Source organism: Akebia trifoliata, chromosome 15 (assembly GCF_017979445.1).
Source record: "Akebia trifoliata isolate Shusen 1 chromosome 15, ASM1797944v1, whole genome shotgun sequence".
NCBI lineage: Eukaryota > Viridiplantae > Streptophyta > Magnoliopsida > Ranunculales > Lardizabalaceae > Akebia > Akebia trifoliata.
In genome coordinates this window covers 11,615,934-11,688,022 of record NC_141389.1, presented here as the reverse complement: position 1 = coordinate 11,688,022, position 72,089 = coordinate 11,615,934, and the positions used below count along the sequence as shown (strand labels likewise).

Sequence of the window (72,089 nt, the reverse complement as noted above, 5' to 3'; positions counted from 1 at the left end):
GATGTTTAAAACAGTTGAAAATTAAATATTTAAAAAAAAATAGATATTGAAAATAAAATATCCTAAATAGATATAAATATAACAATTTGGCCTAAAGATGCATAATTTTGACATTCAATGCAAAATGCCTTTTACTTAGAATTCTTCATATGATCTTGAAAAAAAATTTCCTCCATCCATATGAGCATTAAATTTGATATCTTTAATGATGATCATATAATATATTTAATATTAATTATAATTCTTGTAGTGTAGAAATAGAAGGTGGAAAAGCTTATAGGTTTTCTAACTACAAAGGCCTACATACTTTCATAGATCATGATTGGTCTATTTTTTTTAAGTATTGTTTCAAAGAGATACCTTCTTGTGTTCTAAAACTGATGACATGCTTATAAACTAATATATTTTACACTAATATTATTTTTTAAGAGTTTTGTCTAATATGAAGATTACAAAACAAAAAACTTAATATCTCAAATTTTCTCAAAACCTCCCATCAAACACAAAATTAAAAATTCAAAGGTCAAAACCAAGTGTAATGACCTGAAATTTTAACATGTATCTCAAAAAAATCAAATAGTGAAATTTTGAGAAAATTCTAAAAGAGGGACTTAGGGTAAAACACTCAAATTTTGTTCTATTCATTTTTAACAGAAATCTAATTTCGTCGTTGCATTCAAAATGGTCGAAAAACATATTTTTACTTGTAAGCACGTTCGAATTAGAGTTTGGACGAAAAAATTACAAAATCCTCGATTTTCATGTTAGGTGGGACCTAAAAAGATAAATTTTTGTTAGAACGAGAATTGGTAAAAATCGATTACACTATTAAGTCCGCAACGGAAAATTATAAAGAATAGAGTATATATTCATCAATTTTCGAGTACAAAAAATTGAGTTAACGTCAAAATAAAAATAAATGAAAAAAATACTGACTTTGCCCCTCAAATATTTATTTAAAAGAAACTTAAGTTTCCTTTATTTCATTCTATTCTTCTCCAAACAATAAAAAATTAGTCCCAAATTTTCTTCATCTTGCAACTCAGATCTACATTAAACGAGAGAGATCCGAGTTTTGTAGCAAGAAGGAAATGTATTCACCTCGTCGAGGGTTACGCGTGAATGTAAAGAATCTAGTATTTCCCCGGAGGAGAACTTTTGTGATCGACTTTTGTGATCGACCGGAGGCGATCATCAATTCCGACTAACCATAAAAAATGACTTAAAATAGGATGCCTTCACTTCTACCCTCTAGTTATACAAATTTTCATAGAAAATTCATTGATATCTTTGATATTATTATTATTTTTCTAATGATTAGCTACTTTATTAATTTCTTGCATATTAAATAATCAAATTGAAATTGTTAAATTGTTCCATATGTCGAATTTTACAAATTTGTGATTTGATCATATCAATTTGTTTGGTGTTTCTTGTATATCCATGATTTAAAATTTTTTAGTGGAGATTTTGGTTGAATCTAAGGTAAAAATCGGATGAATGTTGAAGAAAAATTAAGTTTTGGTTCGTGTATCGCAATGGCACCATTTTTACTACCATTAGAAATCAATTTCTATCACCACTAAATTTTACACTGGCGGTGGCACTGTCAGAACTAGTTTTTTTCCACAACGAACACTATTTGCTCACTGTGCTTTTCAATTGTTTTTTCAACCTTATATTTTATTAAAAATATTTAAGTAAATGTCTCATTTACTTTAAGTTCTTAAATAAAGGGAAGGTTTCATCCCCCCATTTGGAAACTTTGTGTGGCGTCCCGCGAACGCTAACACAAATCCCCATGTCAGATCTCGAGGTACTGGTGGCACCTCGAAATTTCGGCATGGTCTCCTCTGTTTATGTTAGCATTCCAAGGCGTTCAACCTGCACCTGATAAACGACATACAATCCTGCATACATATACAAAATATAAAACTAGCGGAAGCTTATACACGTCTAATAACGTACGAAAGATCAGAGTGCAGAAGAATAATCAGAATACAGGATTATACAAAATTCCTCACTCTAACAGGAGTCCTAACGCTCAATACAAATCTATAATACTCCTAGACAAATCGACCCACTAGGGGGTGTAGCCCCAATACTCACCAGGTGACGAACTCTGGTTGTCTATCTGACCAACCAGATGATCTTCACTTGTGCTCTATACCTGCCTCGCCAAGCTCTGAATCTGAGACTAAAAAAATGGAGAAGGAAAGGGTGAGTAACAATGGTTACCCAGTAGGGAAACAAACAATTTCTGCCAATAACCCCTCCTAGCATGAACGAATAAGCATACTGAATCATTTTAAAATAATCAAAGTTTTACATAATAAACTACGATTAACTGGTACGTATAGTCAGGGATGGGCAACTAAACATTTTAAATTTGACATTACATCAATCAACAGTACTTACTATACCATTTTCTTTATGTACAAATTTAATTGATCAAATGGAAACATTAAACATGCATTTCATTTTATATATCAAAGTAAAGCAACTGATACATAATACACAATGGTGGAGTATTGGAATTAGAGTGTTGGGATTCACGACTGGATCGCTCCCAATCGGGACATGATGTTACAATTTCTCTCTGGCTTTTAGTTCCTGATTTTGTGGCTGGTCGCTGTTTACCACGCTTGGTTGACCATTTATCCGGCTCAGGCTGGCCGTTTGACGTGACCGTAAGCAATGGGTCTCTTTTCGATGTGTCAGAACGTTCGACTACTATAGATTGTTAGTGATCACTGACCAATCATCTTCGTCTATGCCTATCAGGCGTACATGTGATTCCCAAATATACAAACCATTCGTATACGACCACCTTTACATTACAAGTTCACTGGTAAAGATAGAGAGGAATAAACCCGGATTCCAGTTGTGACTCCACTCTCATACGCGTCCCATACCACGTATGAGCTTGGTGGTCCCTACCGTACATCCCAGGATAGTACACCACTCCGGATGATATGACGCACTATCCCTTCAGGCATTCACAAACTCTTTAATAGCTCACAAAATAGGTACATATATATATATATTATTTTCATTTGAAAACAAAAGAGAAATTAACAATACAAGGTTGAGAATAGATATCCAGTTTCCTACCATGCAAGTGTGGCCACCCGGCCTAAAATAAATAACATAACGGAGCGCCTCGCGCTAACAGAAAGGAAATAAACATGCAACCAATAATATTATCACTGGATATCTGTTCACCAACCTACACACAACACAACAACGTAAAATGCAGACATCACCCCTCGGGTGTGACTCTGACATTTTACCGTTACATACCCTTTTTCCCTCTTTCCGATTTTTACAATTTTCAATCTCTTCAATAAAATATTCGTTTTCTGATATTCATCAACTCAATATGAGTTCATTGAATATTAAATCACATTTTCCAACTGAAGAATTTATTTTTATCAATAAAAAAATATAAATTATTTTTCAAAACGAGGTCCGAGCAGTGCACAAGACCAAATTTATGGAAATAACCCGTTAAAATATCCTACCCACGTATAATTTTTCAAAAATACAATTAAACATATCAAACATGCAATTTCTGGCGTGAATTTTTGAAATAACAAGAGAATTCTACATTTCAGAAATATATCCAAATTTTTTCAATAAAATCCTAAATGCAATTTTCACAATCTACGATTACTAATAGAAATTGAGAGTTCCTTACAATCTCCAGGCAAAAGGATCGAGGCGTGTGTACGGAAATCGAGGCGATCGGTGCGGAAATCGAGACGGACCGAACTTCGAAGTGGCTGATTTTCGAAACTGGCCCGGTGGTTTTGAAGATCTCGATGTGCTCGTCTCTTCTCCCTTCTACGGCGAAAGACAGTTTGACCCCAAAATCGATGAAAACCGAGGTCGAAATGACGAAAATCTCCGTATAAAAATACGACTGATTTTTGACTATACGGGGTGAAAAAGATGAGAAAACGGAAGAAATTTAGGTGGGTTATGTAGAGAATGAGACGACGGACGTTTCTCCCTTCTGCGTCAGAAAGCGATTTGACCCCGAAACGGACGAAATCCGAGGTCAAAGTTTCAAAATTCCCGTATCCAAATACGACTGATTTTTGACGATATCGGGTGAAATAGAAAGTGAAACGAAGAAAGGTTGGGTGGGTTTTGTAGAGAACGTAGCTGCGGACATTTCTCCCTTCTGCGTCGAGCGTCGACGGCGAGCCGTTTGTGAGAGATCTGAGGTGGAAGAATCGGAGGAAAAACAAATTTTTTTTTTTTTTTTTATTTTTTTCGTTTATTATGCTGTAATGACGAGTTGGGGAAGATGAGTTATATAAAAAAAATTAAAAATATTATTTAAATAATATTTGGGACGAATTTGGTATTTTGCCTATTGTTTTGATCGACGATAACTTGGTCATTCGGTCTCCAAAATTGACAAACGAATACTTTATTTTGCCTAATTTTTCATTCCGGATCTAATGGTATAGTCAATTTCTACAAATTATGTCTCCATCAAAAGTTTACATTTTTAGCCTGAGGTGACCCATAAACTTGATGTCGTTTTTGTTTTTGGCGATAATTCGACTTCCTGATCTCCAAAAATGATAAATAAGTAGTCCATGTTGAATAATTTTTCGTTATGAACCCAATGGTATGATCGAATTTTAAAAATTATTGCTCTAACAAAAAAATCACTATTTTAGCTTGGTCCGACCCGGTAATCGAGGATTTTACAACTTTTATATTCGAACTCGCATTTGAGCGTGCTTACAGGCTAAACTATGTTTTTCGATCATTTTGAATCTAATGGTGAGGTCAGATTCCATTAAAAATGATCAGAAACATCCTAAAGTTTTACCCCTAAATCCCACTTTCAAGATTTTCTTAAAATTCCACTATTTATTTTTTTCCTCGAGATACGAATTAAAAATTCGGGGTGTTACATTCTCCCCCCCTTAATAAAAATTTCGTCCTCGAAATTGAAATCATACTTATCAGACTTTGTCGCGATTCCACTAACACGACATGTATATTAAACAACATTTATTTTCGATTGCCATTTATTGTTAGTCCCAAACCAATCTGATTTATAACTCGTAGACTTATATCTCCCATATTCCATCGACTCAACACATTCATTAATTAATCACTCTATTTCAAACTCATACTCCAACTAATCCATTATTTGTATAACCTTAAGATAACAATCAATTCACCTTGTATTACTTTCCCATCAATGTCTATCAACAACAATCCTTTCACATCTTCTTTATTCTTCATCCTTACTTCTCTCATCAATTACATCATATATTATGTTTTACTCATAATTATTATGAATATTACTCCCAAAAGCATAGTCTTACCGCAACACACCACTATCCTTAGATTCGATTCGATATTACATTTTTACTTATTGTGATATTTCCTCAAAACCTCTGTCATAACCTTTATAATTTAAAATCTTACTCGAGGGGATAAATCCTACATTTATTTTCTCACAATTCCATTAAGTCATCATGAATACAACATTGTCACAAGATTATTCTTTCTTACATTTTACATCGACCCACCTCCTAACTTATACTCTACTAAATCTCTTTAGGATGGATGTGGGCACAGGTAGGTGGTAGCCGCTGCTTCTACGGAATCATTATCTTTACTTATAGCGCTTTCGTTTCGAAGAGTGAAAAGGAGTCACGATCGAAGTCTCGAAGTGAGCACTTGTCTATAGAAAGCATTGATCACGTAACGAGAACGAGAACGAGAATAATGAATTCCTCTACTGGAAAGCAATCGTGAAAGGAGAAGGCAAAATAAGAGTTAGAACCGACACCAAGGATAGAAAGATAAAAGGGAAAAGATGATCTATCTTTCTAAATGAGGAGAATCGATTCAAGAAGTCATAAAGCAAGAGCTGCTTTATCTAATAGTTCAGTCGTTAGGCCTCCTAAAGTTAAGTCATCTTCAATCAAAAGGAAAGACACGCAACTCCCTGTGTTGATATTCGAGGAAGTAACTCTCGACATGAAGGATATACAATAAACACATACTTATCTACTAGTGTAATATACGGAGTAATTGACTAGACTACTGATATAAAGACTAGTGTACCAATTGAACATCATTTGTCTTTTCACACTTTACAATTATTCTAATACCTATTTTACAAATTCTTAAATGATCTTCCAAAAATCTTATTGTTTCTTCGTAAGGCCTCCCAATGGTATAAATGATTTCATTACTTGACCTGTATTAGTGGTTTCTAGCTCTAGCAAGTGTGCAAACTCTTCACAAAATTATATAATCTAGAGGAACCAATATTGAGTAAAACTCCACGTTCTAACATTATAATTAGAAATTGTACCTTCCAAAACTTCGTTGGAGACAGGTACTTTCTCCTGGGTCATAATCCTTGCTCGCGACTGTGATAGAGGGCATTATTTCCTAATATGTTCCACCTGATCATACACATAACAATGTCAATGATTTTGTCTTCGTAGATCTCTGTGGAGTAGGCAATTGGTAGACTGAGGTTTGTAGGCTCTGAACCTATCGTATTGATTCCTTTGGCCTTGTTGGCATCATTGGAGCTCCAGCTGCTCTATAACTCGGCGATTGGGGAACTTTACAACTTGTTAGTGGAGGAGTTCTATGTTATGGATATATGGATCCGGAGAAGATTAGCCTCGAATACATCGGCCTCTTGGGCGGATCTGATCTGGGAAGAAAAGAAATCTAAGGTCAATTCATTTGTCCACTGGAGGTCTGTAACTCTATCTCCTCTCGTTTTATCCTTTAAGCTCGATTTATCGTATCTCTGTAATTGGTAGTCTCAATCATCAACCTCCTGGCCCTTAGGTAGGATTATAGTCTACTAAAGAATCTACGACCTTCTGCAGATCTGTCAAGAGAAGCTCGGGTGCATCTCGTGACAACTTAGTGAACATCATATCTTAGTCTCTGTAATTGATAGATTACCCTACACAAATCTCAAAAACTCTTAGTACTTGATTTCTCGAGCAGTCTCGGATATAAACCTATCCTCTCGAATTATACCCACTCAAACAATCCATCTCCCAATACATTCATCTCAAAACGTTACTAATGATTGGTATCCTCGTCCAACTAGAATGTAATCACCGTCACCCATTGATTTCTTCGGCATTACATGTCACTCAAAATCTTTCAGGTCTTCAAAACTCACTTATTGACCTCAATTAGATCGAAAAAGTCTCCAAATCTTGATAGACGTAATCGTTGAAAATTCTATAACCACATCCCTGGATTTACCTGTCCTTTGGGCTAGGGAATTCTCTTATTCTTCAAAGGTATGACCTTGTGGTAATGGTCTCTAAGGTGAAATAGTATTTCTCTTTTGCGAAGAAGTCCAGCGCTTCCTCATTTCTTAGATTTAGTGGTGTGCCTTACAATTGTGGTAAGTCTTGTACCATCTCTCACTTTCAATCACTAGTCTTGTCTGTTCGAGATGGCATGAATACGTTATCAACTTTAGTAATTATCTCATACATTGGTTTGTCTAGCATCTTTTTGAGGCACGCATCCTTAATCGATTGATATTGACCTAAACATTGTTCTCCTTTATATCCCAATTTACCACATTCGTAATATATCACAACTCTTCTTTTCAACTGATTTAGTAGTATATGTTGTTTCTTATAAATTTCTTCTATTCATTGAGTAGGTATGTCTATAATCTCAATCCTCATGTATGATATATTTTTCAATGAATGTGCTAGATTCGAAATTGTTTGTCGCTTATTAGAAACTAATTGCCTTCCTTCCATTTGGTTTCGAAATGGTAGTGGTTGTATTATTCATTTTTCCTCTCTAAACTTGTCATGAGACCCAGCCACCTGTCCGATGAATGACATTAGCTATGCTATCGGGTCAATGGTCTGATCCAGAATCTGTCTTGTCTCTATTATGTTTCGGCCTCTACCTTGTTCATTCCTCTCGCTTATGTTTATCCGTAACAAGGCAATTATCAAAATAAGGTCAAAATCGCTCTTACGTAACTATGAATTCTACCGCAGCCTGGAACATAGTAATGGACTCCATTTCCATTACTAATAGAACAAACTTATAATCCTATCCTAGGCTTACTAGGCTCTATAGATATCTAGACACGGAAGAACTCATAATTCCAATACGGAATTACTAATGAGCTCGGATACCGAATTCTTAGTGGCACTCTAGGATTGTCGATCTAATATCTATGGTATCAACAAATTCTCTAAAACATAGCAGATCTGTATCCCATACGGATCTAATGCTATGCTCTAATACCATCTGTGGCGCCCCGCGAATGCTAACACAAATCCCCATGTCAGATCTCGAGGTACTGGTGGCACCTCGAAATTTCGGCATGGTCTCCTCTGTTTATGTTAGCATTCCAAGGCGTTCAACCTGCACCTGATAAACGACATACAATCCTGCATACATATACAAAATATAATATAGCGGAAGCTTATACACGTCTAATAACGTACGAAAGATCAGAGTGCGGAAGAATAACCAGAATACAGGATTATACAAAATTCATCACTCTAACAGGAGTCCTAACGCTCAATACAAATCTATAATACTCCTAGACAAATCGACCCACTAGGGGGTGTAGCCCCAATACTCACCAGGTGACGAACTCTGGTTGTCTATCTGACCGACCAAATGATCTTCACTTGTGCTCTATACCTGCCTCGCCAAGCTCTGAATCTGAGACTAAAAAAATGGAGAAGGAAAGGGTGAGTAACAATGGTTACCCAGTAGGGAAACAAACAATTTCTACCAATAACCCCTCCTAGCATGAACGAATAAGCATATTGAATCATTTTAAAATAATCAAAGTTTTACATAATAAACTACGATTAACTGGTACGTATAGTCAGGGATGGGCAACTAAACATTTTAAATTTGACATTACATCAATCAACAGTACTCACTATACCATTTTCTTTATGTACAAATTTAATTGATCAAATAGAAACATTAAACATGCATTTCATTTTATATATCAAAGTAAAGCAACTGATACATAATACACAATGGTGGAGTATTGGAATTAGAGTGTTGGGATTCACGACTGGATCGCTCCCAATCGGGACATGATGTTACAATTTCTCTCTGGCTTTTAGTTCCTGATTTTGTGGCTGGTCGCTGTTTACCACGCTTGGTTGACCATTTATCCGGCTCAGGCTGGCCGTTTGACGTGACCGTAAGCAATGGGTATCTTTTCGATGTGTCAGAACATTCGACTACTATAGATTGTTAGTGATCACTGACCAATCATCTTCGTCTATGCCTATCAGGCGTACATGTGATTCCCAAATATACAAACCATTCGTATACGACCACCTTTACATTACAAGTTCACTGGTAAAGATAGAGAGGAATAAACCCGGATTCCAGTTGTGACTCCACTCTCATACGCGTCCCATACCACGTATGAGCTTGGTGGTCCCTACCGTACATCCCAAGATAGTACACCACTCCGGATGATATGACGCACTATCCCTTCAGGCATTCACAAACTCTTTAACAGCTCACAAAATAGGTACATATATATATATATTATTTTCATTTGAAAACAAAAGAGAAATTAATAATACAAGGTTGAGAATAGATATCCAGTTTCCTACCATGCAAGTGTGGCCACCCAGCCTAAAATAAATAACATAACGGAGCGCCTCGCGCTAACAGAAAGGAAATAAACATGCAACCAATAATATTATCACTGGATATCTGTTCACCAACCTACACACAACACAACAACGTAAAATGCAGACATCACCCCTCGGGTGTGACTCTGACATTTTACCGTTTCATACCCTTTTTCCCTCTTTCCGATTTTTATAATTTTCAATCTCTTCAATAAAATATTCGTTTTCTGATATTCATCAACTCAATATGAGTTCATTGAATATTAAATCACATTTTCCAACTGAAGAATTTATTTTTATCAATAAAAAAATATAAATTATTTTTCAAAACGAGGTCCGAGCAGTGCACAAGACCAAATTTATGGAAATAACCCGTTAAAATATCCTACCCACGTATAATTTGTCAAAAATACAATTAAACATATCAAACATGCAATTTCTGGCGTGAATTTTTGAAATAACAAGAGAATTCTACATTTCAGAAATATATCCAAATTTTTTCAATAAAATCCTAAATGCAATTTTCATAATCTACGATTACTAATAGAAATTGAGAGTTCCTTACAATCTCCAGGCAAAAGGATCGAGGCGTGTGTGCGGAAATCGAGGCGATCGGCGTGGAAATCGAGACGGACCGAACTTCGAAGTGGCTGATTTTCGAAATTGGCCCGGTGGTTTTGAAGATCTCGATGTGCTCGTCTCTTCTCCCTTCTACGGCGAAAGACAGTTTGACCCCAAAATTGATGAAAATCGAGGTCGAAGTGACGAAAATCTCCGTATAAAAATACGGCTGATTTTTGACTATACGGGGTGAAAAAGATGAGAAAACGGAAGAAATTTAGGTGGGTTATGTAGAGAATGAGACGACGGACGTTTCTCCCTTCTGCGTCAGAAAGCGATTTGACCCCGAAACGGACGAAATCCGAGGTCAAAGTTTCAAAATTCCCGTATCCAAATACGGCTGATTTTTGACGATATCGGGTGAAATAGAAAGTGAAACGAAGAAAGGTTGGGTGGGTTTTGTAGAGAACGTAGCTGCGGACATTTCTCCCTTCTGCGTCGAGCGTCGACGGCGAGCCGTTTGTGAGAGATCTGAGGTGGAAGAATCGGAGGAAAAACAAATTTTTTATTATTTTTTTTTATTTTTTTCGTTTATTATGCTGTAATGACGAGTTGGGGAAGATGAGTTATATAAAAAAAATTAAAAATATTATTTAAATAATATTTGGGACGAATTTGGTATTTCGCCTATTGTTTTGATCGACGATAACTTGGTCATTCGGTCTCCAAAACTGACAAACGAATACTCTATTTTGCCTAATTTTTCATTCTGGATCTAATGGTATAGTCAATTTCTACAAATTATGTCTCCATCAAAAGTTTACATTTTTAGCCTGAGGTGACCCATAAACTTGATGTCGTTTTTGTTTTTGGCGATAATTCGACTTCCTGATCTCCAAAAATGATAAATAAATAGTCCATGTTGAATAATTTTTCGTTATGAACCCAATGGTATGATCGAATTTTAAAAATTATTGCTCTAACAAAAAAATCACTATTTTAGCCTGGTCCGACCCGGTAATCGAGGATTTTACAACTTTTATATTTGAACTCGCATTTGAGCGTGCTTACAGGCTAAACTATGTTTTTCGATCATTTTGAATCTAATGGTGAGGTCAGATTCCATTAAAAATGATCAGAAACATCCTAAAGTTTTACCCCTAAATCCCACTTTCAAGATTTTCTTAAAATTTCACTATTTATTTTTTTCCTCGAGATACGAATTAAAAATTCGGGGTGTTACATTTTGGGAATGATTTTAAATTTCAAATCTCAACATATCAAAATTTGATTTTTGATTTCAAGAACAAAATGTAGATTACGACATTCTTGCCCAATTTTCAAAACCTGGTATCTTTACTATTCCTTTGAATGAAGTCATAAAAATTGCATGACATTTTCTATGTTATTGAGGGTTTTTATTTACAAAAACTCATTTTCAATTTAAACAATTTTGAAAAATAACTTTTTTCAATACTTAGTCAAATTTTCACAGTTTTTTCAACTTTTACATTTTATGATTTTATCGTGTTCTTCTGAGTCTTTCTTCTCAATCAAAATCATCGAATAGAATTGGTTGATGATCTATGGATCTCAAATGGCATTAAAAATAGAATTAATTTGATAGATATGTAGGAAGTTAAATGATGGATTGATTGATTTATTGAGAGATTGATAGAGAAAACGTATATTCTTGACTGATTGATGGGATAGTGTTTCTAGTTTTATGTAATGGTCATGCCATGTAAGACATGATAGATAGATAGAAAGATGCATATCTCACGTTCTTGCGACCACGTGAAGTATTATAGATGGATGGTTGAAGAGACAGATAGATGTTACTAGAAAGCACTATCAAACCTTGCTTGTATTTTTGATAAAAAGAAATTAATATATATTACAAAACAAAAACTATTTTATTTATTAGAAAATAGTTGTAGAAAACCTACAAAGAGTTACGCGTTTTTGTACATCCGAAAACGGCTGGTTAATCTAAGATAGCATAAGATGTCATATGCTCTTTGGTAGTATGGGATATCTTAGAACATATTACAGATTTTGAGATTTAGGAATTTCTCATATTTTTTTTTTGAAAAACTTTGAGTGTAAAGACGGTCTCTATATAGTGTAAAAGTAGTTGGGGTTCATATGCATTGCCTTTTGATAGGCTTCAACGTAAGAGGTCTCTTGAGTTAGTTAGTGGTCAATGTTAGTCTACAGTTGTTAAACGGTATGCTTCATCGTTAGATGAATTCAATATTGGGTTCTTAGTCAACGATTAATCTGAGCTAAATAAATGGTCTCGAAACCAATGTATGTTAGACTGATCATAAAATCAAATTATAACGATACGATTTCACGCCGAATTTGAAGTTTGGAATATCAAATTATCATATCTGAGGTGGTTATATCGGCTTGTTCTTTCATTATCTTATCGACTACACAATTGTGTTCGTATTATGTATCTTTTCTTTATTTTGTAACGTTGATAGATATTTTTCATTTGAAAGTTGTATACGTTACTTCAAATGATATTGTAGACACCCTATTTTTGCACTCGCCTAAGTAATCAACTCGTTAACCCGATCGCAACGGTTCCCAATGATGGATGTTTATTCCAATGCTTTATTTTGTTACCAGATATATTTCAAAAATTCGCATGAGGTATCTCGAACTGACAAAACTTCAGAAATCACGTTACACTAGGAAAATACGACCCCAGAAACATATAAATCATCATCTTGCAGACCAAAAAGAAGCTTCATGATAAAAATCAGTAAAAATGACCAAATTACTAAAATACCCCTAACATCAAAACAATCCTAGAGCCTACGTTATGATTAGAAAAATTCATTCAAACACATAAAGTAACAAATCGAAATCAAATAAATCATTTCGTCAATTTTCACAGAATTCGACAAAATTACGAAAATGCCCCTCATAAAGTTCACGATCATTTCATACAAAAAAATTCATAAATGACAAAACCAACATTCCCATTGAATTCCTTATGAAAAACTGATTCCAAAACATCCTGGAACATTGAAAAACGACTTAAAACGTAAAAAAAAATCTCCGAGGGCAAAATGGTAATTTCATAAATTTAATAATTAAAAATTTTGAAATTAATAAATAAAATATTAAATAATGTAAAGTGAAACATTAATAAAATTAATTTAAAAATTTAAACTAAAAAATCGATCAATCAGACTTTCAGGCAAAATTGTTGATGGTTGCCAGGATATATATTCAAGGACCCCTCCATCTGGGGGCCCGAAGAATTAAAGATATAATAAAAAGGGGTTCTCCAAAAATTAAAGTCAATCAAGTAAGACTAAATTCAACCTTAAAGTCAATCAAGTAAGACTAAAATCAAGATATTAAAAGCCAACCAAGAAAGACTAAAGTCAAAGTATTAAAGTCAATCTCATAAGACTAAAGTCAAAACCCTAAATCAAAACCCTAATCTAAACTAATCAAGTCAATCTCATAAGACTAAAGTCAAAACCCTAAATCAAAACCCTAATCTAAACTAATCAAGTCAATCTCATAAGACTAAAGTCAAAACGTTAAATTAAAACCCTAATGACTAAGTCAATCTCATAAGACCAAAGTCAAAACCCTAATTAAAATTCTAAAAGAAATCCTAATCAAACCCTAATGCTTCTAAAAAACTTTATAAATAGGAGCCTCCACACCCTATTTTCGTATCAAAGAAAAAATTCTAGAAAAAGTAGGTGAAGAAGCCTTCACAACCTTCCCAAAACCCTAATTTTGAAGTCCCAACTCCTTACCTAACACCCATACTTCGATTTTAGCCTGAAAAACACCTAGAAACCTTTCAAAAACACCCAAAAAATCCATAACAAATTCGAAACATCTAGATCTAAGAAGAAGATACCTTACCTTGGAGATCAGAAATCAGATCCAGAGACAGAACGAAGTAAGGAGTACGGTACAAGGAACAGTTTCACCAGATCTGAGGGAATAGAACCTTTGCGTATCGAAGGTAACATTTCTGTTATTTTTTATTTAGGTTTCGTCATTAGCAATGTAGTCTTATTTGGGATAAGTAGAGACCGGCATTGGCCGGGTGGGGTTGGTGCTTAACACCTTCCAACCCCATAATGTGATCCCTGGATTCAGTTTTTCTGTAGTAGATTAATTTTTTTATCCGTTTAGAGTCAGTATTCGGTTCCTAGACCGTAGTAACTAGGTGGTGACTCCCAAACCTCAAGGGTCAAAAGTAGATCCGCGCACCCCACGGATCGAGGGCGCTTTCAGATATAAATGATTGATTGAAGTTTATATCAACTGTTTATTGATTATATTTAGACATTTATCATATGTTATATTATAAAAACATATATTATTTGACTGTTAAGATGATTACTCGTGCATGTATAACTCATTGTTAAAATGATGTTCATCTTGCTGAGTAACATTCCCATATTACTCACCCTATCATTTACCCTTATTGATTACTGAAAGCGCCTTTGATCCGCGGGGTATGTGGATCCGCTTTTGATTTTTGAGGTTTAAGAGTCGCCACCTAGTTATTATGGTCTAAGAATCGATTATTAACTCTAAATAGATGAAAACAACTAATCTACGAATAAAAAGAGATTATGGTCCGGGGATCACGTTACAGGATTAGAAGTGTTAGGCACCAACCCCACCCAACAAACGCTGGTCTCTACTAATTCCCAAAAAAGGATCACATTGCTAAAATACCTTAAATAAATAAATAATAATAAAATAAAAAGGTATACCTAGATGATCGTAACAATTTGTTCCCTCAGAGCTGGCGGAGATACTCCTCGTATAAGATTCCTTGCTTTGTTTTCGTCACTGGATCCGCTTCTGATCTTCATGATGAAGTATCTTCTTCCTAGATTTGAGTGTTTCTTGATTTTTTGATGGATTTTTAGGTGTTTTTGAAGGGTTTCTAAGTGTTTTTTATTAAAATTTGATATTTGAATGATAGGTAGGTAGTTAGGACTTCAAAATTAGGATTTGGATAAGGCTAGAGAGATTTTTTGACCTACTTTTTCTAGGATTTAAATTTGACCTGCGAAATTAAGTTGTGGAGGCTTCTATTTATAGATTTTTTTTTGAAAAAAATTAGGGTTTGATTAGGTCTCCTTTTAGATAAGGTGAATTAGGATTTTAACTTAAGTCTTATTGGATTTACTAGGTTTCTTTGGATTAGGATTTCAATTAGGGTTTTGACTTAAACCTTATTTGATTGACTAGGTTTCTTTAGATTATGATTTTAATTCTTATGTACAATAAAGAATATATTTTTAATTCTTTAGGCCTCTAGATGAGGAATTTTTTAATAAATATCAGGGGGCTCCACTTAAATAAGTGGACAACCATCAACAATTTTGCTTGAGGGCTTGATTGATTAATTTTCTTAGTTCATATTTTTAAATTAATTTTATAAAGGTTTCACTTTACGTTAATTAATATTTTATTTATTAATTTCAAAATTTAAAATTATTAAAATTAAAAAATTACTGTTTTACCCCCGAAGAGGACTTTTGTGTTGAGAAGTCGTTTTTCGATGCTTTGGAATCGGTTTTTCATAAGGAATTCAATGGGATTATGAGTTTGTGTCATTTAAGAATTTTTTTCATGAAACGATTGTGATCCATATGAGGGGCATTTACGTAATTTTGTCGAATTTGGTGAAAATTGGCGAAATGATTTATTTGATTTCACTTTGTTATTTTATATGTTCGAAAGAGTTTTCCTAAGCATAAGGGGGGTTTTAAGGATGTTTTGATGTTAGGGGTATTTTAGTGATTTGATCGTTTTTAATAATTTTTATCGTAAAACTTTTTTTTATCTGAAAAATGATGATTTCTATGTTTTTGGGATTAAATTTTCTTAGCGTAGTGTAATTTCTATAGTTTTGTTAGTTTGAGATACCTCATCCGAATTTCTAAAACATATCTAGCAACAAAATAGAGTATTGGAACATTCATCCATCATTGGGAACTGTTGCAATCAGGTTGACGAGTTGAATAATCAGCCGAGTGCAAAAATGAGGTGTCTACAATTACCCAGCTTTTGATGAACCTTTCTTTGAGGAGTCATTTGATGAGATTTCTCTAGAGGGTTGTCATGATCTGCAGCCACTTCCAACTTGAGGATTATTTTAGTGATTTAGTGGTTATGTTTTAATTCCTATTGTGGGCTTGTCGTATTTTGAGAAATCGTATTTGTGAGATTGCTATCGTGTGGCTTGTTTATGATTTAGGGACTTGATGAAGTTAATTAATGATGATTAATTTCCGTTTTGCCTAATTTTTAGTTTATCAGATATTTGTTTCCACTGTGTATATTTTCATTTCATTAGTATTATTGTCTATGATTATTTACCAAGTTGTGTGTGTATTTATCTCACACTTCGAGATTTTGCCTAATGAATCCTTAAGATTTGTGTTAAGATTTCTGGGCATGATAAAAAGAATTTTGAAAACAATACCTATACTATTAACAAATTTTCGTAGAAACAATTTTCACACTTGCAGGAAAGAAAAGTAATGATTAGATATGCATGCTAAACATAATAAAATCATTAATGAATTAAATAATAGTAAAAAAAACTAATTAGGATTATGAGAAAAACTTTAATTAGAATCTTAATGTTGAGAATAAGAAGACATTGTATTGATGCCAAATCTTTGAATATGTTTATTAGAAGAAAAAAATCAATTTTTTTTAGTAAAATCTTTGATCTTCATCAGTTATTTATCTTAAAGAATCAAGAGAAATCAAAAGAAAGCTATTGATAATCCTATTTCTATTCAGGTGTAATTTAATATGTGTAAATAGCTATCACGTTTCGAATTACTGATGATTCATGTTTTTTTAGAGATTAGAAAAATCTGTGATCTTTACCAGTTATTTATCCTGAAGAATCAAGATAGATTGAAAGAGAGTTGTTGATAGCCATATTTCTGTTGGGGTGTAATCTCATGTGTGAATTGTTGACACGTTTCGAATTGTTGATGATTCAGGTTTCCCTATAATTTGTAATTACATTAATGGATGAATTTCAATTTAGAAGAAAGTATGTCAATATTTAAAGATCTCTTATTGTAAAATTGATGACTCATGTCTTGCATGTTTGTCCAAGTAATTGACGCGTTTCTAATATTCGTTTTTTTATTCATGTTTGCCTTGTACTAAATCGTTATTTTTATAAAGAAAGTAGATGATGACATATTTTAGACATCTTTGCAAGGCCTTGACACATTATTTTTGTCCTACTGAGAAAAAATAAGATTGTGACGCCCTTGAAACACTAACACAAAAACTCCATGTCAGATCTTGAGGTACTAAGTGGCCTTCGAAATTTCGAGATACTTTAATTTGTTTATTTTAGCATTTCAAGGCACTAAAATACATGTTTCACTTGATAAACGATATCAATAATACCTTGTATTTATATACATAAATAACTAAATAGCGAAAGTTTATATACATCTACTAACGTAAGGTAGATTAGAATAGAAAAGAAGTAAATAATATACATGATTTTACAGAAACCTCTCTCTAACAAAATCCTAATGCTCAACCAAAACTTATAATACAACCTGGATGAACTAACGTTGCTAGGAGGTATAACCCCAATACTCACCAGGTAATGGATTTTTTTCGTCTATCTGACCCACCAGATAATCTTGACTAGCGTGCTCTACACCTGCCTCGTAAAGTATCGGATCTAAAACTAAAAAAATGGAGAAGGAAAGGGTGAGTAACATAGGTTACCCAGTATTTAAACAAACAATTCCAACTAATAACCTCTCATATCATGAACGAATAAACATTCTTAATCATTTCACTACATGCAAAGTTTTACAAGATAAACTATGATTAACTTGTACATATAACTTGGGATGAACAACTTAATAGTCAAAATTCACATTACATCAATCAACAATACTTATACTATAACATTTTCTTTTTTTATATACAATTCTAATTGATAAACTTGAAACAGTAAACATATTTTTCATTTTATAATTCAAAATAATACAATAAATATATAATACACAATGGTGGAGTAGTGGAATTAAAGAGTTAGGATTCTACGACTGGATAGCTCCCAATTGAATCATCATTTTCTAATGATTCACTAGTGTAAATTACACTGTTAGTTCTTGATTTTATGATCGATCGCTGCAACTCACCACATTTGGGTGATCATTATTCGGCTCAGGTTGGCCGTTTGACGTGACCATACTATATGGTTTCTTCTTGACATGTCAAGACGTTTGATTATTTTAGTCGGTTAATGATCACTAACTAGCTATCTTCATCTATATCTATCAGGCGTGTATGTGATTCCCATTATACATCCTCACTCATGTACGACCAGCTTTACATTACACGTTCACTGAAAAAAATATAAAAGAATAAACCCGGATTTCAGTTGTGATGTCACTCTCATTTGCGTCCCATAACACGTATGAGTTTAGTTGTCCCTACCATACATCTCAGGATAGTATATCACTCTAGATGATATGATGAACTATCATTTCAAGTACTCACAAGCTCTTTAACAATTCACAAAATATCTACATATACATATAATTTTTTTTTTTTGAAAGTAAATAAGAAATTAATATTATATAGTTGAGAATGGATATCCAGTTTCCTACCATACAACTGCGTCCTCCCGAATTAAATTAAATAACAATATAGAAATTTAAACAATGTATTGTGTTAATAGAAAATAAATAAAGACGCAAGTCATCTCGTGACAACATAAAGTAAATTAACTCTGAATATCTATTCATCAACCCACACAATATAAAATGCAAACATCACCCCTCGGGTGTGATTATGACATTTAACTGTTTCATCCCTTATTCCCCTTTTTCCGGTAATAACACTCTTTAAATCTTTCGATGTTTATCCAATCAAGGTAATTTATTTAATATCAAATCATTTTTCACATTTTAAAATTCATTTTATCATTTAAATTGAAAAAACTACAAATTTGGATTAAAATGGGTTCCGAGTAGTGGCACATAATCGAACTAGTGAACCCACCCACATATAAATTGTTATAAAACACAATTAAACACATCAAACACATATATTTCATATAAATTTAAAATAAAAGAAGAAAATCCTAAACTTTGAAACAGAATAGCAAATTTGATAAAAATCCTACATGCATTTTTGAAATTTACCATTACTAGTAAGAATCATACGCCCCTACCACTATTTGGTCGTTAGAATTGAAGAGTGTATGCGAAAATTGAGGCAATCAATGCGAAAATTGAGGTAAATCGAACTTCGTTGCGGTTGAATTTTAAAAAGAGTCTGATGGTTTCGAAGATCTCGACAACGACGTTCTTTCTTCCTTCTTCGTTGGAGGACGATTTGGACTTTAAATGGATGAAATTATAAGTTGAAAGGGTCAAAATCCACGTTTTGGTACAACTGATTTTTGATGAAAAATGGAGAAGGAGGAGAGAGAAAATAATGAGATGGGTTTGTAGAGTTCGACGTCGCGGACAATTTTCTTTTCTTTACCGACGGTCGATGGAATCCTGTTCACGACGAAACTATGATTCAAGTTGGTTCAAAACCAACGTATTTTTTTAAAACGTATGTGACTACTGATTTTTAACAGGCTGGGAAAGACAATGACTTTTTAAAAGAATACGGAATTCTTTTATATAAAAATATCATGACGATATCTGTAATTTTGAAGGTGTTAATATTTTTTGTGATAATTCGACTTTTCGAATTTTGGAATTGATGAGTGAATTCTTTATTTTGTATAATTTTTCATTGCGAACCTAATAGTGCAATCGATTTCTTCCAATTCTTACTCGAACAAAAATTCATTTTTTAAATCTCGTCTGACCTAAAATCGAGGATTTTGTAACTTTTCCGTTCGAATTTGAATTTGAGCATGCTTACTTACAGACTAAAGTATGTTTTTCAACGATTTTGAATTAAATGGTGAGGTCAAATTTCGTTAAAAGTGAATAAAATAAAATCTAAAAATTTTACCCTAAATCCCACTTTCAAAATTTTCTCGAAATTCCACTATTTGATTTTTTTTTAAGATATGAATAAAAAATTCGGGGTAGTACAAGGATTGTCTGTAGTGATTATGATATTTAAAATATTTATTTTTATTTTCTCTCTCATATTTTTTTTAAATTTATTATTAATTTATAAAATTTATTATCTTCTATCAAAGTTGCTATGCAAATGGGATTGTACAGGTTTATTTAGCGTTGGATAAATAAATTTTCTATTTCAATGTAAAGAATTTTTGATTATTTGTATTGTCCTTGATAGTGCTCTCTGTATTGTTTGTACCTACTTTTTTGCCTAAAAAATTTCTATGCATAAAACAAAGATGACTAACATCTATCCCAGCAGCAATAATTGGACAAATCAAGATCTTTCGCTTTGCAATTTAAAAAAAATTACTACCAAGACACTGATCAAGATCTTTGGGTAAATTATTTTTTCTCCGTTCAACAACTCTATTTCTTTATAGAAATACAGATCTCAAGTTTCATGTATTATTCCTTAAGATTCTAGAAACTTCCCAAAATCTATAGTGATATTCCATAGCTCAGTTCTAAATCTTTTAATTTTTACTTTCTTTTGATTATCTACTTGTAAAAAATTTTCATCTACTCTCTAAAAAAAAATATATCTTTTACCTCCTTTAATGATAATTCCTTCCATTTCACAAATGTTTGTTCTAATTTTAGGACTTTAGACTCTTTTTAGACACTCCATTTGTATATAACAAAATAAAAATGAGTGCATGAGTATCTTTTTAAAGTTAATAAGAACTGTTGATATCTTTTTAAGTGATAATCTTTATTGGCCTTTATTATTTGACATCTCCATTGACTTGTTCATCATTTCAAGGAAATATAGTAGAAAGATCCACACAATTTTTTAGTTTTATTATTGTTGCCTTTTTGTTTCTATAATAGTTGAGGCAATTTCTACTGTAGTAGCAGACTTTGGTGTTGAAAACCTATGATCAATTAGGCACCTTGTTTTGAATTTGTTGATGGTTTTGGTAGCTCTATTTGAATTTGAACTTCTTTCGATTTTGACAGCTCTACCTGAATTTGAACAACGTCGGCATTGTGGGATGTTGGATGCTATGTTCTTCTACACAAAGCTTTGCAACGTAGAAGATGTGCATCACACGAAAGAGGGTTACGGATAAAGGATCTTTAGTACGTCTTCATTCTTTGAACCAGTCATCTTCCTAACCCAGTAGACAATGTCGACCCATCCCCAAATTCGTCAAATTTGTCAATGGATTGTTTTCTACTCATGCACTAATTCAAGGAGAACTCCACCAAAGTTGTAAACATCATTCTTCTCATCAATCTACAATGTGTAGACATACTCTGTAAACCACATTTGGTAGGAAATCATGATCAAATATAGTGTAAAGGAGGCTGAAGTACAACTTATTAAAATAATTACAAAAGCATAATTATTTAAGGATGAAAATTTCAGATCAAATGTAGTAGGTTCTTGGGTGCTGGGATCAACTAACATTGGGGATCATGTATAATAGTCTTCGAATTTCTGCAATGTAGATACTGCTCAGTAATTTTTTACTTAAATCATTTACACATACACATGGATTAATTTTTACTTAAATCATTTACATATACACCTGAATTTTTATATATAAATTTGATCTCAAACAAGAAGTATATTTTATTAAAAGGTCGATTACAATTGCTTTATCAAATTTAAACTATTAGGTCCTTTTAAAAATATATATAATTTAGTAACACAAATCAATTTAAAGTATCTAACTATCATTTTTTTAAAAGGAACACCATGAATTGCAAAATATAAGCAAACCCAATAACAGGAAAAAAAACGATTCAGCTTTTCAAGAGATGGCTCCACTTCTGCTCACACCTAAATATGAAAATAAATATACTCCAGATGAAAATTGAACATTTTGAAAGTTTGGTTTTTCAAAACACAAGAATACACCAAGATTATACACAATTTTTTTAGTATCATATTTTGCAATTCCTTTTGATCAAGAATTCAAGACCAAAACTTATCTTTCTTCACAATAAAATAGAAGTTATGTTCTTAATAACACAATCATTTTATGAACAATCACTATTAATGTTATTTTAAAATATGTATATAAAAGTATCATATTATCTAAGGCATAAAATACCAAAAGAAAGTTAAATAAAACTTCATGGAGATGACCGATCGGATGGAAAAAAATAACAGTTACTGGCCTGCTTTGACTGTCGATCGGAACTCATACACAAACACACACACACACACACACATTTTGTAATGGTCTCCTAATCACATTTAGAAATTTGATGCACCAAAACATATGGATTAATAGAAGTTCACACATGATCGAGTTGGCAATCAAAATTTATGTGTGCAAAAAAAAAAAAAGAAGATAAAATTAAGGTTCTTATAATTTTATATCCTAATGTATTACTTGGTTAATTTGCTAATATAAACGTATAATCCATAGATATGCCTAGACCAAAATATTTGAATTTACTTAATCTCCTGATTTTTTTTTTCTGGGTAACACATTTCATAAATAAAAACTTGTGAATGATATGCATATACTTTGTGAACATTAAGGATATGCATATAAAATTAAGTATCTCATTTTTTTGTTTTTTTTTTAACACATGTAATCATCATCTATACCTTTACGATATTACTAAGTCAGTTACATGAATCTTATTTCAAAATAACTCTGTCATGAACCATGTATATAATCAAAATATGTTCCTACATATTTCTCACTACATAAATATCATTTTTTATTGGTATTCTTTTAACATGCCTGGACCATCTACAAAGAATTTCGCTTACTATATATCCTCTTGAACTATTCCCGAGTATACTTGCTCATGATTAGTTTTGTTTTAATCTTACGACTCATCCATCTCAACATCCTAGCGACTAAACCAATCAACAGTGTGACTTGAATATTTAAAAAAAAAATCGTGATAATCTGACGCTCCTTTCTTGTACGCTCCCTTCATAGAATCATAGATCCATTGTTTTGGGATACACAAAGACAAATATTCATGATTTTGTACGGTTTTGTGATGGGAGTGTACAAAAAATGAGTGTCAGATTATCAAGACTCCTAAAAAAATGGTATAACAAAGAAGCTGCATCCAATATAATTGTTAATTTATCCATTAAAAGTTTTAAATAGCATGCATGACATGAAAAAGAAGAATTGGAGATGGCAGAATCTGCAGTCATAGAACTAAGAAAATGAATGAAATGCAACCCATTAATACAATTATAGAAAGAATGAAAACAATCAGATTTCATACAAACTTTGTTTAGTTCATCAATCTTTGTTGAAAATATAGGATATCCACTCATGGACTTAAGAAAACAAAAGAAAGGAAAATTATAGCATGAATGAAACCATTTAGATTTTATACAAAATTTCTTTTTTTATTCGAATTTAAACACATGTAGAATTTTGAGACCCTAATATGTAACCCATTTGGTGCTTCAATTATTGGGAATTTCATTATCTTGTCTCCCTTAACTTCTTCTCATATGCAACAACAACATTTAAGTAAGAAAAATAATAAATTACAATCATTAAAATTAATAGAAAATGAGTTTTTGTGGCGATGTAATATAGATTTAAGAGAGTTAAGCGTGTTAAATAGATTGGTTCATTGATTTTCATCTATATTACAGAATAAATAAAAAAGGGAATCATGTATTGTACCTGTATCTAGTAAAAAAAATAGTGAAGAAATGTAGGGATTTCTAATATCCTCAGTTTCTTCCCTGGACAAAGCCTACTTCTTCCTCCAAATAACATAAAGTAATTGTGAGACTCCCAAGTTATTTTCCTACATTTAAAGATCTCTAGTAATACTACTCTTTCATGACTGAAATCTAGGCATAATTTAAATACAATTACATTCATCTGTCTTGAACTCAAATGGTCCTCATCATCATGACCTTTGTTCCATTATGTAGCTTCCCAATTAGTTTTACTAGAATCAAATATAAATATGTTAGAGACACCACATTCAACCATTCGTCAACTCTTAGATAATAAAATAAAGCATAAATAACTACTTGGACTGTTGTTTAGTTTATCTTTAGCAATTATTAATTTGAGAGCTCGTAGTCTTTTCCTTTTTTGTGTATCTTCTTTAGAATATTCTTGTCATCAGTTACCTTTGTCTCAATCGTTTACGAGACCAAATCAAGATTAATATGCACTATGAATAGGCCACCTCGATAACTCAAAGATTTTGAAATAGTATTTAACAAATATGATGTGATTCTTACTATTCTGTCTCATAATTTCCTTTTGAAACTTTGAGGTGTGAGGAAATATCATGTAAGAATTCCAATTCTTTTCTTATTCATTTTCGAAAGCACAGGAAGCCATAGGTAATGAGTTGGTGGTGATATATAAGGAAGGTAATATTAGCACCCCATTTATGTATTTTGCACTACCATAAATTACAAAATCAAAGCAAACCCAATAGTAAGAGTGTTCAAGAGGACTTAATAGGTTGGCTTAAGACAAGGTTTAGAAGGAAAAGGTATATGACTCAAATTCTGAAAATGCCTCTAGTTTGGTATTATTTCTTTTTACAGATTCTTTTGTTTCTCTTTTTTTAGAATCTCCCTACTTTGGCATTTTGTTTTCTTCTTTTCTCACCTTTCAATATGAGATTTTCTTTTAAATGACACTTTTCTTGAGAGAATATTTTTTATATTTATTGTGTGACTAGGCTTGAAGTAATTTCTCAGGCATACCAATATTTTTCGAGATCAGGTCAAAACGTAGTTCAAATAAAAAACTACCCTCCCAAGGTTAGTAGGTGTGATTTATAAAGAATAGGCTATTGCTTTTATATAGGCTACAAAGGGCTTAAGAAATGATTTTATTTCTTTTAAAAAAAATTTATGGGTGAAAAAGGGAGGATGGTTCGGCCAAAGGTCTCCTCAAGTGAAACACTTTGATATGGCTAAGGCTCTAGGAACCTGATGTCTTAATCGGTTGTCGAGTTAGGTTTTTTTTTTTAAGAACAAACGTCCCAGACTAGTCTTCGATCTTTAGGATTTTCATAAAAACTTGAATGTCACTTATTGAGTGTGATGAGCTCACTTCTCTTCCATGACATTAAGTTCTTCAAGTCTGCTTGGATTCACTCAATTCTTCAAGATTTTCCGAAGAATTTTCTTTTTAGTGATGAGAAGTATGATAGTTCCTTCTTCAGATTTGAATCTTGTTAGTCTTGTCGGTAGTTTCAAATGCATCAATCTAATAACCTTGATTTTGAGTATCACCTTTTAGTTCATATCTCAATCAGTCTAGCATTCAGGTGCAATGGGATCTGTTGTTAGCCAGTATAGTATCTGTCACATCTCACAAGACTATATGAAAATATTGTCATTGTCGAATTTCTAAAGTAAGTCTACTAGTTTCTCATGTTCCTTTGAGGACAAGTCGGTATCAAATCACCCTTCTTAGGTGCATTATTTAATTCCAATATTTAACAAATTCGTTTATTGAACTTAAGACACTTTTTCGTGTTCGATTTTATACTTGAAACATTATTACACGCATGATAATTGAAAGACTCATTTATTTCAGTGGAATTGAGAAAAAATTGTTATACCAAAGGTTGACGGACTCTTAACCACAAAATTAAAGATTTAAGATGAATAACCCAAGTCTAATGGCAACGATTGAGTCCAAATGAACTATAGGCCTATAATGACCATCAAAGTGACAAAGATTGGCTGAGGTCTAACCCTGATAGGGTTTAAACCTTGGTCAGATCGCTTGATTAAAACATAAGACTGAATCATTTGTTATGAATTGGTATTCATCTCTGAATCCAAAACTAATTGGTCTAACCGATTTAGCATAGATAGGTATGATCCATTTGCCAATTGGGACAACCAATTCAACTTAACTGGAGTACTACAAATTTGATTGAACCGGCCTGATATTGTGGGTTTGAAATGAACGGTGTAGAACAATTCGCCCACTTACATGTTGGCCAGATTAAAGAATTATAACACAAGAACACCCATAGTCGATTCAGGTCGTGTCTTAATAGGGAGCAAAAATCGACCATGCCCAAAAACCTTGCCAAAAGCTTACAATATTATTTAAAATTTTGATGCATCATGCTCAAGATGAAAATCGCCAAGATCGTTACTATAAAGATGACCATTGCCAAGATGGTTGTTATAACAATTCAAGTTTTTAATGATAGTGTCAATTGGTTCAGGAAGGAGTTTTATTACTCAATAGACCCTAAAATGCCACTTGGACAATTAAAATTAAGGATGATGAATAAGCTAGAATATTTCCACCTAAATGAATTTGGAAACTTTGATATCATGTGAATACTTTTCAAAAGGAAGCAAGTGTCTTCCATTAATTGCCTAGGAAGAAAGATATATAAATAATAGATAGCTAATGACAACATAGTTTGGGGGCAAAGGTATCAAATCATGGTAATAGACCAGCCATGATAATGACCATATAGGCATCAACAGATCAACAAACATACATGAGTTCAGAACTAAAAATCCAAGTTGGAGCTTACTTTGTCCTTCTACATCTTTGAAGTATGGGTTTCCTTCTGAAAAGACAAAGTCATTTAGTGTGCCTATAGAGTGCAAGCGAATAATCAGAAAAGCAACTATAAATGACAAATGACAAGGCAATTTTCTTAAATCTTCATGGTGCACAAAAAAATACCTTGTTATCTCATGGAGTTGTATGTTTGTTATCTTCTAGCAAATTTGCAAACACCTACAATACAATAATATATGTTATAAAATCCATTCATTGTGTTTGTGGATAAATATAGAAGAACAAAAGATCGTGAACGTTGGATAAATCATTGGACTTGAAATTGACATACCCAAGGTCAAAGCATAATTGACCATTCAATAAACCAAACATACTGTAGACACCCCAATTTGAACGGGTCACTACTCGAAAAGGCCCAAAAATACAGATTTTCCAAATAAATGGGCCAACGGGCCTTAAGGGCCCAAGTCGTTGAAAAGTGATATTTTGACCAAACCGAGGCCTCTAAGACCTCTCAATGGTTTAGGAGGCCACCAAAAGGACTCGGCCTACCTTACGCTTTCCCAATATTCACCGCTCTGCTTCCAAAATAAAAAACGTCAAATTTTCGATAAAGTTCACTAACGGGCCTAAAAAGCTCGATTCGCCAACACGTGGCATCTCGATCAAACCAATGATTTCAAAAATTTCAAAAAAGAAAATAAAATTAAAAAACGAGACTTGGGACGCCTACCACCTCCTATACCTTCCACCGCTCCATCTCCGAATAAAAAAAAAATCTAAACCCACCTAAGGCCCATAAATCCTTAATTCTTCAAAATCCATTTTTCTCACCTCCCATAACCTAAACTCAATCCCACATTACCTGAAAATCTAATACCAGCCTACACCCTCAAAATCCATTCCAAAATAACCCCCAAACAATTCCTAAAATCCAAAACCATTTCATAACCCAAGCCCAAAATACTCCAAAACCCCTAAGCCCAAATCCATATCCAATTCATATCCAACCCACAACCCTAACCCATCAACCACTATCCACATCAACCAATCACCATCTTGATAATCAAAGATGACACATGTCATCATCCCATCTCACCTCCCTCACCCAATTACCTACCCCATTAATTTGCTTTAAATGCCATCTATCCACACATCAACCCATCACCTTTTCTCTCAAATCAAACACATCTACCTACACCCCTAACCTATACTTCCCCTAATCTACCCTCATTATTCCCTACAAAACCCACATCTACAACTTAAATCTACACTATCCTCTCAAGTCAAACACTCAACCTCTCCCATCAACCTATCCCAACCCTTCATTTCCACCCACTTTAACACATGGCATCATCTCCCTCACCCTCCCAAAATATCATCAACCACCTCTTTAAATCCTCCATTCTCTTAAATCAAATACCATTTAAATCACAACCACCATCTTAAACTCACCTCACCAAGCACTCACCTCACCAAACACTCCACCCAAATGGGTTGGGTAGGATCCAAACCATTTGGGTCAAAACTCACCCATTTAACCCCCCTTCCCTAAATACCCTCAAATCTCCTCTAAATTACACCCACTTCTCTATCAAATTCATAACCATTCTACCCTTTTTCTTTACTTCACCCCATTATATCCCTAAAATAACTCCTTAACATCTATAAATACCCTCCTCCTCTTCCCAAAAATGGCCCCCAACTTTCACTACAAAATTTCTCCCCAACTCTCTCTCTACTAACAACTATCACCCCTCTCACTAAGAAAAATCTCATCAATTCCCTCACACTAATCCTCCCCAAGTCTCATAAAAAAAATCACGTACTACACTCATCTCTCTCATCATCTCTTCTCTACTCCTTCAACCAAAAAACAGTTGTATTTGCTTAAAATACTAAGGACTCAAGAAGACTCAAAGAAGAAGAAGAAAAGAAGAAAGAAGATACAAGGTGGGTTCAAGGCAATCCCCCCCTCTCTTCTACACCCTCTCCTCCTCTCTTTTCTATCACCCCTCTCCCTTTCATTTTATTTTTTAGGATGAATGGACCCTAAGGCTAAAGGTCTATAAGGGTCATTTCCATCAATGGAATGACCCTATGATCAAGCCGAAAATGAACCCCTATCTAGGGTACAAATGCACCCACGTGGCACGTTGTCTTTCATACCTTTTAAAATAAAAAATGACCGAGTTGAGTTGAGGTTACCACTTTTTAGTGGGGAGAAAAGGGTGTCTAACACCTTCCCTTTTCTCCAATCGAACCACTTACCCCGAATCTCATTGTTTGATTAGTTCCTATCCATCGAGAGTCATTAAAACGTCAAAAATGTCACTTTTTCAAAAAATGCACATCGGGTGACCATTCACACCCACTTATAATATGAATGGTGGCGACTCCAAACCATTGTAGATGTGGTCATCGTAATGACGAAATCCCGTGTCTACACATACAAAAAAAGAAAATTTTTACATCAAATATTTTGGGCTATCTGTAAAACTCAGCATCATAAATATTTGTTATTTTCAATAAAAACATATACAACACATATTTTTTAAACACTTCTTCAATAGTGATGTGTTATATTCCAATGCACCCATAACAGTTGAAATAAAGAGGAATTACAGTAATTGCGTTCAGCAAGAGCATATATCATTCACATATAGTGATTTAAGGTCTAAATTTTTTGAAGAACTTATTGGGTAGGCTGGAACAGCCTTCAGAACATGGCTTGTGAATTGTAAAATGATCAATTGAAATCTGCGTTAACAACTGTGGATTAGAATTCAACCGAATCAATCAAGTTTCTAAATAACTCGTTCTTGGTTCAGGAGGGAAATGTTTAGCACCAAACATTTTGGCAAAACATTTTCAAAACATGGGTTAGAGGTTTTGGAATGGGCTGATTTTTGGTGAGGATGATATCTACGGTGAGGAGACCATCATCACCAAAAATCAGCCCATTCCAAAACTTCTAACCCCATCAAAAATGATTTACAAAAAATGGACGGTCCACGATTTTTTAACTTGTAAACTGGGGCTAGAAGTTTTGGAATGGGCTGATTTTTGGTGAGGATGATCTCCTCACCGTAGAGATCATCCTCACCAAAAATCAGCCCATTCCAAAACCTCTAACCCATGTTTTGCCAAAATGTTTGTTGCTGAACGGGACCCATAGACCCAAAAGAACTCGAGCATGTTTTGGGCTGAATTGAGGAACTTATCAACTCATGAGTTAAAGTAGGGAAAAATTTAGCCTCTATAGCAAGTCGTATTACCTTTTAATCCATTTTGGCTTAATAGGTTTCTTTTCGGAAGGTTCTTAACATGGTTGCTCGGACTTGACCTGCTATGAAATGAGATCCAAGATATTCAAATATCGGATTTTCATCCCGAATGAAGGGCCTGATTATGATACCCCAAACTTCGGGTTCATGACCTGACTCATAACCCGTGAGTTAGGATGTAGATCCGAATATTGAAGGTCAAAAAATTATAAAATTATTTAATATATAAAATATGTATGATTTTGATAAAAATGATTTCACGGTAAACACTTAAAAAAAAAAAAAACTCTATAATAATCCATTCTAGTAGTAAACATTAACAATCCAAAATGTATGATTTTATTCAATTACTAAGACACTTGAAATGATGTATTCACTAAAATGTTTGATTTTCTACTCAGTATTTTTTATAAAAACTATAATATTCACACGTTACAAGAGAAATAATGAAAGATAAATTAAGAAAAAAATAAGAAAATGTGTCTTGTCCCATTGTGGACTAAATATACATAATTTAAAGAAATGGTCACTGCAAATTACAAGTTCAATATTTTTACGAACAGTTGGTGGGGTTGAAAAGCTAATACATAAACTTAAAATTTCGTGTTTTGACTATTAATAGAAAAAGAATATTTATGAGAGAAAAATGAGCCGAAACTAAATTCATTTGCAAAGACAGAAAAAATTCAGATTCCAATTGTTTATTTTAAAACAACATATAAAATTTAATACTCATCCGGTTTCGATGATTTTGCCCATGTTAAAAAGACATTTTCAACCCCTATCAAACCACATGGTAGAATATTCTAAAATAAATAATTTATTAAATGAAATTTAATTTATATTTAATCTAATCCAAACTCGAAAATAAATAAAAATAAAACATAATCTCAATCTATTATTTAAAGAAATTAATAAGCTCAACTTCTTGGATGATTCATCACATAGAGTTCACAAATAAAATAAAATAAAAATTAAAAAAATAAATCACCACATGTTTATCAATGTTTTCACAATTTATTTTGATATAAATCAAAACTAAAATAAGAGAAACGTAAAAATGATTTTTTATTTTTTATAATCCGACTAAGGCACCTCCTTGGGACGAGCATCTGAGAAAATTTGAATAAATAACGTGAGAAAAATTTTCATAGGTACTACTATACTCACCAATTATTTAATCGAGATAATAATCATATCAAGTAAATGAAAAATATTATAAATCTTTTGTTGTGTAACAGATATAAAATATAATTAAATAAATAAAATATGACATGCAAAGGTCTCACTCAAATAACACGGGGTATACATGTACTAGGTTATACATCCACATAACACAAGACCTTCCATGGGACATTGGGGGTCTTTCACCCTAAGACACTCTGACTCTTTCTTGCTCAATCAAGATTTTACCAATCCATTATGCTAATGCAAAAATATCATTTTCAAACTACATTATCATGATCCATTGACCATTAACGAATTCTTCTCCTAAAAATAATATATAAAAAGAACACATAATTTTTCTTACATCAAGAAAAAATGTATAAAAAAACTTCAGAAAAATAAGATAATATTATTATAACGAAAAGACCAAGAAAAAGTATAGATATGTACCTACCTTTTATATATATATATATATATCTGAAAATAAAGTATGTTTTAAACCTTGATTAGATGAAGAACTTTCACGTTTTGTCCGAGAGCAAACAACTTTAGCAGATAGAAATTTTAAGGACTTCTTCGATGATATTTTTCTAACAAATAATTGTGTTTCTCTAAGTATTCTAAAATATGGTGAAGTGAACACAAATTTGTAGAAGCCTCTAGGATTTTTAAAACTTAAAATGTTTATTTTTCTCATCCCCAATAATAACATAAGTTCCTAACAAATTGGTGTGGCCTTTATCCTATAATTTGCACTCATTTAGGCTATAATACTCCCTACTTCATCATGATTATTGATTTTTGAATCACATGAAAACATCTTAGAATTTGAGGTAATTAACCAATAAGATTAAAATACATGTTACTTTTGGATAAAAAAAAAAAATGGTTCATTGCAATAAAAAAGTGACACATGGCATGAGAGAGTTTTATAAATTCAAAATTCTTAAATTTATCGGATAAGCATCAATTAACCACCCCATTTTCTCTCTCATAGTTCAACAACAATTTAAAATTCAAAAATAATATGTTGAGGTATCTTTCATTTTTGAAAATTTCAAAAAAAATCTCTGTTCTTTAGACTTCGCATAAAAAGACAAAAATACCTTTTTTTTTTATTTTTTTTTTTAATTTCTCATTTTTTTACTAATAAGACCATCAATATCATAATATTATTTTTAAAACTTTATTATATAATATATCATGATAAAATATAAGATTATTACAAAGTACATCATATAAAAAAAACAGAGAAGTAAAAAAATACATGAAAGGCGAAATAGTCTAAAAATCTTTTGCCTCTTAAAATTTAGAAAATCTAATGTTTTGTAAAATTATATTTTAAGAATTTTTTATGTTTTGGGCAATGTGATATTTTGACAATTAGGTGTCAAAAAATACAAATTACTCAAATAAAAATGACAATTACGTCCCTAGTATAAAGGATTTCGTATTTTTTAATTAAGTTATGATTTTTCGAATTCAAGGGTTCATCAAATTCATGTAAATAAGAAATATTTTTTTTACAAAAATATTTTCAAAGTGACTAAACAATCCCTAAGTGAAACAACTTTTTTTTTTTTTTTTCTTTTTTTTTATCTTTAAGGAGAAAAAGATTATAAGTACAAAAAAATGATAGAATAAAATTTATATCTATAAGTTATCAAGTATGTTTTACCAAACAGAAAACATACTTTTATATATATATATATATATATATATATATATATATATATATATATATATATATATATATATATATATATATATATATAATATTATATTTATACAATTCATCATTTTCAGGGTATTACACTGATTCAACACTTGCATTGTTATCTCCTACACGTGCCATAAGTGAGGTGTTAGATTAAATAAGCATCAAGCTTTTAATAGTTACCAAAAACAAGAAACTCCCACATCAACTAAATATAGGTAAAAGTCATTCTCAATGAGAGACAGCAACCAAGGTTTAAAGAGGCACAATATTCATAAATGGCAAAGCTTTAATTACCAAAGTAACTACAAATTTTTAAACAGAAAAAATGATGAATGTGAAGGGATAAAATTGTCTCCCATCTCATTCACACAATCAACATGCATCCCGAAACGAACACGTTACATCAATTAAAGAAGACTTTTATCTTATTAGGGAAGAATTCCAATTTAAGAAGATTCTCTCCCTTTTATATTATTACTAATTTAGATAAAAGGTAATAGAATCAATTGTAATTTAAGTAAAATTATGATTCTTTTTAGGATTTTTCTATTTAAAATTCTTGACGCCATTGTAAAAAAAGATGAGAGGAAGAAAAGGGGAGACCAAGGTAAGGAGGTCATGTAATAAACTCAGATTTATAGTGGAACGACTCCCCGGGCATGTGGATGTAGGTACATTTGCCGAACCACATAAAAAACCCTTATCTTCTTTATTTTTTCATGTTCTTTTTATTATTTTGTGGATTTAATGATGAGATCGTGATCGATATTGATTTATCATACAATCGACCTCTATAAGGAAAAAGCAGAGAAATATCACATACCGATTTGCAATTTTTTATAGATACACAAAATTAAACCATCAAATGAGAAAATTAAACCAACTCATGAAAGAAAAAATAACTTACCTTAGATTAACACCCCATTATACATGAGTGAAGGAAACTCATAAAAAGCTTTGCATTTGAGGTTCAAAATCGATTCATTAAAAAAGATTAATCACAAAAGGAAAAATACAAAAAAAGAAAATGAGAGAAGACAGAGACCCTGAAAAACCCTTGATTTTTTTCTACATGGTCCCATAGTTATCGAATTCCCCAAAAAATATTTCTTTGAAAAAGATTGGTTTTGAGGGGAAAAAAATACAAGGTTTTCAGTTAAAGAATGCAATATTCCATAGGTTTTTTGTTTCCAAAAACCTATCTTTCTTTTGGTTTGAGTAGGAAAATAAAAATTTACATCTAGAAAAATCCATCCTTTTTTACCTACTTCCCACAATTGATATCTTCACCTGAAGTTTGAGGACTGAAATGCATGCAAAACAGAAACAAAATGTTAGAATCCAGTGAGAAAATAACTAAATAAAGAAGCAAGAAAGAAAGGAAAAGACACTACTTAGTCCAGCTTACCTATAAAAAAAAGGAAAAAAAAGTAAGGGATTTCTTGTCTTTGCCAAGAAGACATGGCTTTGGACAAAAGGGGATGGAGGAACAAGATTTATTCAGACAATCCCAAATCTTGGGAATCAGGCTTTGATGATGATGACAACAATGATGATAATGTTGTCTTTGTTGCCACAAGTACTAATTAAAAACATATGTAAATAAAATTAAGATTAGCTTCTACCGAACACAACCTACAGCAAGCTCTTCATTTGAACCAGCAAAAGACCTAAACTCCATTCAAACAATCTCTAGTTATAAAATTTGAAATGTCCTGACTATAAAACACAAATATAGATCACATTGTAACAAACTATTCAAGCAAAGCCACCCTTACCACGTAGAGTGAGGCTAATCTAGCTTGATGAAGATCATTGGAAATCAAACCCCAACATAGGTAAATTATGGGAATAAGGATAAAATATTCCCTATTTGATATCACTAACTCTAACAAATGTCAAACACAGAATTATTGTTCTTGAATAAAAAATCGAAGTTAAAAATAAATTTAAGAAAAATACATGAGAAGACTAAATTCCAGAAACTGAGAAAGAGAGACTTGCCTTTGAAGCCAATTGAGGAAAGCTTCCAACAACCCCATTGATTGAAGAACAAGAACCTAAATCGAAATATAAAGAAAGATTAAAAAAATATGGGCTTTGAATTGAATAAAATTGAAGAAAAAAAACGGTAGAAATCTATTTATTACACAAAAAAGGGGGCTGCGTGGCAAGATTGCTTGTACGTGTGTTGTTCCCCTCGTAAAGATCATATAAGTTGTCTCTCATATGCATATCCTTTTTAGAACAAAACCCACGGTTGGATCTAAATATTTCATTTTTTTAATCTAACAATGATTAAGAAAAATTCATTTAAAAAATAATAAGCAGCTCTATTGAACAAAATACCATTTTTTCGTTTACGTCCTTTTTATATATAGGGTATAGATTACAATGCCATAATTCACTAACAAAGCCCCACGAAAGACACCCAAAGGCAAGCAGAGTAGGAATTGAGGTCCAATAAGGACCCAATTAGATAGGAACTGATTCAGGATTTGGTAAAATTCTTATTAGATTAGTTTCAAATCAACCTTGATTTGATCCAAATCTGCTCCATTGACAACTATCATACTCTCATTTTGCTTTATACATTCCTTATGCTTTGATATTGATCTTAGATGAAAATATCAAATGTCAATACAAATATAGTGGAAAGGGAAAAACAATGCAAACCTCAAAAATTCCATGGAGTTGGTGGGCAGAATAGTTGTAGAGGAAATTACGCCACCCTCGAGTTATTGTTCTGACTGAATCTTTATATCTTGGAGGAAGACCTGAAAATTAAAATCACAAATAACCAAATTTTAAATCAAAAAAGAGTTTGGTATAAATAAACCAAACATACCCACTTAGTACCCCTCAATTACTAATACAATTTTCATAAATCAAAGATTCTATCATAAATCTAACAGCTTTCCCTATCCATGACAAATACCCATTAATCAGATGTGGCCATGGATCATAAATAACAGAAATTTAAACCAAAAAAGTGTTCGTATAAATAAACAAGAGATACCCACTTGAATAGAACCCCTCAATTTTCATTAAATGTTTTAATAATCAAAGATTCTGTGATAAATCTAACAGGTGACCCAATCCATGAACACCCATCAATCAGATGTGGCCATGGATCATAAATAACAGAAATTTAAACAAAAAAAGAGTTTGTGCAAATAAACAAGAGATACCCACTTGAAAAAAACCACTTTATTTTCATTAAATGTTCTAATAATCAAAGATTCTATGATAAATCTAACAGTTGACCCAATCCATGAGCACCCATCAATCAGATATGGCCATGGATCATAAATAACATAAATTTAAACCAAAAACTATGTTTGTATAAATAAACAAGAGATACCCACTTGAATGAAATCACTCAATTTTCATTACAATATTCAATAGTAAGAGATTCTATCATAAATTCTAACTAACCTAATCCATAAACACCCATCAATTATATGTGGCTGTGGCTAATTAATTGAGTGGTTAAGAATTAGATGCAAACCAACATGGCTTAAATCAATAATTTATTCTTTTATAAACCATAAAAAATAAAAGACTCAAATTATGAAAAAAAAAAAAAGAGAAGAAGAAATACCTAGAAGTTGCCTTTCCAAGTTCTCTGGTAGGGTATCATTGGTGCTGACAAAGATATACGAATACCCATCAATTCTTAAAAATAATAATAATAAACCAAAAACAATTTGAATTTCCCATTTTTGCAGAGTAATTTGTCATCGATGAAACTCCAAAAATAAAATCAAATAATCTGAAACAAAACAGTAAAATAAACTGACTACAAATTCCCATTTCTTACAAAGCAATCTATCATATAAAATCAAAATTCTGCTTCCTCGTATTTAAAAACCCATAAATTTGAACAGAACCCAAAACTCAAATGAACCAATAAATGAAATAATAATAAAAAATTAAGTAAATGAGAAATTTAAAACATTTTTGTTTATGTAGGTGTGGGGAGAAACGAACAGAAACAGACCTTCTCTGATTGATAATGTATCGACATGTTGGATCAATGTTGAGAACGTTGGCTCCTAATGACTGGAATCATCTTTAAGAAATTCAGTTCCATTCAAATCCATCGAATCATGTTGCCAGAACACGAAAATCTGTAAAAACTAATTAATCCAGAAATTGAGATACCAGAAACAAAGACCTTTTGAACGTTCGAAACAAACAAAGCAAAAAAGGAAAATACCTATATGTTTCAAATGTGGAAAGACAGGACACTATAAAAATCAATGTAAAGTAAAACAAAAAATAAATGATCTAGAAATAGATGAAGATCTGAAAGAACAATTAGAAAATCTAATGATAAATTCTGAATACAATAGCACTAGCAGTAGCCAAGAAGAAAATATAATTGAAGAAATAGCCTCTAGTTCTAGTGAACAAGAAGAGAAGAATCATTCGCTACAATTTTGTAACACAACTTGTAAATGTAAATCAATAAACACCTTAACCAGAGAACAGAAAGTACTATTCGATTATATTGACAAGATACAAGATCCAGAACTACAGAAAGGATACTTATTACAATTAAGAGAAACAATAAAGAATGAAGAAACAAAATCCCAAGAGTTCCAAGGATATAATTTACAAGAAATATTTAAGAGAATAAAGACACCAGAAAAAGAAGTAACAATCCAAGACTTACAGAGAGAAGTAAATCAAATAAAAGAAGAAATAAAAAGATTGCATATTATAAACAAAGGTCAACAAGAATAGATCGATTTACTAAAATTTACCAAACCAAAGCAAAAGGAAGTAATACAAGATGAGGAACAAACAGAAGAACATTTTATCCAAATAATTAACAAAATACAATTCCAGAAATGGTTTGTCAATATAGAATTGGTAATAAACAAGGAATTCACAATCACAATTGTTGCTCTAGTAGACTCAGGAGCAGATTTAAACTGTATACAAGAAGGTATAATACCAACAAAGTACTTTGAGAAAACTACAGAAGGAATATCAACAGCAGATGGATCAAGTTTAAAAATAAAATATAAACTTACCAATGTCCATATTTGTAACCAAGGAATTTGTATAAATACTCATTTCATCCTAGTAAAAAATTTAACCCAGTTTGTAATTTTAGGAACACCATTCTTAGCATTAATACAACCCTTCACAGTAGACTCAAAAGGAATAAGATACAAGTTATTAGACCAAGATGTACAATTTGAATTCATACAAGAACCCCAAGAAAAGGAATTAGATATAATAAAAAACAAAACCATAACAAAAACAATTAATCTAATAAATAAAAAGAAAAAGCAGTTAAAGTTTCTGAAACAAGAAATAAATTCATTAAAAATTGAAGAACAACTACGAGATCCAGGATTGAAAATAAAAATACAGAAATTTAAACAAAATCTTGAAAAGGAAGTATGTTCTAATTTACCCAATGCCTTCTGGCATAGGAAACAACATGAAGTCCATTTACCATATGAACCAAACTTCATAGAAAAGGAAATCAAGACAAAAGCAAGACCTATTCAAATGAAAAAGGAAGATTTAGAATATTGCAAAAAAGAAATACAAGACTTATTAAACAAGAAACTTATCAGACCAAGTAATTCCCCATGGAGCTGCCCTGCCTTTTATGTCAGAAAACATTCAGAAATATAAAGAGGAGCACCCAGATTAGTAATCAACTACAAACTTCTAAACGAAGCCCTTAGATGGATAAGATACCCAATACCTAATAAAAAAGATTTATTGAACAGACTATATGAAGTCACTATTTTCTCAAAATTTGATATGAAATCTGGATTTTGGCAGATCAAGATAACAGACAAAGATAGATATAAAACAACATTCACAGTACCATTTGGACATTATGAATGGAATGTAATGCCATTTGGCTTAAAAAATGCTCCCAGTGAATTCCAAAAAATCATGAATGACATTTTCAATCAATTTTCAAAATTTATCATAGTATATATAGATGATGTCCTTATATACTCAAGATCAATAGACCAACATTGGAAACATCTAGAAGCCTTTGTCAATACCATTAAACTTAATGGGTTAGTAATTTCAGCCCCAAAAATAGTTCTGTTCCAGACCCAGATGAAATTCCTAGGACACAATATCAAAGATGGAACAATAATCCCAATAGAAAGATCATTACAATTTGCGGATAAATTTCCTAATGAGATCAGGGACAAAAAACAGCTACAAAGGTTTTTAGGAAGTCTAAATTATATAAGAGATTTTTATCACAATCTGCACATCATAGCAAAACCTTTGTTTCAAAGATTAAGAAAGAAATCTCCAGAATGGACCAAAGAACATACAGAAGCTGTCAAACAGTTAAAATTAAGATTAAAAGAAATACCCTGTTTAAATATCCCAAACCCTCAATCATTAAAGATAGTGGAAACTGATGCAAGTGACATAGGATATGGAGGAATATTAAAACAAGAAATGGATAAAAAACAAGAACAACTAGTAAGATACACCTCAGGAATTTGGAATCCTACACAACAAAAGTATTCTACGGTCAAGAAGGAGATTTTATCTATCGTTTTATGTATTTCCAAATTTCAAGATGATTTGCTCAATCAAGAATTTATTTTAAGAATAGATTGTAAATCTGCAAAATTTGTTTTAGAAAAAGATGTCAAAAATATTGCTTCAAAACATATTTTTGCTAGATGGCAAGCTATATTATCTATTTTTGATTTCAAAATAGAATATATAAAAGGAGAAGCTAATTCTATACCAGATTTTCTTACCAGAGAATTTTTGCAAGAAAAACAAGATGAGTGAAAATCCATTAAAACCTAAATCCAAGAGTTCTTATGCAATGGCAACAGCCACTCCAGCAAAAATCACTCCAGTCAATCCTCTCCAATTTGGATCACCAAGTAACCTGTCCAACAAGTTTCAAGTTTTAAGTACCACAAGTCCAATAAAATCCTTCTCAGGATCCATAGCAACTTCTTCAACCCAAGAACAAGAACCCAGCTCACCCTTTTCTCTAAGGCCTCAATACATCTACAAGCCCAATTTAAGCCCAATAATGACAATAGAACCAGAGTTAGAAAAGTCGTGTCCAAAAATAATTGCTCAGTCAATCTTTGTCAAACCAAACCATTTCATCTCTTCTGTCCATACCAAGACCCAAAAGTTCTATGAGTTTATACTCGTAGACTCAGATTCTACTCTCATCACCCATACTCCAGACAAAAACGACCCAAATAGAATCTCCCACTCTAAGTGCCAGATTCTAAAAATCCTTACTCTCACCACCTGGGGACAGAACCCCAACACAATGAAAAAACTATCTCAACCCTTCAATCCGCAATATTACAATTACTGGGATTACCAAAAAGCCTGGTTCAATACCTTTACCTTCCAAAATGATCAATATAACCATTCCTGGTTTTTTCTCTTCAACAATCAAATCAAAATCCAATTCCCAAATTGGTTCGCGGAGTGGTGGAACCAATATGGACCCATTCCAGCCATCCTCCCAGCACCAGTACAGGAAGGATTCCAATATTTCATTCAAAATTTCATGGCCCCAGATCATTTAAGCCAAACTCCCAATCTATTGACCTTCTTTGCTCAATTCTCCCTAGCATGGATTTGCTGCTGGGAATACTGCATAGGATCAATATCTCAATTCCATCCAATACCAACATTCTCAAGAAAATTCAAAGTTAAATGGTGGGTAAATTTACAATTTGACAAAGCCACTAAAGCAGGGGTGACAGCTTGGTTACACAGTCATCCCCAACAATCCAGAATAACTGCACCCAATTCTTCAGATTTTCCACTATCCAAGTCACAGCTACAATCCAAGTTGGCAGGAGCTTCATCAAAGGCTGAGATGCGCAAACATCTACTTGAAGCATTATCTCAGGTAGATGAAGATGAAGATCCTTATGAAGACTTTACCCCTCTCAATGAAGATGACTGTGAAGGCATCCTTCCTCCATGTCATTTTCCAGAGTTATAAAGAAATCAGTCAAGAAGTCAAGTAATTTCCAGGCAAGAAGATCAGTCAAGAAGTCAAGAAATTCCAAGACAAGAAGACCAGTCAAGAAGTCAAGAAATCAGTCAAGGAGTCAAGTAATTTCAAGCCAAGAAGACCAGTCAAGAAGCCAAGAAATTAGTCAAGAAGTCAAGTCAAGAAACCATCAATAATTGAGTCTTTAAGAACCTTCAAGAAAGTCCAAAGTCAAGTTTTGCCAAAATAATTATCTCTAGTGGGAAACCGCCCAAAGGCAGCCGCCCATGTGCTGTTAGAGATAAGAAGGAATCTTTGGTAAAAGAAAACATTAAAATATTGTCTTCTCTGGAGAAAAACAAGTCACCCATCCTAATCCTATCAAACTTTATGTCTCTCACAAGCTTATCCTGTCAAAAAGAAAACCCCATTATCAAAAAAGCAGATGCCAAATGTCAAAATCCAAATCAAAGACTATTCGGACTTAAAATAATTTGTTTCAAGTCCATGATCTATAAAAAGAGGAGAAAGCTTCAGTCTCAAGCATCCGAAAATTGTCTGGAAACCTCTGAGAAAAGAAATCTTTGAAAATTCCCAGCCTTCCTAACTAAGCAAAGAAAAACATCTCCCTTTGAGCCAATCATCTTTCAAAAACAACCTTTTGTGAACCACAATCCAGAGAAGAACTATTTTAGGTAATCTTTTATCAAATATTTCCTGTCCTTTCTTACTGTTCTACTTTCATATAGTTTTGTAAACAAGTCTGTAAACAAGTTTGTTCAATTATAATTTATCTTGTTTAATCTTGTTTCTCTTCTTGTAATAAACCTATGATATTGTATTCTGTTAATCCATCTATGTTCCATTCATATAGGGATTTTCCATCATATACTGATTGGGTAGTCATGCTTCTTTCTTCATATCCCATATCTATTGGAGAGGGTCTACTGTAATAATTTGGTAGGTTTGGTCTAATCCTTGCTCTATGGATAGTAGTGGCCATATTGACTTCTTCTTGAAATTGGCTTGAGACTTGGTTTAAATTGGTTATTACATAATCCTGTTCTTCATTTTCTGAGCTAGAGTCGGATTCTATTTCTGTTATTTTGCTTACTACTGTAACTTCTTTACCTTTTCCTAAGTTTAATTTGGCTAGTTTTTCATTTATCTCTTGCAGCATTTCTTGTTTATCTGGAATTGTTACTCTTAATTTTTCTGGTATTTCATATGGTGTAAAAAGTGGAGTTTTATTCTTTGTTTGATCTATTATAAGGGTCTGGTTGGCTTCTGTAGGTTTTGAATTGTTTTCTATTCTTGTTAATTGTTCTCCAATGGAGTTGAGATATCTATTTGTATAATTGTTTTGTTTCATTATGTTATTTATATCTTTTCCTGTGGGTACTAAGGACTCCGCTTCTGGTTTTACTGCTTTATAAGGTGATCCTATTACTGTATCTTTATCTACTGGGATGACTATTTCATTTATAGGAGGAGGATGGACAGATTTCATTTGTCCTATTCTAGGAATATCCCATATGTTTGATTTTATTACATCAATTTTCTTATGTATTGGTGTTGGCTGTTTGAAATATTTGTTATACCAGGTAAAGAAAGGGATTTGTTTCTTTGTTTCATTTAGGTGGTCATAATAGTATTCCCATACTTGTTCTTGGAAGTTTTCTGATCTTTCTTCAAACTCTTCTTTTTCTTTGGATAGGAGATATTCTAATTTTATTTGAGAAACATCTGGTTTGAATTTTATTTTATTTATCACATTTATCTGGGGCAGGTCATCATGCATTTGTGACTGGGTAGGTGAAGAATTGGGAGATTGAGTAGTTAATTTTCTAGGATCATGATAGTATGCTATTGGAATTGTTTCATCCTTGATTCCTTTGAGTTTTAAATCTTTACTTGTTGAGGCTCTACTTAAGGATGTCCTTGCTGGGATTAAATTTTCTGTTAATGGTATTGTGGTTACAGAGCTTGTTTCATCTGTAAGTATAATTGACCTTTTGAATGAGGGAAAGTTTATTTCTATGTTTCCGTCTGGATATTGGATTATTGATTCTAGCTCCTTGTTTTCAGGTATTTGTGATTGACCTTCTCCTGTCAGATTCCATGTTGAGGGTAATTGGACATCATTCCAAGAGATTCTTTTGGGGACTAACTTATTTGATTTATATATATTGCTTTGTAATAACAAAGTTTCTCCTTCTAAAGATGGTTTTGACAGGGCTCCTGGATTTATAGTTGTAGTCATTGTTTTGTATACTATTCTAAATACTAAGGCTAATGGTTGGGATCTAGGTATCATATTGTATCCTGAGGTTTGTATATTAAGGCTTAAGACTTTCATTATTCCTGGGTCAGATAAGGCTACTGTAAAATTGGGAAAACTGTCAAAATATATTGGTCCATCACAAAGACTTGATTCTACTAATCCTAATAGAGAGTCTGTGAAATTGAGATGTCTTTTGTCTCTAAGACATAATAGTACTGAGGCTTTTAATCCTATTCTTGTTAAAGGTATTATCCCTACTTGAATTAATCCAATATGCAAGAACTTGTGTTTTTGTTGATGTCTTAAAATTGATTCTCTGAAAAATAATTCTATTGTTTGATGATCTGTTAGCAAAGGAATTGTTTGTTCACATGTCTTTATTGTATATTCTGTTTTTATGAGAAAATTTCCTTTGGTATATATGTTTTTAATTGGGACTTTTGGTATATTCCAATTATGTAAACTTGTTTCAATATCTGTAATAGAATTTTCTTCCATGTTTAAGACATCTGGGTTTTCTGGATCTGAACTATGCTTTCCAGAAATAAATTTGACTAAGGAATTCATGGTAAATTCAAAAGATAAATTTTCCGGACTGTCAACGATTTATTCCCGCGAACGGGTCAACTGCCCAAAAGAGGGATACGCGACTTAGGTCAGACGAAAATTTTCAAATGAGTTTACTAGGAATTACTTTGTCAAACTATCTTCCTGTAAGAGCTTGGCTCTGATACCATTCTACACAGGATCTTAACTGAAAGTGAGTTCTACTTCAAATTTTGAAACAGGTTTTATTGTAAAAGTAATTTTAAATATTCTTGTCTTATTTCATATAGTCTTTGGTAATTTTCTTCATATTCTTCGTCTCTTGATTTTCTTTCTCTTATATAAGATACATGTATACTGTATAATTCTTGATAATACATTTTCAGAATTTCTAATCTTTCTTTTTTGTTGAAATTGTAACGAGGCATGGTAAATCAAAAGAGAAACAAGATTAAACAAGATAAATTATAATTGAACAAACTTGTTTACAGACTTGTTTACAAAACTATATGAAAGTAGAACAGTAAGAAAGGACAGGAAATATTTGATAAAAGATTACCTAAAATAGTTCTTCTCTGGATTGTGGTTGACAAAAGGTTGTTTTTGAAAGATGATTGGCTCAAAGGGAGATGTTTTTCTTTGCTTGGTTAGGAAGGCTGGGAATTTTCAAAGATTTCTTTTCTCAGAGGTTTCCAGACAATTTTCGAATGCTTGAGACTGAAGCTTTCTCCTCTTTTTATAGATCACGGACTTGAAACAAATTATTTTAAGTCCGAATAGTCTTTGATTTGGATTTTGACATTTGGCATCTGCTTTTTTGATAATGGGGTTTTCTTTTTGATAGGATAAGCTTATGAGAGACATAGAGTTTGATAGGATTAGGATGGGTGACTTGTTTTTCTCCAGAGAAGATAATATTTTAATGTTTTCTTTTACCAAAGATTCCTTCTTATCTCTAACAGCACATGAGCGGCTGCCTTTGGGCGGTTTCCCACTAGAGATAATTATTTTGGCAAAACTTGACTTTGGACTTTCTTGAAGGTTCTTAAAGACTCAATTATTGATGGTTTCTTGGCTTGACTTCTTGACTAATTTCTTGGCTTCTTGACTGGTCTTCTTGTCTTGAAATTACTTGATTCCTTGAGTGATTTCTTGACTGGTCTTCTTGTCTTGGAATTTCTTGACTTCTTGACTGATCTTCTTGCCTGGAAATTACTTGACTTCTTGACTGATTTCTTTATAACTCTGGAAAATGACATGGAGGAAGGATGCCTTCACAGTCATCTTCATTGAGAGGGGTAAAGTCTTCATAAGGATCTTCATCTTCATCTACCTGAGATAATGCTTCAAGCAGATGTTTGCGCATCTCAGCCTTTGATGAAGCTCCTGCCAACTTGGATTGTAGCTGTGACTTGGATAGTGGAAAATCTGAAGAATTGGGTGCAGTTATTCTGGATTGTTGGGGATGACTGTGTAACCAAGCTGTCACCCCTGCTTTAGTGGCTTTGTCAAATTGTAAATTTACCCACCATTTAACTTTGAATTTTCTTGAGAATATTGGTATTGGATGGAATTGAGATATTGATCCTATGCAGTATTCCCAGCAGCAAATCCATGCTAGGGAGAATTGAGCAAAGAAGGTCAATAGATTGGGAGTTTGGCTTAAATGATCTGGGACCATGAAATTTTGAATGAAATATTGGAATCCTTCCTGTACTGGTGCTGGGATGATGGTTGGAATGGGTCCATATTGGTTCCACCATTCCGCGAACCAATTTGGGAATTGGATTTTGATTTGATTGTTGAAGAGAAAAAACCAGGAATGGTTATATTGATCATTTTGGAAGGTAAAGGTATTGAACCAGGCTTTTTGGTAATCCCAGTAATTGTAATATTGCGGATTGAAGGGTTGAGATAGTTTTTTCATTGTGTTGGGGTTCTGTCCCCAGGTGGTGAGAGTAAGGATTTTTAGAATCTGGCACTTAGAGTGGGAGATTCTATTTGGGTCGTTTTTGTCTGGAGTATGGGTGATGAGAGTAGAATCTGAGTCTACGAGTACAAACTCATAGAACTTTTGGGTCTTGGTATGGACAGAAGAGATGAAATGGTTTGGTTTGACAAAGATTGACTGAGCAATTGTTTTTGGACACGACTTTTCTAACTCTGGTTCTATTGTCATTATTGGGCTTAAATTGGGCTTGTAGATGTATTGAGGCCTTAGAGAAAAGGGAGAGCTAGGTTCTTGTTATTGTTCTTGGGTTGAAGAAGTTGCTATGGATCCTGAGAAGGATTTTATTGGACTTGTGGTACCTAAAACTTGAAACTTGTTGGACAGGTTACTTGGTGATCCAAATTGGAGAGGATTGACTGGAGTGATTTTTGCTGGAGTGGCTGTTGCCATTGCATAAGAACTCTTGGATTTAGGTTTTAATGGATTTTCACTCATCTTGTTTTTCTTGCAAAAATTCTCTGGTAAGAAAATCTGGTATAGAATTAGCTTCTCCTTTTATATATTCTATTTTGAAATCAAAAATAGATAATATAGCTTGCCATCTAGCAAAAATATGTTTTGAAGCAATATTTTTGACATCTTTTTCTAAAGCAAATTTTGCAGATTTACAATCTATTCTTAAAATAAATTCTTGATTGAGCAAATCATCTTGAAATTTGGAAATACATAAAACGATGGATAAAATCTCCTTCTTGACCGTATAATACTTTTGTTGTGTAGGATTCCAAATTCCTGAGGTGTATCTTACTAGTTGTTCTTGTTTTTTATCCATTTCTTGTTTTAATATTCCTCCATATCCTATGTCACTTGCATCAGTTTCCACTATCTTTAATGATTGAGGGTTTAGGATATTTAAACAGGGTATTTCTTTTAATCTTAATTTTAACTGTTTGACAGCTTCTGTATGTTCTTTGGTCCATTCTGGAGATTTTTTCTTAATCTTTGAAACAAAGGTTTTGCTATGATGTGCAGATTGTGATAAAAATCTCTTATATAATTTAGACTTCCTAAAAACCTTTGTAGCTGTTTTTTGTCCCTGATCTCATTAGGAAATTTATCCGCAAATTGTAATGATCTTTCTATTGGGATTATTGTTCCATCTTTGATATTGTGTCCTAGGAATTTCATCTGGGTCTGGAACAGAACTATTTTTGGGGCTGAAATTACTAACCCATTAAGTTTAATGGTATTGACAAAGGCTTCTAGATGTTTCCAATGTTGGTCTATTGATCTTGAGTATATAAGGACATCATCTATATATACTATGATAAATTTTGAAAATTGATTGAAAATGTCATTCATGATTTTTTGGAATTCACTGGGAGCATTTTTTAAGTCAAATGGCATTACATTCCATTCATAATGTCCAAATGGTACTGTGAATGCTGTTTTATATCTATCTTTGTCTGTTATCTTGATCTGCCAAAATCCAGATTTCATATCAAATTTTGAGAAAATAGTGACTTCATATAGTCTGTTCAATAAATCTTTTTTATTAGGTATTGGGTATCTTATCCATCTAAGGGCTTCATTTAGAAGTTTTTAGTTGATTACTAATCTGGGTGCTCCTATTTCTATTTCTGAATGTTTTTTGACATAAAAGGCAGGGCAGCTCCATGGGGAATTACTTGGTCTGATAAGTTTCTTGTTTAATAAGTCTTGTATTTCTTTTTTGCAATATTCTAAATCTTCCTTTTTCATTTGAATAGGTCTTGTTTTTGTCTTGATTTCCTTTTCTATGAAGTCTGGTTCATATGGTAAATGGACTTCATGTTGTTTCCTATGCCAGAAGGCATTGGGTAAATTATAACATACTTCCTTTTCAAGATTTTGTTTAAATTTCTGTATTTTTATTTTCAATCCTGGATCTCGTAGTTGTTCTTCAATTTTTAATGAATTTATTTCTTGTTTCAGAAACTTTAACTGCTTTTTCTTTTTATTTATTAGATTAATTGTTTTTGTTATGGTTTTGTTTTTTATTATATCTAATTCCTTTTCTTGGGGTTCTTGTATGAATTCAAATTGTACATCTTGGTCTAATAACTTGTATCTTATTCCTTTTGAATCTACTGTGAAGGGTTGTATTAATGCTAAGAATGGTGTTCCTAAAATTACAAACTGGGTTAAATTTTTTACTAGGATGAAATGAGTATTTATACAAATTCCTTGGTTACAAATATGGACATTGGTAAGTTTATATTTTATTTTTAAACTTGATCCATCTGCTGTTGATATTCCTTCTGTAGTTTTCTCAAAGTACTTTGTTGCTATTATACCTTCTTGTATACAGTTTAAATCTGCTCCTGAGTCTACTAGAGCAACAATTGTGATTGTGAATTCCTTGTTTATTACCAATTCTATATTGACAAACCATTTCTGGAATTGTATTTTGTTAATTATTTGGATAAAATGTTCTTCTGTTTGTTCCTCATCTTGTATTACTTCCTTTTGCTTTGGTTTGGTAAATTTTAGTAAATCGATCTGTTCTTGTTGACCTTTGTTTATAATATGCAATCTTTTTATTTCTTCTTTTATTTGATTTACTTCTCTGTAAGTCTTGGATTGTTACTTCTTTTTCTGGTGTCGTTATTCTCTTAAATATTTCTTGTAAATTATATCCTTGGAACTCTTGGGATTTTGTTTCTTCCTTCTTTATTGTTTCTCTTAATTGTAATAAGTATCCTTTCTGTAGTTCTAGATCTTGTATCTTGTCAATATAATCGAATAGTACTTTCTGTTCTCTGGTTAAGGTGTTTATTGATTTACATTTACAAGTTGTGTTACAAAATTGTAGCAGATGATTCTTCTCTTCTTGTTCACTAGAACTAGAGGCTATTTCTTCAATTATATTTTCTTCTTGGCTGCTGCTAGTGCTATTGTATTCAGAATTTATCATTAGATTTTCTAATTGTTCTTTCAGATCTTCATCTATTTCTAGATCATTTATTTTTTGTTTTACTTTACATTGATTTTTATAGTGTCCTGTCTTTCCACATTTGAAACATATAGGTATTTTCCTTTTTTGCTTTGTTTGTTTCGAACGTTCAAAAGGTCTTTGTTTTTGGTGTTTTGGAGTTTTTTTATAGAAGGATGGTCGCTTTGATTCATAAGTTTTGTTTTTACTATTGTTATCCCTTCGGGGGCGAAAATGTTTTGAACGCTTGGAGATTTTGGAAGGTGAAGAGCTTAATGGTGGAGGAAGACCACATTGTTCGCAAAACTGGCCTAATTCTTTTCTGGAAGAGATTCGGTCTTGTTTTAATTTATGTTGGAGTCTAAGGTCATTACAAAGTTTGAGGCCTTCTTCGTGTATATAAGCTATTAAGTGTCCATATGTAAGAGTGTCGTATGGTATGGAACCATTGTTTAAGGACCTGATTCTTGTGCGAACTTTTTCAGCAAATAAAGGTGGTAATCCTGAAATGAATTTTTTTTTCCAAAAACCTTGTGAACAGTCTGCTCTTTGTAATACTCTAGTGAGGAAAACATCTTTGTACCATTTAAAATCATGGAGTTTTGGGCACCTAAGATTTGTTAATAATTCTGAGGCTCTATTTCTATAGGGATCTGGGTCACCTATGAAATGTTTTGTTATAGCAAGAATGAGAGTGTTAACAGCGTCTCCTATATCTTGACCTTGTTCGTTCTTGATTAAGATTCCTGTTTCAGTTGTTTTGTTTTTTGTGAGGATATAATTTTGTTGATCTGCTGTGACATAATGGTCCCACCATCCTTTTAATTGGCCTGTGAAACCTGAGACTAGTCTTTGGGCTATTTGATGGTCTGTTGCATAAGGTTGTGCAGCTGTACTTACCATGGTCATTTCTTGTAATAAACCTATGATATTGTATTCTGTTAATCCATCTATGTTCCATTCATATAGGGATTTTCCATCATATACTGATTGGGTAGTCATGCTTCTTTCTTCATATCCCATATCTATTGGAGAGGGTCTACTGTAATAATTTGGTAGGTTTGGTCTAATCCTTGCTCTATGGATAGTAGTGGCCATATTGACTTCTTCTTGAAATTGGCTTGAGACTTGGTCTAAATTGGTTATTACATAATCTTGTTCTTCATTTTCTGAGCTAGAGTCGGATTCTATTTCTGTTATTTTGCTTACTACTGTAACTTCTTTACCTTTTCCTAAGTTTAATTTGGCTAGTTTTTCATTTATCTCTTGCAGCATTTCTTGTTTATCTGGAATTGTTACTCTTAATTTTTCTGGTATTTCATATGGTGTAAAAAGTGGAGTTTTATTCTTTGTTTGATCTATTATAAAGGTCTGGTTGGCTTCTGTAGGTTTTGAATTGTTTTCTATTCTTGTTAATTGTTCTCCAATGGAGTTGAGATATCTATTTGTATAATTGTTTTGTTTCATTATGTTATTTATATATTTTCCTGTGGGTACTAAGGACTCCGCTTCTGGTTTTACTGCTTTATAAGGTGATCCTATTACTGTATTTTTATCTACTGGGATGACTATTTCATTTATAGGAGGAGGATGGACAGATTTCATTTGTCCTATTCTAGGAATATCCCATATGTTTGATTTTATTACATCAATTTTCTTATGTATTGGTGTTGGCTGTTTAAAATATTTGTTATACCAGGTAAAGAAAGGGATTTGTTTCTTTGTTTCATTTAGGTGGTCATAATAGTATTCCCATACTTGTTCTTGGAAGTTTTCTGATCTTTCTTCAAACTCTTCTTTTTCTTTGGATAGGAGATATTCTAGTTTTATTTGAGAAACATCTGGTTTGAATTTTATTTTATTTATCACATTTATCTGGGGTAGGTCATCATGCATTTGTGACTGGGTAGGTGAAGAATTGGGAGATTGAGTAGTTAATTTTCTAGGATCATGATAGTATGCTACTGGAATTGTTTCATCCTTGATTCCTTTGAGTTTTAAATCTTTACTTGTTGAGGCTCTACTTAAGGATGTCCTTGCTGGGATTAAATTTTCTGTTAATGGTATTGTGGTTACAGAGCTTGTTTCATCTGTAAGTATAATTGACCTTTTGAATGAGGGAAAGTTTATTTCTATGTTTCCGTCTGGATATTGGATTATTGATTCTGGCTCCTTGTTTTCAGGTATTTGTGATTGACCTTCTCCTGTCAGATTCTATGTTGAGGGTAATTGGACATCATTCCAAGAGATTCTTTTGGGGACTAACTTATTTGATTTATATATATTGCTTTGTAATAACAAAGTTTCTCCTTCTAAAGATGGTTTTGACAGGGCTCCTGGATTTATAGTTGTAGTCATTGTTTTGTATACTATTCTAAATACTAAGGCTAATGGTTGGAATCCAGGTATCATCTTGTATCCTGAGGTTTGTATATTAAGGCTTAAGACTTTTATTATTCCTGGGTCAGATAAAGCTACTGTAAAATTGGGAAAACTGTCAAAATATATTGGTCCATCACAAAGACTTGATTCTACTAATCCTAATAGAGAGTCTGTGAAATTGAGATGTCTTTTGTCTCTAAGACATAATAGTACTGAGGCTTTTAATCCTATTCTTGTTAAAGGTATTATCCCTACTTGAATTAATCCAATATGCAAGAACTTGTGTTTTTGTTGATGTCTTAAAATTGATTCTCTGGAAAATAATTCTATTGTTTGATGATCTGTTAGCAAAGGAATTGTTTGTTCACATGTCTTTATTGTATAGTTTGTTTTTGTGAGAAAATCTCCTTTGGTATATATGTTTTTAATTGGGACTTTTGGTATATTCCAATTATGTAAACTTGTTTCAATATCTGTAATAGAATTTTCTTCCATGTTTAAGACATCTGGGTTTTCTGGATCTGAGCTATGCTTTCCAGAAATAAATTTGACTAAGGAATTCATGGTAAATTCAAAAGATAAATTTTCCGGACTGTCAACGATTTATTCCCGAGAACGGGTCAACTGCCCAAAAGAGGGATACGCGACTTAGGTCAGACGAAAATTTTCAAATGAGTTTACTAGGAATTACTTTGTCAAACTATCTTCCTGTAAGAGCTTGGCTCTGATACTATTCTTCACAGGATCTATAGCAACTTCTTCAACCCAAGAACAAGAACCCAGCTCTACCTTTTCTCTAAGGCCTCAATACATCTACAAGCCCAATAATGACAATAGAACCAGAGTTAGAAAAATCGTGTCCAAAAACAATTGCTCAGTCAATCTTTGTCAAACCAAACCATTTCATCTCTTCTGTCCATACCAAGACCCAAAAGTTCTATGAGTTTATACTCGTAGACTCAGATTCTGCTCTCATCACCCATACTCCAGACAAAAACGACCCAAATAGAATCTCCCACTCTAAGTGCCAGATTCTAAAAATCCTTACTCTCACCACCTGATGACAGAACCCCAACACAATGAAAAAACTATCTCAACCCTTCAATCCGCAATATTACAATTACTGGGATTACCAAAAAGCCTGGTTCAATACCTTTACCTTCCAAAATGATCAATATAACAATTCCTGATTTTTTCTCTTCAACAATCAAATCAAAATCCAATTCCCAAATTGGTTCGCGGAGTGGTGGAACCAATATGGACCCATTCCAGCCATCCTCCCAGCACCAGTACAGGAAGGATTCCAATATTTCATTCAAAATTTCATGGCCCCAGATCATTTAAGCCAAACTCCCAATCTATTGACCTTCTTTGCTCAATTCTCCCTAGCATGGATTTGCTGCTGGGAATACTGCATAGGATCAATATCTCAATTCCATCCAATACCAACATTCTCAAGAAAATTCAAAGTTAAATGGTGGGTAAATTTACAATTTGACAAAGCCACTAAAGCAGGGGTGACAGCTTGGTTACACAGTCATCCCCAACAATCCAGAATAACTACACCCAATTCTTCAGATTTTCCACTATCCAAGTCACAGCTACAATCCAAGTTGGCAGGAGCTTCATCAAAGGCTGAGATGCGCAAACATCTGCTTGAAGCATTATCTCAGGTAGATGAAGATGAAGATCCTTATGAAGACTTTACCCCTCTTAATGAAGATGACTGTGAAGGCATCCTTCCTCCATGTCATTTTCCAGAGTTATAAAGAAATCAGTCAAGAAGTCAAGTAATTTCCAGGCAAGAAGATCAGTCAAGAAGTCAAGAAATTCCAAGACAAGAAGACCAGTCAAGAAGTCAAGAAATCAGTCAAGGAGTCAAGTAATTTCAAGCCAAGAAGACCAGCCAAGAAGCCAAGAAATTAGTCAAGAAGTCAAGTCAAGAAACCATCAATAATTGAGTCTTTAAGAACCTTCAAGAAAGTCCAAAGTCAAGTTTTGCCAAAATAATTATCTCTAGTGGGAAACCGCCCAAAGGCAGCCGCCCATGTGCTGTTAGAGATAAGAAGGAATCTTTGGTAAAAGAAAACATTAAAATATTGTCTTCTCTGGAGAAAAACAAGTCACCCATCCTAATCCTATCAAACTTTATGTCTCTCACAAGCTTATCCTGTCAAAAAGAAAATCCCATTATCAAAAAAGCAGATGCCAAATGTCAAAATCCAAATCAAAGACTATTCGGACTTAAAATAATTTGTTTCAAGTCCGTGATCTATAAAAAGAGGAGAAAGCTTCAGTCTCAAGCATCCGAAAATTGTCTGGAAACCTCTGAGAAAAGAAATCTTTGAAAATTCCCAGCCTTCCTAACCAAGCAAAGAAAAACATCTCCCTTTGAGCCAATCATCTTTCAAAAACAACCTTTTGTCAACCACAATCCAGAGAAGAACTATTTTAGGTAATCTTTTATCAAATATTTCCTGTCCTTTCTTACTGTTCTACTTTCATATAGTTTTGTAAACAAGTCTGTAAACAAGTTTGTTCAATTATAATTTATCTTGTTTAATCTTGTTTCTCTTTTGATTTACCATGCCTCGTTACAATTTCAACAAAAAAGAAAGATTAGAAATTCTGAAAATGTATTATCAAGAATTATACAGTATACATGTATCTTATATAAGAGAAAGAAAACCAAGAGACGAAGAATATGAAGAAAATTGAAGAAAAAAAACGGTAGAAATCTATTTATTACACAAAAAAGGGGGCTGCGTGGCAAGATTGCTTGTACGTGTGTTGTTCCCCTCGTAAAGATCATATAAGTTGTCTCTCATATGCATGTCCTTTTTAGAACAAAACCCACGGTTGGATCTAAATATTTTATTTTTTTAATCTAACAATGATTAAGAAAAATTCATTTAAAAAATAATAAGCAGTTCTATTGAACAAAATACCATTTTTTCGTTTACGTCCTTTTTATATATAGGGTATAGATTACAATGCCATAATTCACTAACAAAGCCCCACGAAAGACACCCAAAGGCAAGCAGAGTAGGAATTGAGGTCCAATAAGGACCCAATTAGATAGGAACTGATTCAGGATTTGGTAAAATTCTTATTAGATTAGTTTCAAATCAACCTTGATTTGATCCAAATCTGCTCCATTGACAACTATCATACTCTCATTTTGCTTTATACATTCCTTATGCTTTGATATTGATCTTAGATGAAAATATCAAATGTCAATACAAATATAGTGGAAAGGGAAAAACAATGCAAACCTCAAAAATTCCATGGAGTTGGTGGGCAGAATAGTTGTAGAGGAAATTACGCCACCCTCGAGTTATTGTTCTGACTGAATCTTTATATCTTGGAGGAAGACCTGAAAATTAAAATCACAAATAACCAAATTTTAAATCAAAAAAGAGTTTGGTATAAATAAACCAAACATACCCACTTAGTACCCCTCAATTACTAATACAATTTTCATAAATCAAAGATTCTATCATAAATCTAACAGCTTTCCCTATCCATGACAAATACCCATTAATCAGATGTGGCCATGGATCATAAATAACAGAAATTTAAACCAAAAAAGTGTTCGTATAAATAAACAAGAGATACCCACTTGAATAGAACCCCTCAATTTTCATTAAATGTTTTAATAATCAAAGATTCTGTGATAAATCTAACAGGTGACCCAATCCATGAACACCCATCAATCAGATGTGGCCATGGATCATAAATAACAGAAATTTAAACAAAAAAAGAGTTTGTGCAAATAAACAAGAGATACCCACTTGAAAAAAACCACTTTATTTTCATTAAATGTTCTAATAATCAAAGATTCTATGATAAATCTAACAGTTGACCCAATCCATGAGCACCCATCAATCAGATATGGCCATGGATCATAAATAACATAAATTTAAACCAAAAACTATGTTTGTATAAATAAACAAGAGATACCCACTTGAATGAAATCACTCAATTTTCATTACAATATTCAATAGTAAGAGATTCTATCATAAATTCTAACTAACCTAATCCATAAACACCCATCAATTATATGTGGCTGTGGCTAATTAATTGAGTGGTTAAGAATTAGATGCAAACCAACATGGCTTAAATCAATAATTTATTCTTTTATAAACCATAAAAAATAAAAGACTCAAATTATGAAAAAAAAAAAAGAGAAGAAGAAATACCTAGAAGTTGCCTTTCCAAGTTCTCTGGTAGGGTATCATTGGTGCTGACAAAGATATACGAATACCCATCAATTTTTAAAATAATAATAATAAACCAAAAACAATTTGAATTTCCCATTTTTGCAGAGTAATTTGTCATCGATGAAACTCCAAAAATAAAATCAAATAATCTGAAACAAAACAGTAAAATAAACTGACTACCAATTCCCATTTCTTACAAAGCAATCTATCATATAAAATCAAAATTCTGCTTCCTCGTATTTAAAAACCCATAAATTTGAACAGAACCCAAAACTCAAATGAACCAATAAATGAAATAATAATAAAAAAATTAAGTAAATGAGAAATTTAAAACATTTTTGTTTATGTAGGTGTGGGGAGAAACGAACAGAAACAGACCTTCTCTGATTGATAATGTATCGACATGTTGGATCAATGTCGAGAACGTTGGCTCCTAATGACTGGAATCATCTTTAAGAAATTCAGTTCCATTCAAATCCATCGAATCATGCTGCCAGAACACGAAAATCTGTAAAAACTAATTAATCGAGAAATTGAGATTAAAATTCTCTAGAACAGAATACAATTTCCACAACCCAAAATCATTGTGTGAAAGATGGATACAGAAAATAGATAGAGAAACTAATATGAAAATAAAACCCTAATAAAAGTAGAATTAAGAGTTACCTGAAACAGAATTTGATGAATCGAAAGCTGACGATGATTAAAAATGGTTTTCACAAGAAACAATAAGGGTTTCTAACTTTTCCCCTGAAAATCAGTCATCTTCAAACCTTGAATTAGATTTCTCCCAAAATCTATCAACTTCAACCTCTGAGCAGTAAAACACTTCACATGTGAGCTGTATAGAGAGGGTTGTAGTGCAGCCTTCCCATTGGAGAAGGAATCAGCGTCTCAAACCAGATCGAGACATCACCCTGAAGCACCACCTCAACTCCGAAGAAAAAAAAAAAGAAGTTCTGATTCTTGACCGTTGGATTTAACTCGTCTAGTCCTAATCTCATCCGTGTGTTAAATTTTTTTTTTTTTTTTTTCTTTTAAAATCTGATAGCATAAAAAAATATCGAGCAGGTGAAGCCATGGTTTTTAAACTCGGTATTTCGTCTCATCTCGTTCAGCTTCGATAACGAGTCGTCTCGGACGAGTTTTCAATACGTTTGAGACATCTCGTGAGACAAATCAATAAATTGCACTGTGACTCACAAATTTCGGTTAAAAAATGACTTTGTGAGTTGGTCTCATTTAGCTCTGATACCGAGTTAACTCGGGCGATACGTCTTGGTCTCGGACGAGTTTAAAAATCATAGGTGAAACCATGGTTTTAAAACTCGTTTGAGACCGAGACGTATAGCCCGAGTTAACTCGATATCTCGGCTGAACAAGACCAACTCACAAACTTATTAGAGACAATCACGTATTGTGAGATAAGCGAGATATCTTGGATATATTTTCTAATATCTCGTCCGAGACAAATGATACCTAATAACAATGAATAAATCGTGAGACAAATGATATGTATCGGATGGGATTTTGAAAATTTCATCCGAATTAAATGAGACAAATGAGTTAAATATTCTCAACCATATATTCTCAATGTAAATATTTAATTAATTTATTTTGATAGGTATATTATAATTTTTTTTAATTATATATTTTTTTGACTTCATTTTTTTTTATAGGAATCAGTTATGAATTTTTTCAGATTTTTTAAATGGTTAAAAACCATTGTCTCAATGCTGAACGAGACGAGATAGATCGTCTGAGTTAACTGGGTATCAGAGCTGAACCAGACGAGATGTGAAGCCGAGTTTAAACACCATGGGTGAAATAGGTCGATAGGAAGGAAAATAAATTTGTTGTTTACGTTTCCTTTTTATATATAGGATATGGATATAAATGCATAGATCATAGAGATGAGAAGAAACGACAAGATATTTTTATATGGGTATAGATAACTCTAATAAACATTACTTTATGAATAAGGCGAGCATGACTAACTTAATAAGATTTTAAATCTTACTATGGGTCATTGGGCCCACATGGATTATCAAATCAACAGTCCAACACCATAGTCCTCTAGATTTCATGGAAAAAAAAAATCAACCAACAATATCCTTTTTTAACTTAATTGAAGGTGTTGAAATTGGATTGCTATCAAACTTCCAAATTTAAAATTAGAATTCAACGGTGAAAATTAATTTATTTTTTCGAATTTGTTTCCGAGTTCTTAGAATGTTGTCCATTATTACCCTGTGGCACGATCATGTTTTTAGATACCATAAATTGATGCCGTTAAGTTCTACTCCAAGTTATGTTAAGTAACAAATTAACAACATCAATTTCAATTTTATGACATGGATCCCTACTCTAAGGTTTCCTGGGTAATTAACAAACTTGATTAAGTAAAGTTTGGTGGGTGACAAATTAACTTCATAAAGTAAGATTCCCTTGTTAGACTTCCCTTTCATAATAAAAGTTCAACAATTAGGTTTGTTGAGTAAATCTCTCTAAATAAAATAAAATTTTCACCAACAAAAGAGTACAAAATCCACACTTCAATATTTTTACAAGAAAGATATAACCAATGGACCTAATTGTTGCTTGAAGTTTTGACAACTCCAAGAGAACCTTACTTTATGAAGTTTGTTACCCATAAAATCTTACTTTATCAAGTTTGTTACCCAGCAAACCTTCGAGTAGGATTAATGTCATAAAATCCAAATTGATGTGATTTATTTGTTACTTAACATACCTTGGAGCAGATCCTTACCACATCAATTTCTGGTATCCAAAAACATGATATGCCTCGGGGTCATAAAGGAAAAAATTCTAACAACTGTGATAAAAAAAAAAGAGAGTTAATTTTCATTGTTGAATTTTAGTTTTAAATTTGGAAGTTTGTTAGCCATCCATTTTCAACACTTTCGATCAATATAAAAAATGATATATTTTTTTTGATAAATTTTTTGTTTTGAATCTAAGTTTTTTAATGAAATCTACAAGGTTGTTGTGTTGGATTGACAATTTGATAATCCATGAGGACCCAACGACCCATAGTAAGATTTAAAATCATACTAAGTTAGTCATGCTAGACTTATTCATAAAGTGAGGTTTATTCTTTAACAAACTTGAGAAAATAAAGGAGTTTTTCTAATAAAATTGCAAGTATCCTTGAAAAACTTAAATTATTAAATCAAATTTTGAATAAAATTAAAATTTCAATATTAAAAGTGAGGTTAACTTTTAGTCAAGTTTGTAAGACTAATCTTTCATTTTACAATTGTAGGGGAGTAAATATAGTATTGTCAATTTGGCAGGGTATTACGAAAGTTCCTAATATAAATATCATTGATCCTTATCTTTGTTGGAAGGGTATGGGCCCAACATCATTGTGATAATGGGCCCCAGTCTGTGCCAAGTGACTACAAAACAAAACTCTTCCTGATTTGATCTTAGCTAGAATACAAGAGAACGTTTTTAATGTGTCCAGTGACTTGGTCTGCTGTCGAAATCTTTGGATTTTCAATGAGCTTCATATAATTGCAAGCAACTGTTGAAGTTCTTTGAAGGTGTTGATAATGAATAAGTAATAAATTGAACCAAGTTTTTGTAGTTTTTGAGGGGTGTGTTTTAATCTTTAATTAGGGGGACTGATTAGTTGCACACCATTAATCATTGGTCGCACACCAAACTTAAAAACATTCTCTTTATTTATTTATTTATTTTTTTTAACATTTGTTAAGCTCCAGGTTGCACTTCAATACGTAACCTTCTAAAGTTTGAAATTTATTCATCTTCCTGTAGTTTTGTTTTGTTTGGTTTGCTCGTGCTTTACTTTGCTTATGATCTATTTTTCTTGTGTTTAATTTTGCACTTGTTATCTTTGGGTCCAATTTAATATACTGTTTTTCCAATCTTTGTTTAGATTTTGTTTAAAAATTTAATATGAACCTATGTTTGAATCTCATCTCTTTGATTTTCATGATTTCTGATCTACCTAAAGTTTCAATGGAGATATGTTTACTTTGGCTTCTATATTGTAGAATCATTGTGCTTCTATTTACTCTTTTGCTATTGTTCTTCTTTTAAATAGAACAAATCAAATACATTGAATATTCAATATATATGACCCTTTTTGCTATATGTTGCTAGTTTTCTTTAGTAAACTCTTCTTTATGTTTCTATTATTTTTGTGGGCATTGTTGAGCAAGAAGAAAATAATTATAAAAAATATAATAAAAAAAAGAGTGCAATATATTTTTTAAAACTTTTTTTGGAGTGTAATCATCAAAATGGAGTGCAAAGGACAGTTTTTAAGTGATGGAGTACAATGGATAATAGGTGGTATGCAACTAGTCAATCCCTTAATTACAGATGCGATAAATAATTTAAGAAATTGTGGTGTAATAAGTAAAAGTTGGGGTGCAAATAATAGCTCTCTAAAAAAAAGCGGTGGAAAGTGGAAATTCAAACTTTCACTATTTCACATGGATCTTCTAAACTTTCTCTTTCCTAGGAAAGAAAATGTCAAGAATTCTTTCATTGGCTTTTGTCGGCAATAATGATCGATGACACTAACCCTTCTTTATTAATAGGTATCAAGTTCATCTAAGATCTAAGACAATCACTTGGATATATTTTGTGATAAACGAAATACTCACTATATCATAACTTTCTCCAAAGGAGAAGAAGGACTAAGCCAAGAGTTCAAGGAACTACTTCTAACCCTTCCTATAGAGAGAGGTTGGAGAACTGATTATGTGTACTAGTACCAAGGCTTCTGGTATCCATCTATAGAATTACAACACTTCCAAGCATGGGATACAAATATACTATTACTCACTACACCCAAAGCAGGTACAACTTCGTTGAAGGCCCCCCTTGTGTTTGCTATCATGAACCATTCTTGCTACACAATTAATTCTCAGAACCACCCAATGCTTACTAGCAATCCTCATGAACTCATCCCTTTCCTTGAAGTTAATGTTTGTGGTAACAACCGACGTCCTAATCTCTCTAACCTTCATTCTCCAAGATTATTTGCCACTCACACTCCTTACACGTCGTTGCCAAGATCGACCAGGAACTTGAATTGTCGAATTGTCTATCTATTTAGGAATCTTAAATACATCTGCATCTCTCTTTTCCACTTCATGAGAAAGTTAAGGACAAAATCTCTAAGGAAACTTTCATTCGAAGAATCTCTTGAAATGTTCTGCATGAGAATTTCAGGGTATGGGCCCTTTTGGGATCATGTGTTGGGATATTGTAAAAAAAACTTAGAGAGGCTTTAGAAAGTGTTGTTTTTGAATTATGAAGAAATGAAAAAAGACACCGCCTCTCAATTGAAGATCTTGTCTGAATATTTAGACCACCCTTTCTCTATGGAAAAGGAGAAAGGGTAGTCATATCACATATTTCTCTATGGCAGTACTAGCATATGCAAAGGATCTTAAATACCATGGAAAATCAAAGTACATCAACATTCGCTACCACTACATTTGAGACATAGTTGCATAATAGGAGGTAGTCCTATCACATATTTCTACAGGTCAGATGGTAGCAGATTATCTGACTAAACCTATTCTCTGAGATATTACTCATGTAAGGAGTTTGGGACTTCGTAGGTGTTGATTTGTAATTGTAGTAGACTTCTAGATTTATTATCACTTTTGGATATTTCTTTTTATAAATATATTTATTCATTTCATTTGATTATTTTATCATTATTTTTGGATTATCTTATGCCTACACATTTTTAACTATGTTTTTAAACATAGACTTGCTTTTCGTTTTCAGACTAAGGTCATTCACTCACACAATGACCGTCCTGGTACATAGACTGTGAGTAGGAAGACATTGTTTAAACTATTAAACCTTAAGGGTTGAACCAATTTACAAGGCACAATGATTGCGAGCTTGATAATTGTATTAATGTCACCTCGAATATTGTCGAGATAAGATTCATAGAAATCAAATATGATTCATAGACTTATAGAATCATATAGCCTGGGGGAGTCGGATGTGAACTTTAATTAGGTGCTTTGGTAACCAATTGAATTGAAAAGTTCAGATTAGGCGCTCACAATGCGACTAGACTCAGATTTGTATAGTGTTGAAGTTGACGAACTCTTAGGAGCTCCACCATAGCATGTGAGTCATATTACATGTGCTATTTATTATGACCTATTTTTTACCTACATGAGTAAGTGAATGATTCCATGTTTCCTTATTGTCTGAATATATTAAATAATTATGCAATTATTATGCCCTTAGTAACTAATGACTATGTTGTAAAAAAGAGATCAATGTTTACTAACTCTAGTATGTTACCTATGACTAGGATTGATATGTCTAATGGAACATAATTAAAAAATAACTTAACCAAAACTAAGCAACATGAGGGTTTGAGGAAGATTATATGGTATCACATTATGATGATAAATTGTATACAATGACTAGAGCTTGTGCCGACATAGATATTTCTATTTTCAAAAGTTTTTTTTTATATATTATCATATATTCAACTATATGTACATATTTACAAATTATGTTTTTTGAAAAGAAAGTTTGCGCATTGTGTACAGGGTTGAACATTGTTCTAAGCTTAGGCCCAAAGAATTTGAAAAATGCTCAATCCAATGTGACCAAATAAGTCTGGGGCATATGTAAGTTATAGGAGATGAGATATATTTTGTCGGTTAGATAGAAACTTGACATAATGCTCTCTCCGGAAGACAAACTCTAGTTAGTCGTACACCTTATTCCATTGTATGAAGAGAATACTTGTATTACTTGAGATGTGGAGATGATTATTAAGTCCCATTATGGAAGAGTGAGAGATGTTGGTTATTTTGACATCTATGTAGGCCCATCTCATTAAGTCACGTACTAGGACTCCTCTAGAATTAGAGTCCTAGTAAGATTGAGTCCCTATTATATTAGAATACTGCAATCTCACTATCTTTTTATCCCTATAAATAGATAAAAAGAAGGTACGTGAAACACACCGAAAAAATAAGAAATTCTTTCAATTCCTCTCTTTTCTAAATTTGACAGATTTTAGGGTTTCTATCGAAGACCCTAGGGTTTAAGGCATGAAAAAATCGTAATTGTTCTAGTAGAGTCAACACAACGCATGTTTGGACTTTTCGATCTCCGACGATCGACTCAACATGACACGACTCTAGGTTTGGATCTCCGTTGCATTTAATAGGTAAGCTCCCTAAATTCCTAACAAGAAAAAATGAAGAAAGACATCACCTCTCAATTGAAGATCTTGTCAAAATATTTAGACCACCATTTCTCTATGGAAGATGAGAGGGATGGGGTGATAGACTGTAGACATCCCATTTTTTACATCTGCCTAATTCGACAATTCGTCATCTGATTGTTATGAATTCCTAATGATGAACATAAAGAACTCGAAGGCTTGTGAGTACTATTTTTTATTTCTTTTGTTTTTAGTTTCTTTTCATCCCCCTACTCGTCACGACTCGACATAGAATTCACGCACGTTTAAGATCGCTACATCTTACGCTCGACTTAGCAAGCACGTACGCATAGGTTCGCTACATAGTTCGATAACTTAGAGACCTCACTATGTTAGGAAAATATGACTTTGAGACTTCAAAATAATCACACAAGAACTGAAAGAAACCTCACGCTAAAATTCATAAAAACCATCAAAAATCAATAAAATGATAAAAATACCCCTTATATATTTTGGACCTCCGAAAAGTCTCGAAAGTACTTCCATTGTACTCAGAATGTGATTTCGAGTCTAAAGGAACTCAAATCGACAAAAATAGAGAAATTTAGGAAAAATCAGAAAAATGACCAAAATACCCTCAATATCCAACTCTAACATAGAGATCCTGATCCCTAGGAAAATCAAATTCAAACTAAAAATCCAAATAAAATTCAAATCGAAAATTACACTTTAACCCAGAAGCCAATTTAAAATTCAAATCAAATTCAAACCGAAAATCAAAATAAAATTCAAATGACGAAAATTAAACTAAAATTTAATCAAGAAATCAATTTAAAATTCAAATCGAAAATCAAGTTAAAATCTAATCGAAATTCAAATTAAAATGTAAAATCAAATCAAAATCAAAATTAAAATTATTCAACCAATTAAATCGCAAAATCAAATTAAAAAAAAAAACCAATAAATCCTAATCGAAATCCAATAAACTCGAAATCCAAAATCGAACTTAATCGATCAAACCAAATTGAAATTAAATATTAATTAAACCATCAAAATTTAAAATTAAATACAAATTTAAATTTAAAACTTCAAATTAAAATTCAAATCAAATTGTCGACTCGATTTTGAATTTAATTGAAATTCAATTCAAAATCGGATTAAAAAATAAATTCAAAATTCAAAATCCAAAACAAAACTTATCAACCAATCACAACTCAACAACGGTAGGCTATCATAGTATGAGTAACGTGGGATCTCCACCCCCCCATTCTTCAAAAAAAAAAAAAATTTAAAGAAAAAAAGAGAGAAAGAAAAGACGTGGGCACTCTCCAACTCTCCCATCTTCTTCTCCAAATGTCTCCAAACTCTTCTCCATAACCACCCGCTCTCCCAACTCTCCTATCTCTCCTTCTATGATGTTTGATGGTAGAACCACCATAAAAAGGAGAAAAAAACATCAACCATGAGAAAAAAAGAAGGAGGACATTTTTTGCTGCTTTGATATATAAAAAAAAACCTGCAGCAATGGGGATGTCCCATTCTTAAAAAAACAGCAACCTTCCCACATCTTCTTCACATCGTCCTCAGCTCCCTCTCTACAACTTTCCAAACAGCACACATTGCTGCCCCAAAGTGTTTTTTTCCAGCCACTCTCCTTCCTCTCTAATAGCCAATGTTTCAATCATTAAACTCTTCTCCAATAGCCAACATTTCAGCCATTAAATCATCTTCTCCAACAACCAACATCTCTACTATTAAATATTCAACATACCTTCTCCTACTTTTTCATTTTTTTACAACAACCATAAACTAGCCCCTTTTCTTCTTTGTTCATTGCTGCCCAACGCCCAACCACCTCTCTTTCTCTCGTTCACTCTCAACCATACTTTTTTTCACGTTCTACCCAACAACAACTCTCTAATTGCTGCCCTCTATAAAAAAAACTCCATTAAAAACCTACAACTTCATTTACCTCCTCTCTCCCTTTCTAACGTTTTACTGAAGAACCACCACATTTTTCCTCTCCTTCTCTCCAAATATCTCCATAAAAAGTTGTTGTCCTATTTTTTTTTAAGAAAAAAAATTACAACCTCAACTTTGCTGTTGAAAGCGCCCTCGATCCGCGGGGTGTGCGAACCGCTTTTCACCCTTGAGGTTTGGGAGTCGCCACCTAGTTATTACGGTCTAGGAACCGATCAATGACTCTAAACGGATAAAGAACTAATCTAGAATAGAAAAAAAAACTGAATTCGGGGATCATGTTACAGGGTTGGAAGGTGTTAGGTACCAACCCCGCCCGACCAAAGCCGATCTCTACTAATTTCCCAAATAAATTACATTGCTAAAAAAAACCTAGATAATAAAAAAAGTAAGAGATTATACCTTTCCGATAGCAAAGACCTTATTCCCTCAGATCCGACAAAAATTGTTCCTTGTACCGTATTCCTTGTTTCGTTCTGTCTCTGGATTCGATTTCTAATCTCCGAGGCAAGGTATCTCCTTTTTTTTTTTGATCTGGACTCTTCGAGTTTGTTATGGATTTTGGGGTGTTTTCAAAGGACTTTTAGGTATTTTTTAGGCTAAAATCGAAGGAGGGATGTTAGGTAAGTAGTTGGGACTCCAAAACTAAGGTTTATGGGAGGCTAGGGGGACTTTTAGACCTATTTCTCTTAGGGTTTATGATTTGATACGAAAATAAGGTGTGAGGACCTCTATTTATAGATTTTTTTAGGGGTTGATTTAGATAGAGTTAATGTTTAATTAGAGTTCTTTTAATTAGAGTTGTGTTTTAATTAGAATTATTTTAGGTAGAGTTGTGTTTTAATTAGAATTGTTTTAGGTAGAGTTGTATTTTAGTTAGAACTCTATTAAATAGAGTTATTATTTAATTAGAACTCTATTAGGGTTTTAACTTTTGGTCTTATTTGATTGACTTTTAATATTTTGACTTTAGTTTTAATTGATTGACTTTTAATATCTTGACTTTAGTATTGCTTAATTGACTTTAATTTTGACTTTAGTCTTACTTGATTGACTTTAATATTTTGGAACACCCCCCTCTATTATATCTTTAATTCTTTGGACCCCCAAATGGAGGGGTCCTTGAAGAAATATCTCACGAACCCTCAACAATTTTTCATGAGAGTCCGATTGATTGATTTTTTAGTTCAAACTTTTAAATTAATTTCATTAATATTTCACTTTAATTATTTAATGTTTTATTTATTAATTTTGAAATTTTTAATTATGAAAATTGTGAAATTATTGTTTTATCGTCGGAGAGGATTTTTCACGTTTTAAGTCAGTTTTTAATGTTCTAGGATGTTTTAGAATCGATTTTTCGTAAGGAATTCAATGGAAATATTAGTTTGTGTCATTTATGAAATTTTTGTGTGAAATGGTCATGAACTTTATGAGGGGCATTTTCGTAATTTTGTTAAATTCTGTTAAAATTGGTGAAATGATTTATTTGGTTTCGATTTGTTGTTTTATGTGTCCGAAAGGATTTTCCTAATCGTAACGTAGGCTCTAGGGTTATTTTGATGTTAAGGGTATTTTGGTAATTTGATCAATTTTTAGTGATTTTTATCATGAAGCTTCTTTTTGGATTTGCAAGATGATGATTTCTATGTTTCTGGAATTATATTTTCCTAGCGTAGCATGGTTTCTAAGGTTTTGTTAGTTCGAGATACCTCATTCGGATTTCTGAAACATTTTTTGTAACAAAATAAAGCAATGGAATAAACATCCATCATTGGGAATCATGGCGATCGGGTTGACGAGTTGATTAATCAGGCGGATTGGGAGTCCTACTCTACCTACTCGGAGTGAAAGAGTAATAAACTAATTTTTTTGGGAAATTCTACTCTACCTACTCGGAGTGAAAGAGTAATAAACTAATTTTTTTTGGGAAGTTCTACTCTACCTACTTGGAGTGAAAGAGTAATGAACTAAGCTTTTTGAGAGTCCTACTCTACCTGCCCAGGGTGAAAGAGTAATGAACTAATTTTTTTGGGAAGTTCTACACTACCTACTCGGAGTGAAAGAGTAATGAACTAATTTTTTTGGGAAGTTCTACACTACCTACTCGGAGTGAAAGAGTAATGAACTAAATTTTTTAAGGGTCCTACTCTACCTGCTTAGGGTGAAAGGGTAATAAATTAATTTTTTTTTGGGAAGTTCTACTCTACCTACTCGGAGTGAAAGAGTAATGAACTAAGCTTTTTGAGAGTCCTACTCTACTTGCCCAGGGTGAAAGAGTAATGAACTAATTTTTTTGGGAAGTTGTACTTTACCTACTCGGAGTGAAAGAATAATGAACTTTTTTTTTTGGAGCCCTACTCTACCTGCCCAGGGTGAAAGAGTAATGAACTAAATTTTTTTTTTGGAAAGTTTTACTCTACCTACTCAGAGTGAAAGAGTAATGAACTAATTTTTTTGGGAGTCCTACTCTACTTGCCCAGGGTGAAAGAGTAATGAACTATTTTTTTTTTTGGGAAGTTCTACTCTACCTACTAGGAGTTAAAAAGTAATGAATTAATTTTTTGGGAGTCCTACTCTACCTGCCCAGGGTGAAAGAGTAATGAACTAAATTTTTTTTTTGGAAAGTTCTACTCTACCTACTCGGAGTGAAAAAGTAATGAACTTAATTGTTTTGGGAGTCCTACTTTACCTGCCTAGGGTGAAAGAGTAATGAACTAATAATTTTTTTTTTTTGGAAGTTCTACTCTACCTACTCAGAGTGAAAGAGTAATGAACTAAACTTTTGAGAGTCCTACTCTACCTGCCCAGGGCGAAAGAGTAATGAACTAATTTGTTTTGGGAACAAACAGGGGATTAACCTCGCATTTGAATTTTTTTAAGTAAAATGTTGGATTTTATGAAGGTCCGGTAAACATTTTAACTCTCTTTGAATCTGAGGAGTTTTCAAAATTGCTATCAAGAGGGTAACCTTTATTTCAAAGTTCACCTTATCCTTTGGGGTTGAAATTGACCAGGCTTCAGAACCAAAATGCCCCTAGTTTGACAGGGAATATTACACTGGGGATAATTGAACATAATTTGAAAACAAATGCCCCTAGTGTAAGGGGGTAAACCGTACTCTTTAGAAAAAGGAAGTGCCATTGTTATGAAAGTTTGAAATCCTTGATTACCGCAAGCGCAATAAAAGTTTAACTTTTAATTTTGACTTTTTATATTGAAGATTTTGAGTTAGGGTCAAGGAAATTGGAACAAAATATTTCTTTCTGAAATTCATCATAGAACTTGTTCTTTCTCCCCGTCGGTTCACTTAGGGACAGGAAACTCTTCAGATCAATCATAGATAAGACACTTATATCCCCTAAGTTTATATTTGACTCAAACTGAAACTTGATCATTCGGACTTCTGATGTTTTTGCTCGGACTGTCTTTTCAGTTTCTCAACTCAACTGAGATTTTCTTTTATTTAATTTTTTTTAATTGCTCTAAGTTTTGCCTAGATTGCCTTTTCAAGTTTTCAATCTAGCGAGCATGCTCTAGCTTTTGCCTAGATCGCCTTTTTAGGTTTTCAACCTAGCGAGCTTACAATCTTTTTCTTTTTTCTTTGCTCTAATTGTTGCCAAGGTCGTCTTTTCAGATTTTCAACCTTGCGAGCTTGCCTTAATTTTTGCCTAAGCCACCCTTTTCGGATTTTCAACTTAGTAGACTTTTTTTTCTTCTTCTTCCCTTCTAAACTTTTGGAGTTACTGTCTGATCATGCTTTACTACCTTCCTTGAATTTTTTCACACGATACTTAGGAGGACTTTCATAGGTAGGCTTAGGATTGGGCATAAAAAGAAAGGAATCTTGAGGCTCAAAAACTCAAATGCCCTTGTGTGACATTTCCTTTTAAATTATTTTCTTTTTCCTTAAATTTTCTTCCCCACTTTGACAATTTTTCTTTTGAATTTTTTTTCTTTTTAGATTTTTTCTTTGTCGGGGAATCTATTTTTTTTATTTTGATGTGGTCGGGCCTGAAGTAACTTCTCAGGTTGCCTACGTACCCCAATTTTTGGGATCAGACCAAAACATAGTTCGGATTTTCCCTCCCCTAGGTTAGGTAATACGAGAAAGATGGCCTCCTTAAATGTAGTACCGTTTGATTTGGTCAAGGTTAGTTGGTTCTGGTAATTATATTCCATCATGATCTTGAAGCCTAACAGCTTTTCCTAGTAATATTTCCTTGATGATGAACGGACCTCCCCGATTTAGTTTGAACTTCCCTCTAGGGTCAAAGATAAGTACTCAATTCTCTTTGAAATCTGATGGTTTTCCAAAATAGTTTTTATTTGCTAATGGATGAATCTCTCCAATTAAGTTCAGACTTCCTCCTATGGTCGAGGAGAGGTGGTCAATTTTCTTCGAAGTCTGATGGTTAAATCCTTAGCTTGCAAGTGGTGAACTTTGACCTTCGTGCGGGTGACTCTCTCTGATAAGTTTGCACGTGGTACAAAACTCTAAGTTATTTTTCTTCAATCAAGTTTAATTCTACGTTGGCGAACCCAATCTGTTTCTTACAATTGATTTTCTTTGAAGACCTTGAATTACGGGATTTCCATTTTAACCGGTAAGATTGCTTCTATATCATATACTAGAGTGACTTTAGTGGAAGACTGTATTGAAGTGCAATATGTCCATAGCACAAATGGTAACTTCTTTGACCAATGTTGTGTGATTGACACATTTTCACGATGATTGTCTTGAGATTTTTACTGGCTGTTTCAACTATTCCATTAGGCTGAGAACATAGGGGGGTGATTTGTGATGCCGGATCCTGAACTTTGAACATAGAGTAATAACCTAAGCTTTGATGTACGACCCATTATCAGAGATTAATACCGCTTCAACTCTTTCATTAGTCTGAGAATGATAACCTATTCTGGGAGCTCTACCATTTTGAGAACATCTTCCTTGATCTCATTTTATCAAGCCAGTATCTAATCCGTGTTAGACAATACCCAAGCTTACACCTAACATATCCTCATAGGCCCACGTGAACAAGTCTTTTGAAATTTCTGAGGAAATTCATTATCCCCTCGTGTTCCTCTAGGGATAGGAGGATTTCTATTTGAATCTCTTTAGGAATTATTTTTCTGTTATAAGGTCAATGCCATTTGTTTTCTCGATTAAAGGTTGAGCCTGACTCTTATCTTCTTGCTTAGAAAGAAATCTATCCTTGAAGCCAGATTAATAGTTAATTCATTAATGCGTTCGAGGTATTCAAAAATTTTCTTTATCCAATCAAATTCAGATGGGGTGACAAATACCTCTATGACTTGACAAACTAACTTGACTCAACAGAAAAAAGGGTCGACTTGAAAAGAAGACATGACCTTGCTGAAAGAAAGGGACTCGAACTGACCCAAATGACTCATGAAAACTCAAGACTACCCAGAACGGACTTGATTAGGACTGAGGACTGAGACATTGCTTACAACCGGCATGACTGAGGCATTGTGATCTTCAAAGAACAATTGGGAAATGTTGAGATATTCTGATGATTGATTTGGCGTTGATGTTGTTCTAATTGACCAGACTAGTAACCCTAACAAAACGGTGAACGATTGAGCTTAGGTGCAATGATAATCTTGAAACCCTATCAAATGCAAATCTGATCAATTTCAATGTTATCCCCTTGATAACAGTTTAAATGAACCCTGAAAATTCATGCAATGATTATTCAGAAGGAAAATAATTCTATTGCACTCTTGAAAATGATTGACAAATAATGTTTTCATTGAATAAAACTTTCACAAATCTGATTAGTTTTTGCAAGTCATTTTCTTTTTAGAAAAATACATTTTAGTAATTTTTCAAAGTCCATGCAAAAAAAAAAAAACTTTCAAGGTTCATGCAAAAATGTTTCTTTTGTAAATCATTTTTTCTTTATTCTCTTTTCTTCTAGAAAACATTTTTTCTTCGAAAAATCTTGTTTTTATGGAAAATAGCTTTTCTGAAAAATATATTTTTTTTAGAGAACACTTCTTCTGGAAAATACTTTCATTTTGTAAACCATTTCTCTTATTTGAAAATGGGTTGAAACCCGAATTTAGAAAAGAATTTGATTTCCATTTTGATCTAAATGGCCCAGCCCATCATGATTATTGGATCGAGATGAACTGGGTCATTATAAATTATTGCAAAAAATGGATTCTTTATTGGGTTAGTTTACCCATTTTAATTTCCAAAAGCAAAATTTTTGATTCTTGAGGACAATCACACATTCTGATCTCATACATCATTCACATACACTCATCAATCATAAGGTTCCATTCCATGAACAACCCGGGAACACCCAATAAGTTCGAGTCGTGATCTATAGGGGAGGTTTCTAGACTCTAAGCTTACTATCTGCAATGCATTTTTATCTCGCCACTCTTGCCCAAGCACACCTATATACCTCTCGATACGTGGTGACTTGGTTTTGATATACCGTATAGGTGATAATCTAAAATCTCAACTCACTTCTTTGAAGTTAAAAACAGCCAGTTTGATCTCCAATTGAGAGGTGGCGCGATGCTGAGCAAAGACGCACTTAAATACCTCTCGTCTAGAATAGACGTAGTCTATCCCCCTCGTACAGTAGGGTACAGCGGGGTAAGATCTCGCTTAGGCACCGATTTTGACCAAGAAGTACAATTGATATACTTAGATTATCTTTTACATACCTATGGGTACGAGTCAAGAGTTGTAACTTTCATAAATGGTTTGGCATCCCACGAGGGGACCGACCATGTACTAGTACTACGTTGGCAATCGGGACATGTGACTGTGTGACTCACAATAGGTCAAAGGCTCAGGTCGCTCCAGCCTGGGTGCATCAATATACCTCTCAGAATTACTTGATCAGACAGTATTGATGCCCCAGGTTGATATACCCTAAGGTACGTGACTGGAGTTGTGGTTTTCATGAATGACGTAGCATCTCCGAAGAGACCGGGCCACGCACTAGTGCCACGTTGGCTATATGGGACGTGTAAGTGTGCAAAACAGTAAACGTGCATGTGGTGTGTGCAAAACAGGGTGGGGGTGTGCCCGGGGCCTTTTTCAAACAAATGGGCCCATGGGCCAGATCAGATCATCAATGGGTCACAAACATAGTGAATACAAACATTGGAAGATTTCATAGATCAAAATCATAACATGCAAATTATAAGAAATTAAAATCAATCAATCGAATCAAACCCAATTAATTAATTAGAATCACACAATCAACATGTTAGACTTAATGGTTCAAACAATGGAGATATCCAAGGGATACCATCATATCAATCAGGTATCAAAAGAAAATCATGCACCCTATTCAGATATGAATTTATCGAGTTAACTCGTCTCATAGCATTCAACATCATAGAACATGGAAAAATATCACATAAAGTATCATCGTTAAACATCAATGGAATGTATGAGAACAAGTAATAAATTGCATGAGACCAATAAATTCAAATGACTCAA

At 32.9% G+C, this 72,089-nt stretch overlaps 1 protein-coding gene and 1 pseudogene across 21 annotated transcripts; one reads left to right on the top strand and one right to left on the bottom strand.

The window, feature by feature from the left end:
* Window positions 1-26,800: 26,800 nt before the first annotated feature.
* LOC147384351 (B2 protein-like) lies at window positions 26,801-56,417 on the bottom strand. Of its 21 annotated transcripts, none has more exons than XR_015173013.1 (10): window positions 56,068-56,397; window positions 55,780-55,909; window positions 55,381-55,424; window positions 54,454-54,554; window positions 37,052-37,181; window positions 36,653-36,696; window positions 35,725-35,825; window positions 30,153-30,313; window positions 27,040-27,093; window positions 26,801-26,947 (listed from the first exon to the last, which is right to left on the bottom strand). XR_015173013.1 is itself a non-coding variant. In XM_086426568.1 (9 exons), exons 4-8 carry the CDS (start codon window positions 54,465-54,467, stop codon window positions 27,075-27,077), a joined length of 234 nt encoding a protein of 77 aa, XP_086282694.1. In that variant the 5' UTR covers window positions 54,468-54,554; window positions 55,381-55,424; window positions 55,780-55,909; window positions 56,068-56,393; the 3' UTR covers window positions 26,801-26,947; window positions 27,040-27,074. The 21 variants fall into 21 exon arrangements, 6 of the variants coding, with proteins under 6 accessions (XP_086282694.1, XP_086282693.1, XP_086282692.1 ...); XR_015173011.1 differs by having other exon boundaries at window positions 26,801-26,920; XR_015173014.1 differs by having other exon boundaries at window positions 30,153-30,220; window positions 56,068-56,395.
* A 3,545-nt stretch (window positions 56,418-59,962) lies between these two features.
* LOC147384350 (cytosolic sulfotransferase 15 pseudogene) lies at window positions 59,963-60,806 on the top strand (annotated as a pseudogene).
* The last annotated feature ends 11,283 nt before the right edge of the window (window positions 60,807-72,089 follow it).

Excerpts from the sequence above, each read along its gene's own strand:
- LOC147384351 (XM_086426563.1), bottom strand. The coding sequence starts at position 50,692 with ATGCATGATGACCTACCCCAGATAAATGTGATAAATAAAATAAAATTC.